We start from the raw sequence: 54,734 nt of genomic DNA, 5'->3' as shown, positions 1-54,734 counted from the left end.
TTGTTTGTTTAAATTATGTCACATCACATTAGGCTCTGTTAAATTTAACTGTCCATCTCAAATAATTTGAAATGTTACACTGTCATTGCTTGCAAAGCGTTAAAAGTTGTGCGTTGGTTGTCGTGACAAGCCGTTGGCAGGGGTGGGGTGATGTGGGGTCGGGGGGCTATAATGGTCTGTTGTCCCCGGGCCCCTGCAAGTCTTGTGACAGCCCTGTACACTAACAATGTTGCTCCTTGATGGTGTTGTCATCAGCAAATTTGATACTGAACCTATGGGGTTTTTCGTTTTAATTTTGCGAGTGGTAGCATTTCGCCTCGATTATATTAATATTCTCCTCTCTGTAAATATATGCCATATATATCTGCCATATATATATCAGTGTTTGTTAGCTGTTTGTGAAGTTTTGTGCTCATACGCTACGTTCACTTACATCCTGTGTAACTCCTGGGGATTAGGCCCCCCCTCCCCATTCTTAAAACCTCGTGACGCCCCTGCTTAAAGGTCGGTTGGGACAATTTGAGCAACCTGAAAAGTTGGTAGTGTTATGTCCCGACCATCCCTAAGTACTTCTAAGCCCTTGTCTTGAAGTCTGATAGCAGTTACAACAACATGAACGCACAGCGTTTGACTAACAGGTCAATGGCCAACACCAGGTATTGAGAAGATAAGTTGACTCTATAAAAAAATAATCAATGATCAAAATAATAGTTTTCTGGAGGCCCACACTCACCATTACGCTTCCTATTTTATTGAACTATACATCACTCCCAAAGTAAGAGCTTTCCTCCCCCGTGAATGACCCACACAGGCTTTTGGTTGCCATGACAATAGCATTAGCCGGGAAGCGTGCGCTGCTGAGTTTGTGGATCATTTGTATTCTCCATGTGCCATATTTGTGTGTGATCATTGTTAGGGGGGTGTAGCCACGCCTCTCTGTTACACCCCCGGCCTCCATCGAACCAACATTGAGCACTTCCAAGAGGGCGGGATCAGAATCTCCGCAGAAGGATGCTCTGCCGCCTCACGTTGTAGTAAGCAGCTAAGAAAATCCCGAGCACGTACGCACACACGCAAAAGCAGACTGCATCTTTCTCCCTCTCCCTCACTCGACAACCTCTGCAGCTCTGACTCATTCGGTTCCCTTTTTCCCTCCCCGAACAAGTGGAAGCACAGGAAGCGGCATCATGTCCTCTAATATGCCTCCCGGGGCAACGAAAAGCAAGCCCCTCTCTCCCTTCAAGAAGCGAGGAAGCTTGCAGTACACGGCCAGTACGGGTGAGTGTCTTGGATTATTACAAGAGGTTATCAAGTATTTTGTGTGGTACAACCTGTTGATTGGTTTTGCAGACTGCAAAATGGCAGCGCCAGTGATTTGCACACTCGCCTCTAGGGGTGTGACAAAATATCGAAATGGTGATATATCGTCATACATTGTATCCCAGGCTATCGATATGCTGCTCCTGCCAATAATCGATATATGGCTTTAAAAATGTGTCTGTTAAAAATGAATAAATAAATGAAGAGCATGTTGCTACCAAGATCTTCCACTAGAATCGTGTCTCTGTGAACTCATTGGCTGCCATTGATTGATTGATTTTCATTGATTTTCGAGCATTTACTGATCACTTTTTGTTCATTATAGAGCATTTAAAGGTCACCTATTCATTCTGGGCAATTCCTGTTCAGTAACCCAAAATCAACCGGAAGTGAACAAAAAATGCCCCCAAATCAACAGGAATTGACCCAGAAATGCCTCAAAATCAGCAGGAAGTGACTTAAATACTCCAAATTTAAACTCTTTGGCTGCCACTGGTGGCCATATATGTCAAATATGTTTGAGGTGGGAGGAATGGCAGTGAATGGACATTCGAAAGCAAAGCATTCGCATCCAGTCTTTCCGATTTTCGGGGCATTCACAGGTTACTTTTGGTTCATTTTTAGGACATTTACAGGTCACTTCCTGTTGAGTCTGAGTCCCGCAAACAGTTTGCTGAAGGCATGTCAACAAAGCACATGGATTACTAGAACAATGTCCTATGGTCTGATGAGACGGGCGGGCTTTCTTGTGTACCGTCTTCAGAAGAGGCTTCCCCCTGGGGTGACAGCCATGCACACCAAGTTGATGTAGAGTGCGGCGTATGGTCTGAGCACTAACAGGCTGACCCCCTACCTCTTCAATCCCTGCAGCAATGCTGACAGCACTCCTGTAACGAGTCACATGAGATTTTGGAGGGAAAATGACAAACAGTACTCAATTTGGACATTTAGGGATGTACGTTTTTTTCATAGAGGTGTACTTACTTTTGTTGCCAGGGGTTTAGATATTAATGGCTATATTTTGAGTTATTTGAGAGGAAACTAAATGAACTCTATTATATAAGCTGCACACAGACTACTTTTCATTGTGTCAAAGTGTCATTTTGTCAGTGTTGTCCCATGAAGATACACTTAAATATCTGCAGAAATGCGACGGGTGTACTCACTTTTGTGATACACTGTATGTTACTTTTTTTCCTTAATGGAAAAGAAGGACACAATGTTAGGCAGAGGTACTTATAATTAGTGTTGCACTGATACCAATTTTTGGCACCGATACTGATACATGGCTGTGTAGTATCGGCCAAAACCGATACCATACCAATACCACTTCATTTAAAAAAAAATATATATATATATATATATATATATATATATATATATATATACAATCCCCTTACAAAAATCCTGTCGCTTATCCATTTTGTAGAAACAATTGCTAATTGTCATTTATTGAAGATATAAAGGTCAAATTTTGGCAAGACAAAAGTTTTGTCGCCTACAGAAAGTAGTGTGAAAATTGAACAAAACATGTACTTCAAATACAAAAATATGTTACATAACATAAGCGAATTAAGTAGTGGTGCTGTGAGATCCAAATTTCATATTTTGTATGACTTCCATGGGCTTCGGCAAGGATTCATACAATTTATTGATGAAGTCATCAGGAACATCAAAGAAAGCAGTCTTGCATGCCTCCCAGAGTTCATCAACATTCTTGGGTTGCGTCTTCCATGCTTCCTCTTTCATCCTACGCGAGACATGCTCAATGATGTTCATGTCTGGTGACTAGGCTGACCAGTCCTGGAGAATCTTGATCTTCTTTGCCTTGAGGAACTTCGAGGTAGAGATGGAAGTATGCGATGGAGCACCATCCTGCTGCAGAATTTGTCCCTTTTTATGGTTAGGAATGTAAGAGGCGACTAAGATTTGTTGATATTTCAGACTATTTATGTTGCCTTCCACCCTACAGATCTCTCGCACACCCCCATACTGGATGTAACCCCAGACAATGATTTTGGTAATGATGTAACCACCAAACCTCACTGTTTTCTGAGTGAATCCACGCGGGCTCCAGTAGGTCTCCTGCAATATTTGTGGTGACTGTGGTGTAATTCAATGGAAGAGTCATCTGAAAAATCCATCTTTTGCCAATTTTCCAGCATCCATCCTTTTGACAGGCTGTGGGCCTTGGCAAATGCCACAAGGTTTTTAAATTGTCTTTTGTTTAATGCTGATTTCTGGGCTCTGATTCGACCATGGAGGCAATTTCTAGACAGAATTCGACAGACTGTTCTGGTTGACACAGGGACTTCAGGTGACCAGGTCTGGTGGAGCTCTGCTGCAGTGGAAAAAGATCAAAATCCTCCAGGACTGGCCAGACCAGCACCACAGACATGAACATTATTGAGCATGTCTCGGGTAGGATGAAAGAGGAAGCATGGAAGACGAAACCCAAGAATGTTGATGAATTCTGGGAGGCATGCAAGACTGCTTTCTTTGATGTTCCTGATGACTTCATCAATAAATTGTATGAATCCTTGCCGAAGCCCATGGAAGTCATACAAAATATGAAATTTGAATTCTTCAGCACCACTACTTAATTCGCTTATGTTATGTAACATATTTTTGTATTTGAAGTACATTTTTTGTTCAATTTCCACACTCTATTTTTGCTTTTACACTTTTATTCTTAGTCTTTTTATTTTTTACATGCTAATGTGCACTTTGAGATTTGTTTTTCAAATGTAAAGTGCGTTATGAATAAAATTTATTATTATTATTACTTTCTGAAGGTGACAAAACTTTTGTCTTGCCAAAATTTGACCTTTATGTCTTCATTAAATGATCAATCTTTTTTCAGTGAAACAAATATTTTGTACATTCAACATCATTTGGGAGGGTCTTAACTTTCATATGAGCCATTTCTGAAACCAATTGAATAATTAAAAGTCAGGTTATTAGCAATTGTTTCTACAAAACGGATAAGCGACAAGACTTTTGTCAGCGGCAGAGAGTTGGGGGGCTGCGTGAAACATTTTCTTCCTGGGGAGGCGTGACAGAAAATAATTGAAAAGCACTGATTTAGTGTATGATGATCACTCAGCACAGACCTTTAAAGGCTAAAGTAACACTACATATTCTCTCTGGCCAGGAAAACAATTTTTACCGTGTGTGCAAGTCTGGACAAAACCTGGACAAAACACACTGGTGAGTCGGAAAGAGGGGGGGGGGGGGCAGCACGTCGCGAGCGACACAACCAGACACTGCTACGATACAGGCTAAATAAACCTTAAAACGTCACACATTGTGAACATATAACAGAAACTATTGCACATTCTCGTCTCATTCCCGTCTTGTCAGACGAAAACTGTCATTTGTCTCGTTTTGTTTACCAAAACACGTGTTTAGCTCGTTATCGTCGTGTCATCATCATGAAAAAAAATTGTTCGTTGACGTAATATTTTCGTTAGCGTTGATGAAAACAACACTGCACAGAGGATGAACTTTGCTGTTTATATCTGTCGTGCCGTATTGCATGCTGGGAGGCATGTTGGATGACAAATGTTGACAGCAGGTGGCAGCAGAGGTTGTCTGCCTCTCCCAATCGAAGTGAGCGATTGAGCAGTGATGGCAAAATGAAACTCCTTAAAGCAATGAAGTTTAATAGTGATTCATTTGCTCTATGGCACTAACAAGTCCAAGAGATTGATCAAGAGTTTCCCCTATGTGCAACTGAAACAAATATAAGTTTTAATGACAGTTTTCTGATATCACACTGTATTGTTTTGTCCCTGGCATATCGAAATGCATCGTATTGTGAGTTTTAAGTGTAGTGTCCCATCCCTTGCTAGCACCTATCTATCAAAGTAAGAAATAATTAATGCTTGAGGTGAGGTTGATGACGGGTCTTTGAACCATTTGCACTTTGCCCACACATGTTAGCGGTTTGCTGCCAGAACACGTCTAGTCATTATGCCATTCATGAATAATAGATCCCTGTCACATACTCCCTCCTGTGACCCAATCTGCATGAGTAATATGCCATGCTAGTGATCAATGATTGACTGCTTGTCAGGTCTCCCACCCACCATCACCCAGCCGGCACACCCTAAAGTGTCGCCACTACAGATGTCTGCTACCATTGTTTAGTCTTAGTTGCTCTCGTCAACCAACGCAGGTTCTGTTGCACATCTCGTGGACCATTCATTTGACTTATTAGTGCTCACATCTGGTGTTTGTTTGTGTGTGTGTGTGTTTACGTGTGTAATACCAGAACCTGTGGCTGCTGGCAGCGCTTCCCATCACCCGTCAGAGAGACACGGTTTGGTTCATAAAGGTACAGTTCATGACCATCTCCATATCTCCATACATTGTCTACAGCACTTGACGTCTTTAGAGTTGCAGTGGTAGCTGAACTGTGTTATTCTTTTTTTTTTTTTTTTTTTTTTGATGGGATTTCTTCAGCGCACCGCACAGCCCGAACAGTTTGACCGATCGGCACTGTTCCAATATCGAAATGACCGGAATTTTCATGTGACGCAGTGAATTTTTTGAACGACCCCTAAAATGTTCCATTGATTTTTCATTCGCCCTTAAACGCCGATTTTTCACCGATTTTTCGGAAAAAAAAAAAAAAAAAAATCAAAATGTATCTAGTCCTTTAATTTTTCACCAAATCACATAATTTGGACATCAAAAATTCCGGGAGGGTGAGGGGCATAAAAGGTGTATATCCTATCCATGATCCTGGCTGCTTGCTCCCCAGATGCCGCAAATTTCCCCCCCAAAAATTTCAAAGGTTTTTTTTTTTATGTTAGGGGCGTGATTTGTTGGTCCAGCTTTTCAGTACATCAACAAATCTCCGACTCTTTCATTTTATTCATTATACATTTTATTTTTTATAAGCAACATGCAATTTTTGGGATTTGTTTTGTAAATGAATTTATGCATATTATTATTTTATTTTATACTGTAATGTCCGTAACTATCTGTAATATTCTGATATAATGTTTTCCGAGGCACCCTGAAGTGCACCCAACATTACTGTCACGTGACGCGGGAGTGAGATAGAGAGGCACAGCCTGCCGGGAGCCAAAAGTTGTGTTCGTGCTGTGCTCCATGTGTTAATAAAGAAACAAAGTTGTCAGCATGTCGTGTGTTCGATACGTTTGTCAACAAAAAGCACAAAACAAGACGCTATTCACAGTCCCTTTAAGAGATGCTGGGACTGGAGAGCTGTGAGTAGTAGGAAGCGAGGGGGAGACGGGCGAGAAGCAAAAGTTTGCGGTCGAATGTGGCGGCAGCCCACTGTTATTTTGTTTATTGTTTTCTTATTGTTGCACCGCAACAATTTCAATTCCAATTCGGGGCTATTACAATATATTAAAAAAAAAAAAAAAAAAAACGTTTTTATATTACTATTATTTTGTATACACAAGAGGTGCCGGATCTGCCCAAATAAGTCCCTGGACACAGGGAGGCCAAAAATAAAAAGGTGCCGGATGTTGTTCCGGCAAGATCCGGCACAAATTAAACCCTGCCTAAAATCAACAGGAAATGATCCAAAATGTACAGGAAGTGACCCGTAAGCAACCTAAAATGACAAGAAGTGACTCAAAATGAACTCTGGGAGGGGCAAATGAACTCGCCCCTTCCCAGTCAAAATGAATTGGACGTTTAGCGCCGTCAGTGGCAGCCAGTGAGTTAACTTATTTGGCGAAAACATGAAATCTAATTCCCATTATGGGAGAGGTGAGAGAGGAGATGCTTCCCAAGCACATCCATCAGTGAGGTAGGACATCTAGCACCCCCCTCCTCTAAGTTCCCTCATGGTACATTCCAGTGAGATGTCAGAGGTGTTTAAACGAGGCAGATCAGCTCCAAAGGCAGCTAGTGCAGCGACAGCTGGCCTCAACCAGGAGAGGGCATGTAAGGGGGAGTTCATGGATCTGCTGGACAACCTTTTTGTATGTATTACAAGGATGGAGCAAGAAGGAAGATTATCGGTGTGTTTTGACCCTTGTGTGTCTCTCGTGTCCTTCCTTTCCTCCTGATGGAGAGATGATGCTCCATCTCTCCCTTCCTCTTTCTCCCATTTCCCTGCCTCTTCCTGGGACCCATCTGTGCTCTAGTAAACAGGCTCACAGGAGACAGATATGGTCTTTTTGTATGGGCTTATCCCGAGCAATAACGCAAATCCTCATCTCCCTCCTCCTTCAGTGGCGTCTATTGCATACTGTGTGTTGGATATGGATTGAATTCATTCCCACCTTCAAACATCAGACTGCCAGAAATGTTACTGTCATTGCACTGCTAATGCCACAACATTGTCACATGCAACTCACTTGGCAGGCACTAGAAAATGCCATTTCTGGAGGAATTGTGAAGGTTGCTTTGCTGCGATGGTTGGTATTTCAGGATACTTCCTGTTGATTTTGGGGCATTTTGGGTTCACTTCCTGTTCATAAAATGTGTTACTTCCTGTTGATACAGGGGGATTTCAAGTTCACTTCCTGTACATATTGGGTCACTCCCTGTTGATTTTGAGCCATTACCGGGCCACTTCCTGTTGATTTTGAGGCATTTCAGGGTCACTTCTTGTTGATTTTGGGGCCTTCCAAGGTCTTTTCCTATAGATATTGGGTCACTCCCTGCTGATTTTGAGCCATTACCGAGACACTTCCTGTTGATTTTGAGGCATTTCATGGTCACTTCTTGTTGATTTTGAGGCCGTCCAAGGTCTTTTCCTGTAGATATTGGGTCACTTCTTGTTGAATTTGGGTCATTTCAGGGTCACTTCCCATTGATTTTGAGGCCTTCCAGGGTCTCTTCCCGTTGAATTTGGGGCATTTCAGAGTCACTTTCTATTGATTTTGAGGCCTTCCAGGGTCACTTCCTGTAGATATCGGGTCACTTCCTGTTGAATTTGGGGCATTACAGGGTCATTTCCTGTTAAATTTTGAGGCAATTCAGGTTCACTTCCTGTTCATTTTGAGGCCTTCTATGGTCACTTCCTGTAGATATTGGGTCACTTTGGATTCACTTCCTGTTCATATTGTGTCACTCCTTGTTGTTATGGGGGGATTTGTAGTTCACTTCCTGTACATATAGGGCCACTTCCTGTTGATGTTGAGGCCTTCCAGAGCCACTTCCTGTAGATATTGGGTCACTTCCTGTTAAATTTGGGGCATTTCAGGGTCACTTCATGTTCATATTGGCTCAATTCCTGTTTATTTGTGGTATTTTGGGTTTCTTTCTGTTGATCTGGGGTCACTTGGAAATGAATAGGAGTGAATGGAATTTTTTGTGCTATTGAAATGAGTTGTTAGCGTAGATCTAGGTTGAGTTGACAAAATCTCTAAAATTTCGTCTAGTTTTCGATTACTGAAAGTGTTTTCGTCTGTAAAATTCAGAAGTTTTAGTACAAAAACCAATAAGTAAATAAATATTCACAACAATTTGGAACGGACACAGACAGATGAGCACATATTGTAGCATCAACAAGGGCAACACCAACTTACCCCACCAAGTTTTTCAACGGTTTTATTTACAACAAGAAGCACGGAACACGACTACTTTATGCCATAGCCAACGGCAACAAAACAAAAACAACACACAACAACAGTTTAAAAGGACACTCACGATGCTAAAGTTTGCTCATGCTTAAGCAAATGCTATGCTAATGCTACAAGTCACATTTAGTGTACGATGATGACTCAGCACAGACATTTAAGGGCTAAAGCAACATTCCATATTCTCTCTTGCTAAAATTCAGAAAACAAATCTATTTTCGTCGAAACCACCGAAGCATGCCTAGACAAGGTCAAGCAACATTCCTTATTGTCTCTTGCTAAAACTTAGAAAACATATACAATATGTATACAACATACAAGTATACAATATACTTTCGTTGAAACCACTGAAGCATGCTTAGACAAGGTCCTGGTACATTTTTTAGCAGCCGCTCCAATTTGCTGCATCTTGCCGTCCTCTATCCTTTAAAATTAAATCTGACAAACACGGAAACCAATTAATAACACTTAAATATAAGAGCAATATCATATGCTGCTATGCGAAAGTCATTGCTAATACTAATGCGAGTGCTATGCTAATGCTACGAGTTACATTTAGTGTGTGATGATCACTCAGCACAGACCGTGATAAAGCAACATTACATATTCTCTTTTTACTAAGACAAGAAAAAAAAAACCCAACTGGACGCCACGAACTATATAAAAAAAAGTTGTTCAAGACGACGCTTGCCACGCTAAATGCTAATGCTAACGTGAATGCGAATACGAATGGTATGCTAACTTTATGAGTTACATTTAGTGTGTGATGATCAATCAGCACAGACCTTTAAAGGCTAAAGCAACATTGCCAAGATAGGAAAACTTATCTTACCATGTGTTTTAAAACAATCAAACCTGTAGCGCAGCCTTGCGTAAAGCACATCCTAAACACAGGTGAGAGAGGAGCGCAGCACGTCACATAGGTGATACAACCCAAACACGGCTACGATGCAAGGTGGCTAAGGTACAATAAGAAAATGTCACGCACTGTGAACATATGACTGAAACTATGGCCCATTTCGTCTCCCGAGACACATTGTCAGCTCGTCATTGTCATGAAGAATGTTCGGTGACGAAATATTTTCGTTATCGTCATCGTTGACGAAAACAACAATGTTATCATGAAGGGAATGGTAATTTAGTTGCAGTACATCAAAGGAGCATTTCCCTGATCTCCAGTTTTGAGGGGATGAGGTGTTATGCAATCATAGATTCATCTGATCCAAATATAGAAGCCATTAGGGGATTAGCTGCGGGTCCGTTCCGTTCTGCCCCGCTTGGTTGTCTTTGCCGCTGGTCGCAAGCTGCCCTCGACAGCGGTGTCCTGTCTTATCAGAGAGAATTGATATGGCCCAGAGCGACGGGCGGCTCGGCTGATGTCCTGCCACTTTAGCTCAGCTCCACTTCATTCGAAAAGAGTGAGGGTGTTCAAACTTTTTTCTTTTTTTTTCTCGAGGGCCGCTTTCAGAAAATAATCAAAGGATGCAGGGGCCAATTTGAAATCCTTCCACTTTCATTTGGTAAACAGAGTATCAGAATCAGTCTGTACGTTTACATGGACACTTTTAAAAGCCTGACCGGAATAAAAATGCTTGCAACAAAATTCCTTGGGGTCCAAATTGATGAGTATTTCAATTTTAAAAAAACATATTGATTATCTCACAAATAAACTGTTGAAATATGCTGCTCTTTTCTTTCAACTGAGACATTATCTCCCTCTCTCTGCACTTCTCATTCAATATAAATCTTTATTTGAGCTACATTTACAAAACTGTAATGTCACATGGTGCAACACATTTCTCACGTATCTAAAAAAAAAAAAAAAAAAAAAAAAAAAAAAAAAGCTTAAAATACGACAGAAAAAAAGTTATACGTGGCCTAACATGGTCTTAGTTCAGTGCTACAACTGAAATAATTTTTCACTGCCACCACCAGGCTTAAAGAGCACAACTACCGTATTGGCCCGAATATAAGACGGCCCTGATTATAAGACGACCCCCTCTTTTTCAAGACTCAAGCTTGAAACAAGACTTTTTGAACACCAAATTAACTTTTATACAGAAAATAATTACAGTACATCTGAAACAAATGATTATAACAATTTATTTGAGAGAAAAATCATGTTATTTTGCCTCATTCAAATCTTAATATCTGAACATTTAAATGTGTAAACTAAAGTGCAATCACATTCTTCAATTAATAGCTTCTGGTTTTTGAAATGTATATAAACCTATCTATTGTGATAAAACAACAAAATTACAATAACTGCATTAACCATCAAAGTGAGGTTTAACTGTAACTGTAGTCTTGATACAAATCTGAATAAGGAAAAACATTGCAATAAAATAATGCAAGTTGGTTAAACTTGAGAGTAGCTGAGATCTGTCATGACAGAACATTACTCCTGAAGTTCAGCATTCGCTTTAATGATATCTGGCGCCATCTAGCGTCGTGAATGGGTATAACATCTAGAACCCGAATATAAGACGACTCCCACTTTTTCAGTCTTATTTCAATGCAAAAAACACCGTCTTATATTCGGGCCAATACGGTACTTTCAAAATGCTTGCGTAATGTATTAAATCATCCATAAACGAAACCATGAATTAGGTGTACATCCGTACTCCTCAGCACACATATACTACCAGAAAAAAAATCAAATCACTGGGGAAAAAAAGATGAAGGCAGAAGTGCCCGAGCTTTAGCATTGTATAGCATTGTGTAGCATTGTGCAGAGGAACACAGATTTGGAATTAAATTGACAAAATACTTAAATTGTCACATTCCATCTTGATTTGAAAGAAAAAACTCAAAACTCATGTCCGAACAATGTATGTTTAATATACTGATTCTTCGAATAACATTAATAAGGTATCACATCCAATCAATCCAATATAGCCGGAATGTTCAAATTGTCCATAGTCAATTGTAAGTATGTATGCATCATATTTGTGGAAAACTGGGCCCAGACTAAAAGCTTCCTCACAATACGATACAATTTGGGATACAAGGCTCACGATAACGATGATCTCACAATATGGCGAAACAACTGTCAGACAACATTTTTTTTACATACGTGGCCCCCAGGTGGGTATAATTAATTGGAAAATCCTGCTGAGCGTGACTTATCACATGATAGATTTGTAGATGCTTGTAGATACAATATGTGGTCGTCTGTCAATGCACATTCGAAATTGTTGGAAACCTTGTTTAATTTTTTTTATTTGAGGAGTGAAACTTTCAAATTTTACGATGAAAATATTGAGTAAGTAAAATATTAAGTAAACATCGACTAAAACTAGACGAAATTAGTCCGGGTTTTTTTTCAACAAAACTAAACAAAGACACATTTTGAAATGGCTAAAATATGACTAAAGTCCATTTCACATACGCCTAATCACCGTTAAAATCTCGGGATTTAAAAGGGCAGCCCTTGTATGTGAAAGCAATTTCCCAGGTCGAGTGACACGGAGATTACGCTGAGATTTGACAGGTTGCGTCTTAGTATAACGTCCGGGACTTTCCCAGGACAAGGGAAGAGAGAGATTCCATCGTCCATCTTTGGAAATGTGTGGTTTATTTTGTCGCCGATTTTAGGGCCGATTCTCTTTGCTGCGCCCCCCCCACCCCCGATTGGCTGGGGAAGGGCCCTGGGGCGGCTCCCACGTGGCATTTCCACTCATCTGCAGGACTATCACATGTCTGATGGGACTCATGCATGACTAGGTGCAGTTAGACACACTGAAGTAGAGAAAGTCAGGATTAGCGATCAGGCAGCATAAAATATGATGCCAACATATCCACACTCACAAGGGATTCACACAATTACTAGGTTCTACACCTCACATGGCTGATTTGTGTACACTTCACCCCTCCCAATCACTTATCTTTCTGCCCCCCCCCCGCACCACCCCCCTTTCTCCTTGTTGATCAGGCCGCCCACATGGTGTCAACCGGAAATACAACTAGCTAACGATAGCACCAACATACCGATAGTTAATGTAGGCGTTCATTGTGTTTCTTGTTTTTGTTTGTTCTTCTCTACTGTCTCTCTCTCCTTTTAGAATGATAGAGCATCTCTGACGTCCAAAGTGATGATGTGCGGGCACACACACCCTCGCCCAAGTTTCTTTTTTATCCAGAGAACAAATATAGCTGCTTAGCTGGGAAGAAAGAAGTCACCCCTGAGCAGTGTTGTGTTCAAACAGCTGAGCCCACTAGTCCTTTAGTTACTTTCCATCATTTTACAACTGGAGTGTTAAAAACAAACACGATGTTTAGAAGGCTTGTTGTGTTTTCCTGGCAAACCTGTCCTACTGGACAGTACACACTGAGTAGGAAGTGTTAGGAGGACGGCACTCAGCAGAAAGTGCTGCACGACACAAGTTGCTGTGACTGTTTTTTTCCCCCCGATATAGAGGGTAAATAGAGAACTCTTTTGAATTCAGCACAGTGTTGTTTTTGTCACCGATGACAACAAAAATATTTCGTCAACAAACACTTTTTTGATGACGAGACTATAACAAACTCAGGGACTAAAACAAAACGAGACGAACAAGAACAAGACGAAAATGTGCAATAGTTTCCGTTACATGTTCATAATGTGTGACATTTTATGTTTAGTTAACCTGTGCCATAGCAGTGTGTGGATTTCATGATTTTCCTTATAAAGCGGTCGCAACCCACATGTGTTGTCTGTGCGGTAAAACCTGACAGGGAAACGCAACTTAAAAGAAAGTGTGGCTAGTTTGACCACGGAATTAGAAAACGCGGCTCACTTAAGACAGCAAGCAGACAACATAACATAGGGATTGCGTAAAAGGGTTTATTGAACACACAAAAAATACGCGATTGCGAAAAGGGAAACACAAAAAGGGTCCATGGCAGTAGGTCGGGATCAATTAAAAACAAAAAACAAGGGAAAACCGCAGTGAGAGGCAGACAAAAAAAAAAAAAAAAAAACAAGGCAGTGATGCAACTAGCAACGAAGGGATATACATCCAAACTGTCAAACGGCAGGGAGTCAACATCTCGGCAAGCCGCCTAGGATCGGTTTAAAGACACTGCTGATGAGCTGCAATTGGATGCAGGTACGAAGTTGGGATCTCATCACACATCTCTGTAACAAAACAGTCTGACCAGCAGCAGACTGTTACAAAATCAGGCCAGTTGTCATACCAGCTTCGCTCGCTAGCTAGCACAGCTATTCTCCAACTCCAACCCATCAATCACTCCCAGTGTGCATTGCGTGTGTAAAACATGACGCCCTCCATAGGTCAAAACATGTGCTAAATATTATAGATTTTTTGATCGATGACAATAATACAGGGTGGGGCAGAGCAACTTGCTTATTTAAATTTGCTGCCCTGAAGCGATTGTTGCTCTGAGTATGGTAGGGATGGACTTATTTGAGAGGGTGGGGCTTAAAGTTATGTTCTTAACGTGGGTTATTTAATTTGTGTTTATTTTTCAGGAACCCCTGTGAGCATCATGGAGTGGACAAAGTTGGAACGCGCTTTCACTGTTGAGGCATTTTTTTCAAGCGAGCAATAAAATCGCGTGGATTAAGTTCCTGCTCCATAGCTAATTTCCAGGGATGAAATTTTAATTCTGCATGGAGGATTCGTCTCACAGAACGAGCAGACAATCCAAGAGAAGATGTGTGTTTGCGGGCAGATGGTCAAGGAGATCTCAGAACAGATTGTCTCACCGTGTCAATGTTTTGGGGTGACCTTGCTGTTCGTGGGAGGCCAGGTTTCTTTTTCTTTACATAACCTGTTTCCCTGAAGTTGTTTACCAATGAAACAATCGACTTCCAGCCGGGAACACCACCTCGGGGGGGGGGGGGGGAATATTAAAATGTCTACGAAATGCACGTTGCGTTGCAATGATTGAGCGACTGCTTGAAAAAAATGCCTCCACAGAGAAAGCGCGTTCCAACTTCGTCCACTCCATGATGCTCACTGGGGTTCCTGAAAAATAAACACAAATCAAATAATGCACGGTAAGAACATTAAGCCCCACTCTCTCAAATAAGTCCATCTCTATTATACTCAGTGCAAACATCGCTTCAGGCCACCAAATTTAAATAAGCATGCTGCTCTGCCACACTCTGTGTATGTGGTTCTATTAACTTATTTTAGTAAAAGAGAACAATTGTGGCTTATTAGAGCCTGCAAGTTTGTAAGTCCACGGTTCCCTTTAAATAGCTTCCTTGGAGTATCCCTTCCGCACATCTAATTCGTATAAACATATACCTGTTTGAAAAAAGCCTGTATTGTATTTTCTGGATGATGTTTAAATAAACTAAATGATTTTGCCATTCTCTTTCCTTACCTCCATTCAACCTGTCCTGTTCAGCTGCTTAGACACAGAGAATGCAAATTGTTCATTGGCTGAACAGTTTTAATGTGACACATGATAGGAGTTTGCTGTACTCTTAGCAAAAATAATTCCACCATTAAAGTGACTGTATATGGCGGACTCACTCATTCTTACTCAAATGTAATATTTGACTTACTTTTATTTCTCTAGTCGATCTCCGCGGTACCCGCCACCTCCTGACTTCCCAGCATTCCTTGCCTGGGATCCCCGTGGCCTTGAAACAGTCCATAGACCTACGCACATCTATGGATGGCAAGTACAAGGAAATTGCCGAGGTAGGGTCTCATCGGTAGTGTTCACTTGAACCCTTTCAAGGACGGTGGTCACTTAAAGCAACACTAGGTATCTTTTCAACCTTTATAAAATATTTTCATAACATTTGTGATGATATGTCGACTGACAACTGGTTGTATAACACCTCTTGAGGGGGTCTGTATCACTTTCACCAGCACAAATTAACTTTGAGGAGGGTGGCAGGAAACTTGCCACTCAAAAAAAAAACAAAAAAACTACAAATGCGCTGACTGCTTTATGGCATACATCACTTCCCCCTTTCTCCATTCATTATAAGACGGAAGTCGATGGGTGGGGTGGGGGTGTTATACACAATACCCAATACCACAAGACCCGCGCTGGCAGAGATCCAATGACCCGAGCCGGCGAGATTCCGACAACCCGGCCAAAAAGCCAAACTTCGCGCGTTCACCTTAGTCATAACCCTTTGTACTGACTCCATTTTGAAAGCTGGAAGAAGGCTTCAAACCACAAGTTAACAGTTTTTTCGGGTCGGCAGCGATCAAACAGCAAGGCAAAACAGAAACAGACTCAGGCGAGGAGGCAAGGTAACCATATCACAAGTCAAAAAAGTTTCCTGAGAAAAAATGGCAACGATTAGTCAAACTTTCAGTCTTTTGAAGGCTCTTGCGGTGTGGGCCGTGGGCACAAAGACGTGTGTGTGTTTGGCCGTTGTCTAAGATTATTGTCTGTTTGTGGATTGGACAGGAGGATTCGGGAGTTACTGTTTTTAGGGCAACGAGGGTTGTGGATTTTGCCACCTCAGCATCAAATGGGCTTTTGGAGTCTTGTCAGTCGTGCTATCAGTTGGATATCGGGCGTTCTCCGGTGTTCCTTGTGTTGGGACAGGGCGTCCAGCCATTTGTTCTGGACTGTCCGGAAGAACTGATTGCGGGAGTTTGTGTGTCAATCTTGCTAAGTCAGGTTTGGCTCGTGGGCGGGGGTTGGTTTGGGGTTGGTGGTGCGTCCCCTCTTTCCATCCCTGAAGGCCGGTTGATGGGAGCGCGGGTGGCCCAGGGGGCCACCCTGGATCCCGGGCAGTGTTGTTAATTTTACTTTTAAAAAGTATTTAATTACAGTTACAAATTACTTCTCCCAAAAAGTAATTGTGTTAGTAACTCAGTTACCTGAATGTAAGAGTAATTAGTTACTTGGCACAGTAACTAGTGATAATTTTCATGTTTTTTTTTTCTCAAAAAAAAAAAAAAAAAACACAAAAAACACAACAACAAAAACCAACAGGTCACACAATGTGAAGTTTAAAGGGTTTTTGGGACAATTGGCCCTAGCCCAATTCTTTACCCTCCACTTAACTAGACACAAGGATATTGCAATAACTAGATAGTGTTAGGGTGTGCGTGAGCAGGAAGGGATCCCAGTGCAGACAAACGGTTCTGGAGAGTAGTATTTTATTAGCGATCACGAGAAAGAGCGTGGTGGGTTGAAGTTTGCCTGGCTCGGGGTAGTTGAGCTGACGAGGAGGCTCGGAAGGGAGGCAGGCGAGGAATCCGACGAGGGGCGCGCAGATCAGGTCCTGGAAACAAAAGATATCGTGAGCCGGAGGTAAAAGCCAATAGGTACACTAGGGATGCAAGAATCAACTGACGTGGAAAACAGACAAGTTGTTCGGGCGACGTGGTGGTGCGTCCGCTGGGCTTTTAAGCTGGCTGATGACGATTGCTTACAGCTGGCCGCTCCACCCGTCTGACGTTCGACCTGTAATCAGGCAAAACTCCCCTCACCTGAGGCAGGGCTCAGGAAGGAGGGACGGAGGCCCTAACAGATAGTAACCTTTGCTATGTGTGGAAGTCATTTAATTTAAAGTTGTGAATCAACCGTTAAAGTTGTTAAAATTGCTCCCGTTACTGCATTAGTTCCCTTCTGTCTACTTTCAATATGTGTAAGTTTTAAAACTGTTTAAAGATAGATTTAAGTTAGATTTTGCCGATTTAGGAGCATTTTAGATAAAAAGTGACTTAGGTTCACTTGGAAGGTTCTCAACAACAGAGGCTTCATGAGAAGTCTACTGCTTTAAGATGGCGGCTGTTTACTAACGCATGTAGTCCTTAAAACATGTTGCCAATGCAGCCGTGTCTGTCATTTGCATGTAGTTCTATAATATGTGATATCTACCATATCATGTGGGCGTAGTTTGTAGGTTATCGGCCACAGTCAGGTATTATTGGAGCCACCTAGCATCGCGTTTGCAATGGCCTTCTTCCCCACTCCTGCTCTGCTCTCTCGTCTCCGTGAGTCCGTCTCTCTCAGACTTTTTTTATTCAACCAACTTAGTAACGCATAGTAACGCATGCCTTTCCCGCCTCAATAACGGTAACGGCGTTGCCAAAATGAGAAAAGTAATTAATTAGAATACTCACTACTGAAAAAAATAACGCTGTTAGTAATGCTGTTATATTCTAACGCCATTATTAACAACTCTGATCCCGGGGGAGTGATGGCGGCTCCTTTGCTGGGCTGCAGGAGGAAGGATGGGCTGCGCTGCTATTCCCTGATTGATTATATTAAGTGTGTTAGAGTAATACAAACAGTCGATCGGTAAATACGAGAAAAGATACTATTCCCTGATTGATTATATTAAGTCTGTTAGAAAAATGCAAACAGTTAGACAGTGCCTACGAGAAAAGGTACCTCCTTCACTATTCATCCTTCACACAGCCGCTGGAAACAGAAATGTCGTTTAATCCATCTGCAGGCGACAGGTAGATCATGATTTCACGACACTGTGCGTGTGAGCGCTGGTCCTGATTGGAAACACACTCTTCCTTTAGGCAAAACACTACTGCTTTGTTTACCAGGGACACTAAAATCAACCAAAACTGAAAAGTTACGTAATGTTGCTATAAGTGGACATATTCAAAAGCTAACATTAGCTTAGTAACTTTTCATTAGCTTAGATGTTCGTGAAAGAGTGAAATTTGTATTGAAAACACCTAATGACGGTAAAAGACGTCCAGTCTATTTGGACCTCCAGCTCCTCCCTGTCAAAATCATTCGGGCGTCCATTACCGTCAAGAAGTTAAGTTATGCGAGGTCACCAGAGATCTATACAACAAAACATTAAAAACAAATCAATAAACATTTCCAGAGCAAAATACCACAAACAAAATACTTTATTAATATTTAGTTGTTCTTTTTTTTTTCTTCCCAATTTATTAGATTTTTTTTTTTTAATTAGTGTTATTTTATTTAAAGCAACATTATGTAACTTTTCAGTTTTGGTCAACTTTAGCGACGCCGGTGGACCAAAGCGGTAGTGTTTTGCCTTAGGAAGACTGCGTTTCCCATGAGGACCAGCCCACACCCGCACAGTGTCGGAAAATCATGTTTTCCCGGTCGCCTGCAGATGGATTAAATGACATTTCTGTTTTCAGTGGCTGTGTGAAGGATGAATAGTACCGTTACTGGGGCGGGAAAGGCATGCGTTAGTATGTTTGTTGACTAACACGAAAAAAGTCTGAGAAAGACGGACTCACGGAGACGAGAAAGCAGAGCAGGAGTGGGGAGGAGGCAAGGGAGGGTGACGCCGTTGCAAACGCGATGCTACTATGCTAGGTAGCTCCAATAATACCTGACTGTAGCCGATAGCCAACAAACTACGCCCACATGATGCTTTGGTAGATATCACATATATACAGAACTAGATGCAAATGACAGACACGGCGGCATTAGCAACATGTTTAATCAAGAACTAGATGTGTTAGTAAACAGCCGCCATTTTAAAGCAGTAGACTTCTCATGAAGGCTCTGTTGTAGAGAACCTTCCTAGCGAACCTAAGTCACTTTTTATCTAAAATGCTCCTAAATTGGCAAAACTTAAATCTATCTTTAAATGATGAAACAGTTTTAAAACTTACATATGTCAAAAAAAGACAGAAGGGAACTAATGCAATAACGGGAGCAATTTTAACAACTTTAACGGTTGATTCACAACATTAAATGACTTCCACACATAGCAAAGGTTACTATCTAGTTATCGCAATATCCACAATACCCTTGTGTCTAGGTTGTTACTGGTTGTCACACCAGCGAATGAAAGCTGGGCCAATGTTTATTCTTGAGTATCCTGGTAGCCTCACCTTTTTTTCCTCTCGGGCATAACTTTTTATCTCTTTAGTTGCTCTGCCATCTTTGCAGAATTCGCGTAAAATTCCGTCTTTATAATGAATGGGGAAAGGGGGAAGTGACATATTTTTCTGCTGCAGAGTTCCTGCCACCCTACTCAAAGTTACATACAATACAGACTCTCTCAAGATATAAAAGAGGTGTCATTGAACTCGTTGTCAGTCGACATATCATCACAAATGTTCTGAAAATATTTAATAAAGGTTGAAAAGTCACTATCTGTTGCTTTAAATACTTAATTTTTTTAACCCTAAATGGATCCTTCAATTTATTCATTATTTTGAATTAAAATGATACTTACTCATCACAAAATAACATGCGGGCAACAATAATTCTACACTTGAATGTCAAATAGGGGAAGCAAAATATTGTCCCGCTGACTACAATTGGCCCCTTGGCTGCAAGTTTAAGACCCCTGTCCTTTATGAATTAACAAAAAAAAAAAAAAACTCAGAATTTGTGCATGAAAGGGTTCAAATGAAGCTGTGTGGAATATTAAAGTTGTATCTGTGCTGTGTGAAGGAACTCTTCTCCCGCAGCCTGGCAGATAGCGAGATGCGTAGCGCTCCTTATGAATTTCCAGAAGACAGTCCCATTGAACAGTTAGAGGAGAGACGCCATCGCCTGGAGCGGCAGATAAGCCAAGATGTCAAGTGAGTGCTCACATTTCATACATAGAAACAGACAAAAAAATAGGACGTTTTTGCACCACACGCTTGAATAGGGTTGCCACCTTTCAGAAATAAGAAATACGGGACGCCCTCCTCGCACCCAAAGCTGTACAGGCAGAGAAAAAAAGGGACATCCCAAAAACTCCTAAAATGCATAGAAATGTATCCATTCATTTATATTCCGTAGTAGTTCAATACGGAATGCAACATTTAATTCCCAATTTTGGACTGTTCCTTATTTTAAGGGACAGATGGCAACCCTACGCTTGGATTTAAATACCGCATTCTTCAGACTATAAGGCACAATTTCGCTTAAACATTAAATCGGAAGCTCAGAATTTTTGACATCAGGCTTAATCGTTGAGTTAGCGGGGGTTTAATTAGTCGGTGGAGTTGATTTCAACAAATTCTGTGCAGTTTGTAAGTTTTTGGTTAGTTTCAGCTTTAGCCTCTGGAGTGACTAAGCTAGTGCAAGTCAATTGTGCTGACTTAACATGCCAAAAAAAACCAAAAAACAGTACAGATCATTGAACAGATCCAACAAAGTCAAATAAATTCAAAATGCAGATCATTGTTCCAAAACACCCATACAGCCGAAACAGTGTCTCACTAAACTGCCGTAATTCATCTAATTCTGCAGGACTATTTTTTAGATGTGTAATACGACCAAAATAGAGAGGAGCGCTTCGGCCACTCGTGCTAACGTTGCATTCAAGGAAGGTGGGAAGTCGGACCTGTCCCACTTGGATGGTACCAGTTGCGACCACACAAATAGCGGAGGCGTTCGAATGATATTTTTCCAGATCGGAGATTGGAAACTCAGACTTCCCGCCTTCCCCGAATGCAGCATCAGTCTGCTGAGTTAACTGACGGCCAACAACATGAAAAAATGTGCATTTAGAGGCTGTGGAAACAGACAGAAGAAATGGGCAAAGCAAATTTTCCACAAATTCCCTATGAAGAACAAGAAACAATACAGTATAAACTGGTTACTTGCTACGAGTCTACAACATAAAAAATCAGCGGTAAAACAAACCAATGTGATATCACTACGTGCTGCTCCTCTGCAGAGCTGCTGGATTACAAATGTTGCTGTTCATACTGCAATTATTGACATGCAATGGTAAGTTTTTATAACTTTATTCTGAAAACATAGCCAACACTATTGATTGCATAGGTCATCGATGATTTTCATGTGTGCATGTTTTTTTTTATCAGCATGCTAAGTCAGCCCAATTGACTCGCATTAGCTTAGCCACTCCGGAGCCCTGAAGCTAACAAATAACCAACAAACTACACGGAATTTGTTGAAATCAACTCCATCGACTAAATTAACCCTCGCTAACTCCAAGATTAAGCCTGATGACAAAAATTCTGAACTTCGCCTTTTAGGATTTAAATGTAATTTTCTAGTCTGAAAAATACAGTAGACTAGATTTACACTAATTTGGCATGCCAAATTGATTGTTCCATATTTCCGCTACGAATATATTCCACATATGTTAGGGGTGGCGGGCAAAGTGCCCTACCGGGTCGGCCCAGCCTGGGCCCCGTCTCCTTGTCCTGGGTGACGGAGAGGTGCCTTCCGCGCTACCACACTGTGCACCCCTCTCGGCCCAAGGGTGGAGTTGCCTCTTGGTTCCTTGGGCCTGTCTCCGGCTCCACCCACCTCTCTAGGCCTGTATATGTCTGTTGGCGGGATCCATGGGAACTAGGGTGGGGCTGGTCATCCCCTGCTGGGGGTGTGGTTGTCCCCTTGGGGCCAGCTCATTGGTGTGGCACCTTATCGGGGATGCGGGGTGGGTGTCCAGGGGCAGGGCCAGGGGCGCTGGCGGTTGTCTGGGGTGGGTCATGGTCGGGGCTCTAGCGGTTCTCTTACCCTAAGGCCGGCATTTTTGGTGGGCTGGGGCCCATCCGCGGGAGCCTGCCTCTTAGCTCACGCACTCTTCATTTGGCACTGTAAATATTTTTTCATTTAGGCACCTACACACCATGCCGGCTACTTCTTTATTTTAATGTATCATTCACCGAGAGTGTGGGGAAGCCGGGGTCGGTTGGGTTTGGGGGGTGATGTGACAGTTGCCCTCTTTTAACGCACCACATACATTATACTCCACGAGGGGCGGTTGGATGTGCGGTTGGGATAAGGTTCTGCATGACGGTCCCACTGCCCTCTCAGCCAGGGTCTCCTATTTTAAAGTGTACACTAGATTAGGCTCCCCACACAATCTCATCACGGTCCTGGGTCGTGGCTGCTAGTCAGGGACCTGGCAGCCACAGTAATAGGGCAGTAGGTGGGTCCCACACTTTTCTATTTAGCGTGCCGAGGCCTCCTCTTTTTCTTGGCTGTCGGTTGTTGGGGTGTCCTTCATCCCCTCCCTGAGGGCCAATTGATGGGGGAGCAGATGGTCCGGGGGCCGGCCCTGGCTCCCAGGGTGATGGTGGTGGCCCCTTTGCTGGAGCTGCTGCGCTCACCCTCCAATTGACCAGGGCGGATTTTCACTCCATACTCATACTCCAGCATTTTTTCTGTAGGACTATCACACGTCTTGGTGGGTTCACGCATGATTGGGTGCAATTACACACACTCAGGTAGAGAGATTGTCGGTGCCAGAATTAGCGATCAGGTAGCATAGAATAGGATGTCAACAAATACACACCTACATGTGACTTACATAATACTGGGTTCCCCACCTCACATTGCTGCAATGTATACATTTCATCCTGCCTAGTCACGTTTCCTTTTGATTCACTGCCCCTCCTCTTTCTTCAATTATCAGGTGTAACAGATCACATGGTGTCCACGGGTAAACATAATTAGCTAATGATAGCGCCACTATGTTCATAGGTAGCATAGGCGTGTCATAATGTTATTTTTGTTGTTGTTGTTGTTGTACAGTATGTTCTTTTCTTCTTCAGTCTGCTTCATACCTTGTCCCCCAATAACTCCTTCCTGCACAGTAGTGCAGTATATATTGCTCACAAAAATTTAAGGAACACTTTGTTCTTTTAATTTATGTGAGCAGTATATTTTTAAATGAAAAAGCAGATATTTGCAGTTTTTCCTTGCTTGTGTTTTTTTATAATTAAAATATGTGTAAAGCGTGTGTGTGTGACCCTCATTTTAACTCGCTGCTATTAGCGGTGATAGCCGGCTAATCCATTTGGACTGGGAAGGCTGGCAAAAATCCTTTCCATTGTCACTGAAACACGGTCATTCACCGTCCACAGGTTTGAACCAGACATCTTGCTGCGAGCTAAACAGGAGTTTATGAAGACAGACAGCGCCACAGATCTCGAGTGAGTGCCTAATGACCTCATCTGTGCGCCTTAGATGAAAAACAAACATACATTTTATCTGCCAGATACATGAAGCAGCAGAGTCAAGCGCCAGACCTGCTGGAGAGAGAGCTGCTCCCTGAGAGGGAGTACCAACGAGTTACTATCTCTGGAGAAGAGAAATGCGGCGTAAGTCAAACACTTCTTTTGCTATGTTTATTTTCTGTCGTGTGAGCCAGGTATGAGCAAGCAAGAAAGCAAGCTTCATTCTCTTTCTGTTGCTCGCCGACACAGGTACCATTCACAGACCTGCTGGATGCTGCAAAGTGTGTGGTGAAAGCCCTGTTCATAAGACAGAAGTATATGGGCCAGTCGTTGCAAAGCTTCTGCCGAACCACCGCCCGATACCTGCAGGAGCTAAGCGAGCGACCCCTTGATTTAACCATCTATGAGGAGGAAATCCAAGAGACAACGGAGGCCACTGTCACCGCAGGTACAGTTTCCAGAGTGGTATTGTAACTTGACTGAAACAAGACCAAGACTGAGACTGGAACCTAGTAAAGATGAATACTTTTGAGAGTCAAGACCAAGACTAATCCAAAACTTTTGGGAGTGGAGACCATGCCTGAAAACAAGAACATTTCAATTGCGGGTTTTTTGACAATCAAAACCGAGACCAACTAAAGAACAAAACGTTTGGGTGTTGAGACCAGGACTGAAACCAAGACCAATTTGAGATCAATACTTTTGGCAGTCAAGGCTGAGCATGAGACTAAGTAAAGATATAAACTTTTGGGAGTCAAGACCAAAGAAAGATCAAGACCTTTGGAGGTCAAGACCAAGACCGGGACCAAGTCGAGAGTGAGAATCCTGGGATTCAAGACCAAGACTGTGGCTAAGTAAAGACTTTTGGTTGTCAAGGCTATATCCAAGGCCTGACACTGCAACCAAAGAGAGATCAAGACCTTTAGATGTCAAGACCAAGACTGAGATCAAGTCAAGAATGAGAATCCTGGGATTCAAGACCAAGAGTGAGACTAAGTAAAGACTTCTGGCAGGCAAGTCCATGACCAAGCTCAAAACAAGACCGAGACTAAGACCAAGTAAAGATCAAGACTTTGGTAGTTAAGACCAACTCTGACAACGACACCAATTCAAGATCAAGACCTTTGGAGGTCAGATAAAGACTGAGACCAAGTTGAGAGTGAGAATCCTGGGATTCAAGACCAAGACTGAGACCAAGTAAAGAGTTTTTGCAGTCAGGGCCATGATCAAGATCAAAACAGGACCAAGATTGAGACTAAGACAAAATCAAGATCAAGACTTTTGGTAGTCAAGACCAAGACTGACAACAACACCAAGTCAAGATCAAGACCTTTAGATGTCAAGACCAAGACTGAGATCAAGTCAAGAATGAGAATCCTGGGATTCAAGACCAAGAGTGAGACTAAGTAAAGACTTTTGGCAGGCAAGTCCATGACCAAGATCAAAACAAGACCGAGACTAAGACCATATAAAGATCAAGAATTTGGTAGTTAAGACCAACTCTGACAACGACATCAATTCAAGATCAAGACATTTGGAGGTCAAGATAAAGACTGAGACCAAGTTGAGAGTGAGAATCCTGGGATTCAAGACCAACACTGAGACCAAGTATAGAGTTTTTGCAGTCAGGGCCATGATCAAGATCAAAACAGGACCAAGATTGAGACTAAGACCAAATCAAGATCAAGATTTTTGGTAGTCAAGACCAAGACTGACAACAACACCAAGTCAGGATCAAGACCTTTGGATGTCAAGATCAAGACTGAGAGACCAAGTCAAGAGCGAGAATCCTGGGATTCAAGACTGAGACTGACCCCAAGTCAAGATCAAGAATTTTGGTAGTCAAGGTCAAGATCAAGACTGACATTAAGCTTAAGTTAAGATCAAGACTTTGGGGAGTCAAGAGCAGTACTGATACCAAGATTGAGACTGCAACTAAAGAAAGAGCTAAACCTTTGGATGTTAAGACTGAGAACAAGTCGAGAGTGAGAAATCTGAGATTCAACACCAAGTCTGAGACCAAGTCCAGAGTGAGGATCCCGGGATACAAGACTGAGACTGAAACCAAGTCAAGATGAAGTAATTTAGGAGTCAAAACCATGATTGATGTCACCCTCTCCAGGTGGGAATCCTTTCCTGCCCCGGGCTTAGTGGGCCTTGGTTGGGGGGTTTGCTGCGGTGGCTGGGGGTCTGGGTGGGCAGGCAATGGTGCGTCAACTTGCCTCTTCCATGAGGGCTGTTTAATGGGGGCGTGGATGGTCTGGGGGACCACCCTGAGTGCTGGGTGGAGGCCCCTTTGCCTTAGCTGCGGGACGAGTGGTTGGCCATGTTCGCTTCCCCGCACCCCCCTGATTTTCTGGGGTGGTGCCGGGGACCTGGGACGGTCTCCGTGAAGCTCTTCCATTTTACTGAGTGCAATTAGACACACTCAGGTAGCGAGATTGTCAGTTCCAGGATTAGCGATCAGATAGCATAGAATAGGATGCCAACATATCCACACGTATAGACACTTGGGATTCCAATCTCACATTGCTGAATTGTGTAGGCTACACCAAGTCTACTCACGTCTCCTTTTGACGCACCTTCCCTCCTTTTTCTCCTTATTTATCAGGCCTCCCACACGGTGTTCATGGGTAAATATAATTGGCTGACGATAGCACCACTATGTTCGTAGGTATCATAGGCGTTAAATAATGTATTTTTTGTTCTTGTTTTTTTCTTCTCCTCTTCTGTCCGCCTCCTTCCTTTCTGTCCTTCATAAACCCTTCCTGTTCGTTGATTTGTCCTACTAAATAAAACATTATGAACAACCACAGTGGAAGTATATCAAACTCCCATGTGATACATTGAAACTGTTATTAAGGACACTCAGATTCCTATTTTCCGTGTTTAAGCAGCTGGTACAGCAGTACATGTAAAAAAAAAATAATTAAAAAAAACAATCAAACAGGAGTAAACTGAATTCACAGTTTTTACTAATTGCTCATACTCGCAGCCTGATGAAACCCACACTTTACTATCGTCATATTTATAATTCCTACATTAACACCTAACCACAATCCATCTGTTCTAGCTCTTCTAGCCCCGAAAGATGAGTCGCTTGTTTGTTGGCAAGTTGGCACCTCGCTCGAACCTGCCACTTGCTGGAACATTTTGTCCTCCCTGCCTCTCTCAGATGCCACAGTGCACCCACCCGTTTCTGGAACTCACCCGTACAAGAACAAGGATCCCGCGAGTATGCCCCCCGACATCGGCTACGGCTGCAAGATGGTGGATGGCGTCATGCACGTGTATACATCAACGCAGACCATGGACAAGTGAGTTATACGGTATACGCTCCAAGTAAGATGCATACACGCCTACAGACTGTAGTATTCCTACAATTAATTGACTCATTGACAACTATATAACTGTGAAACTATTTTGATAGCCAATTGTTTTAGACGTTTTTATCCTAAAAATTATATACAGGTAGTTATGAGCGAGTTCCGTTCCTACGCTGGCGACGTAACCCGAATTTCTGTATTAGTCAGAATTAACTATTTAAAAATTAAAAATAACTATCCAAAAAGTCCAAATGTATTTTGTTTAATGTTGGTGGATACACCGCCCTCTGGTGGCAGCGTTGGGTCTGGCTGGACTGTCGCCTTGAATGACTCATGACCAGACTCAGACGTCTCAAATGGATAAAGGATAGCTGTGCTCTGGTTTGGCACACATAAGGCTGTCAGTTGTTTCAGCTAATATATGTATATGCATTTGTAATGAAGTTTACAGCTACAGTTTGTGGAGTTATGTGTGAGCGATTTGTTATGAGAATTGTAAATACTAGTGCTGCAACGATTAATCAATTAACTCGAGTACTCGATTAGAAAAAACATTTGAATTAAATTTTATTGCTTCGAGTATTCGTTTAATTAAAGTGGCGTTGAAATGGTTTATTATGAAAGTGTTTGCACTTAGTTTTATTGATTAGGGTGGATACACTGCCCACTGGTCTACCTCATTTCACATGGCTGAATCTAACTGCTCCCTGTTAAGACCAACGTAAGCTAAGTTTTTGTTTGAGCTAATGTTTTTTATGCATTCATAATTTAGTTTATAGGTATACAGTATCTAACTGTTTTTTTGTGGGAATATGCGTCTGAACCATTTGTTAAGAGTAGGGTTGTTCCGATCATGTTTGTTTGCTCCCGATCCGATCCCATTCGTTTTAGTTTGAGTATCTGCCGATCCCGATATTTCCCGATCTGATTGCTTTTTTTTGCTCCCAATTCAATTCCAATCATTCCCGATAATTTTTCCCGATCATATACATTTTGGCAATGCATTAAGAAAAAAATGAATAAAACTCGGACAAATATATAATGTACATTCAACATACAGTACATAAGTACTGTATTTGTTTATTATGACAATAAATCCTCAAGACGGCATTTTCATTATTAACATTCTTTCTGTGAGAGGGATCCACGGATAGAAAGACTTGTGACTGTATATTGTGACTAAATATTGCCATCTAGTGTATTTATTGAGCTTTCAGTAAATGGTACTGCAGCCCTGCTCCAATGCATGATGGGAAGTGGAAGCATAATTGGAAGTAAAACCATGACTGTACGTCGTGCTACCAATGGATATATCTTCTCTGCTTTAGGAAATAACTTAGGGGGTTAAGACAATGATCAATTGCCACCTTGCTTCCCCACAATGCTTCCCATGATATTTCTAAACATAGGGAGAGGAATTTCAAGGTTTTAGCCGATTGAAGAAAAGCTCGAAAGGCTGCCAAAATTGACTCTACTCATTATGCGCTGCATTTTAGCTCTTTAAGTGTGATAAACGGCGTCATTACTGATTGAGCGCGAAAATTAGTGAGAGGGTTGTATAGCGCATATATTAATAGTGTCAAATATTTTAACGTGACTCATTGATTAATAAAATAATTGCCGCCTTTAACGGGATATTTTTGATAACCCTACCTTAAGCCTAAATTAAAGACTCTGGATGAGTGAAACATATTATGTCTGTAACGTTAAATACAATTAGAAAACGATTTAATTAAAATATATATATATTAAAAAGAGGCATGGCCAATATTTTTTTGCCGATTCTGATACTTTGAAAATGACGTGATCGGACCCGGGATGCCGATCGATCGGGACATCTCTAGTTAAGAGAATTGTAAAAAAAAAAAAAAAAAAAAGTTAGCATTTTATAGCATTTAAGCTAGCGGACTTTTGCTATGTAAGTTAACCAATTGTTCTTTTGTCGTACATAGATCCTCTTTTTTTTTTTTTTTTTTTTTGAATACCGTTTGAAGCTCTGCTTAGGTATTTTAATTTTTCATGTTCCTTATCTGATTACTGATTATTCGAACTAACTAGTTCATCGATTAATCGACTACTAAAATAATCGATAGCTGCAGCTCTAATAAATACGTTAGCATTCGTAACATTTAAACTACCAGACTTTTTTTAGGCAAATTAGGCTAATTTAATCTGGTAAATTTACATATTAATCAGGACACTTGAACACCAATTGTTTTGTGTCAAGTTTTTTTATCGTTAAAATGTGCGTTGTTTTGAACATAAGTGTACATATGTGTGTTACAGCTTTACAAATTGTCAAAGCTCGGAAGTGAAAAGCTTCAAAAAGCACAATTGCTTTGTTTGCTGTCTGTACAGCTGAGCAACTTCACAATTAGTGAGGACAGAACACGTCATATAAATAAATGAATAATTAAAAAAAAAAGATACTGTGAGGTATACAATAAGGTACTGTTTACAGGACTAAAAAAAATGGCGCACAAGACTCCGACGTCGTAAAGTCGAAATTGCATTAGTTGAGTACGTCGGAATCCGGGGACTACCTTTATTTTTATTTGTCAACTAGCAGTATGGCCTGGTGTTGGCAAAATGCACTCAAATACAAGTAAAAAAAAGTATTTGGTAAAAAGAATACTCAAGTAATGAGTAACAATGTGATTACCTGCTTACGATATAAGATTTTTTTTTTTTTTTTAAACAATGGTATTTTTTGTCTAGTTATGTACTTACAGTCATGTGGAAAAATTAAGACACCCTGTGGAAGCCTGTGTGTTTTCTAACATGTTTGGTCATATGGATATTTAATATAAGTTTTAGCAATCTTGAGACATTCAGGTAAAAGCAATAAACTATTAAAACTGGGGAAATTCTTTTTTTTAAATAACTCTGTAAAATGTCATTTTAAATAAATGCAATTTCTGTTGAGGAATAAATTAGGAAACCCCCACATTCAATCCCACTTAAAATGGTCAAAATTACACACAGGTGCACATGATTAAAACATCATTACCCAGTGTTTTGAAGGAGGCTTGCCTTATTTAAACCTGACGTTTAGTTTGGTATACCCCTGACTGTTGAAGTGAGAGAAAACACCATGTTGAGTTCAAAGGCGCTGTCTGAGGTCTTCAGAAAGAAGATTGTAGATGCTTATGAGTCTGGTAAGGTATTTCAAAAGTTCTCAAAAGAATATAAAATCAGCCATTCCACTGTATGGAAAATAGTCCACATGTGGAGGACATTCAAAACAACTGTCAACATGCCCAGGTCTGGCCGTCCAAGCAAGTTCACCCCGAGAGCAGACCACAAGATGCTAGAAGAATTTTCCAAAAACCCTAAAATGTCATCACGGACCGATAGCAGGCTCTTGCTACTGTTGATGTGAAAGTGCATGCTTCTACAATGAGAAACAGACCTTCATGGGAGGTGTGCAAGGAGGAAACATTTGCTCTCCAAGAAGAACATGAAGGCCAGACTGAAGTTTGCCAGAGTGAATGTAGACAAAGACCAGGACTTCTGTAATAATGTTGTTTGGACAGATGAATCTAAAATGGAATTATTTGGACACCAGAACAGGGTACGTGTTTGGCGTAAACCCAATACAGCATTACAGGAAAAGAACCTCATACCAACTGCGAAGCATGGAGGTGGAAGTGTAATGGTTTGGGGATTCTTTGCTGCAGCAGGACCTGGTCAGCTCACCATCATAGAATCCACCAGGTATTCTATCAGAGGGTGCGTGAGAAACATCTGAGATCATCTGTGAAAAAAATGAAAGCTGAAGCGAAACTGGACCCTGCACCATTACAATGACCCAAAACATACCAGTAAATCCAACAAGGACTGGCTGAAAAGTAACAGAGTCGTGGAATGTCCGAGTCAAAGTCCAGATCTTTATCCCACTGAGATGCTGAAACGGGCTGTCCATGCAAGAAACCCCTCAAACATCTCACAGCTGAAAGTATTTTGCGTTGAGGAATGGGGCAAACTTTCTTCAGACCAATGTTAAAGACGGTTAGATGGCTACAATAAGCATCTCACCAAAGTTATTTCAGCCAAATGGGGTAACACTACCTATTAGGTAGTAGGGTGTCCTAAAATTTTCCTCAGAATATGCAATTTTGTTGATATATTTGGTTTAATGAGCAAAACAATGTTAATTTTTGTTGTTTACCTGCAATATAAATCACTTTCTTTTCCAGTGAGTGAGTGAAGAAAAACAAAATCAGACATTGATATGTGAACATTTCTTAATAAAGAACTGAATATTTAATGGGGTGCCCTAATTTTTTCACATGACTGTATATGAAAAAAAAAATCATGTGCCCAGTGTCTCGTCAACCCATCACTAGCATAGATTATTTTATCAGTACTTTTTAAAGCAACACTTTGTAACTTTTCAATTTGGTCCATTTTAGCGACGCCGGTGGACAAAAGTGGTAGTGTTTCACATGAGGAAACATTTCCCATAAGGGAAAGTGTCTTATATAAGTATAAGTGTCTTATAAGTATTTATAATAACAACTTATTATTATTATTATTATTATATAAGTATTTATAATAACAACTTGACTGCTGCTCATGGTGAAAACCATGTGTTCTAGAGCAGGGGTCCCCAACCTTTTTTGCACCACGGACCGGTGTTATTTGGGTCTTTTTTTTCACGGACCGGTGTTCTGACAAATTTTGCAACCCATCAAAAATTGCAACGATGCGGTTCTGCGCATGCGCGTAACGTTAAATATAGTGGCAAAATGCGCAAATGCAGCGATTCCAAAGTAAACACTACAAACGGCCCGGCAGAAGGGGACCCCTGTTCTAGAGGTGTCTATTATCCACTGTTTCAATGTCTTTTTATGTCTATTGCAGGACCACAGAGCTGGACCTGCCATATCCCGACCTGCAGGAATACATCGCTGACATGAACGTCATGATGGCCCTCATTATCAACGGACCGGTGTACTTTAGCTTCCTTTTTAAGAAATCTTTCTTCTTCTTTGTTTTGACTTGCCATTCAATAAGACATGTTTGACCACACTCAAGCTTGCAGTCAGAAGTCCTATGATGACACCGACGTTTTCAATCATGTGGCGTCTTTAAAGGCACGTAAAAATGAAACTACTTGACAGAGTCGACATGACTTGATTTCACGCTCCCTTCTAGTTTTTATTTTGAACCAATAGAACATGGAAGACTGGAGATATGATTCTTTAAATTTCATGGTAGGAATGATGGTTTTCTCCACTAGAGGGCACTAATGCTCTTTGGACGGTTGATTACTTTCATCAATTTTTTGGCTACTCTACCCACCTCTTACAATGACTATAGGTGACTTTCTCCAATTCTTTGGTTGCAGGAAGTCCTTCTGCTACCGCCGCCTGCAGTATCTGAGCTCCAAGTTCCAGATGCACATTCTATTGAATGAGATGAAAGAGTTAGCAGCACAGAAGAAAGTCCCACACCGAGACTTCTACAACATCCGGAAGGTAACGAAATAGCCAAATAAAGGTGTGACAAAATATTGAAATCGTGATATATCATGTTATATATGTATCCCAAAAGGCTATTGATATACTCCTGCCAGTTTAAAAAAGGAACAAAGAAGTTGCTACAAAAGTCTACCACTAGAATATTGTGTCTGTTAACTCAATGGCTGCCATCGACGGCGCTAGATGCCCAATCCATTTAGACTGGGAAGGGCGAATGAACGGTCGTTTATTCGAAAGCAGAGCATTTTCAGCTAATCTTTCCGATATTTGGGGCTTTTGTATGTCACTTTCTGTTCATTTTAGGGCATTTACAGGTCATTTCATGTTATGTATGAGTCTTGTGTTGTTTTAAGTTGTGTTGTTTATGTTGTGTTTTGTTGTGTTGTTTTATGTTGTCTTATGTTGTTTAAAGTTGTGCTTTGTTTTTTGTTGTGTTGTTTATGTTGTGTTTTGTTATGTTGTGTTGTTTTATGTTGTCTTGGGGGTTTTTTAAGTTGTGTTGTGTTTTATGTTATGTTGTGTTTTGTGTTGTGTTGTTTTATGATGTGTTGTTTTTTATGTTCTGTTCTGTTGTGTTTAATGTTGTGTTGTTTTATGTTTTGTTGTTTTACGTTGAGTTGTGTTGTTTTATGTTGTCTTGTGTCGTTTTAAGTTGTGCAGAGATTTTGTTGTGTTGTGATGCTTTATGTTGAGTTGTGTTGTTTTATGTTGTCCTGTGTTGTTTTAAGTTGTGCTGTGTTTTTGTTGTGTTGCGTTTTATGTTATGTTGTTTTATGTTTTGTTGTTTTAGATTGTTTTGTTTTATGTTGAGTTGTGTTGTTTCATGTTGTCTTGTGTTGTTTTAAGTTAAGCTGTTTTTTGTTGTGTTGTGTGTTGTTTTATGTTGTCTTGTGTTTTATCTTATGTTGTTTTATGTTGAGTTGTGTTGTTTTATTTCGCCTTGTGTTAAGTTGTGCTGTTTTTTCGTCTTGTGTGTGTTGTGTTGTTTTGTGTGTTGTGTTTTATGTTGTGTTGATTTATGTTGTGTTGTATTTTTTTAAGTTGTGTTGCGTTTTATGATATGTTTTTTTATGTTGTCTTTTAAGTTGTGTTGCGTTTTATGATATGTTGTGTGTGTTGTTTTGTGTTGTGTTGTGTTTTATGTTGTGTTGTTTTATGTTGTTTTATGTTGTCTTGTGTTTTTTTTTGTTGTGTTTTATGTTATGTTATGTTCTGTTTTGTGTTGTTTTATGTTGTGCTGTTTTTATGTTGCATTGTGTTGTTTTATGTTGTGTTGTGTTGTTTTATGTTCTGTTTTATGTTGTGTTGCATTACGTTATGTTACGTGTATATTCATAAAACAATAAGACGATAAGACGATATTTTCAAAATTAAATTATGTCGAGAGTCCCGTAGCTTTGTGCGTGTGCATGTGCACGTGGTTGAAAATTCGTATCGTCTTCCTAGTTCCTACCAACTCACTGGGCTAACCCAGACAATCTCTTCTAGTTATCATTTTCGTTTCTTTTCAAAATAAAAGCATTCTTTCGTAACTAACCAGAACTCAATCGAAAGTCCTATACATTCTTCAAAATGCTACAACAAAAATATCTCCAGCAGACTGAAAATGAAGAGCAAATGACCTGAAATGCAATCTCATTGAAATTTAGTGAAACTCGTTGGTTGCCGTTGACTGCCATAGCAACCATGACAGCGAATGAACAAATGAAAATTTGTTCACCTTCCCACCCCAAATGAACTTGACGTCTACTAGTGATAAGCTTAATTCAATTCACAGCAGAAGGATGAAGAGAGCTTGTTTTTCAATTTATTAGTTGTTTTGTAGAATATCCTAGAATGATTTCCTGATAATTTTTGTATCGCCATATAGTGAGATTATTGTTATCGTAGACTTGTGTTACAAACTGTATCGTGAGGTTCCCATCCCTATTCACCATTTGTGCATTTTTAGCCTTCTGGTCTAAATCGGCTTGCCGGTTTTGTGCACGTAGGTGGACACGCACATCCACGCTTCCTCCTGTATGAACCAAAAGCACCTTCTGCGTTTCATCAAAAGAGCCATGAAGAAGTATCCCCGGGAGATCGTGCATGTGGAGAAAGGCAAAGGTCAGACGCTCATGGAGGTGTTCGAGAGTATGAACCTGACGGCTTTTGACCTCAGCGTGGACACCTTGGACATGCACGCGGTAAGTTTCAAAGCTGATGATAAGAATGTAGGTGATATTGCTGCTTTTACTCATTTTCAAACGTGTTTTTAATGTTCTTGCAGGATCGCAACACTTTCCATCGATTTGACAAATTCAATGCCAAATACAATCCCATTGGCGAATCCATCCTGAGAGAGATCTTCATCAAAACGGACAATCATGTGGAAGGGAAATACTTTGGTCACATTATTAAGGTGAGATTGGGAGCCATCTCAAACGTATCCGGGTATTCTTTATTTTTCCGTAGAGTGCCAGTTGGACGTAGCAGAGTTGACACAAACAGAGGGGACATTTTGTGCTAAAGTTAGCCCTCAGCCTAGCTTTGCTGGCAAATTAGCTTTTAGGATAGTTATTTTGTAGGGGTTACTTCACCAGCATATTAACGGAACCCATTCATAACCCGGGGTTTACTGTTTGTATAACAAGGAAAACAAGAAAGGCTTTTTTTGTCACAGAATTTGAAAAGTTATTTATTTCTATTACCTAAATCTAAAGAGCAGCTGTTATTTAAAGTTAAAGTACAAATATTATAAAACACCAAACCTTTTATTGTTCTAACATTCTTTAATTTACAGTTTATGTGCAAAAGTAGACAACGCAACCTTTTTTGTCGGGATCGACTGGGGTAACTACGGTGACAGAGAAATGTCATCTGAAAGTCCAAACACTTTGCAAAAACAAAAAAGCATGACTGCAAATTGCCACAACACAAACGTTAATTGCAAACACTTTGCAAATGAAAAACAAGCAAAAAATGCAAATTGGCCAAAGCACGGTTGCGAATAGCCACAGCACAAATGCAAATAGTCACGACAAGAACCCCGATTGTCTGCAACACGAATGCAAAGGGCTCGTAACACAAATGAAAATGGATCGGAACATACAACTTCAAAAAGCCACAGCACGAACGCAAAAGGATGACCCGGAAGTAGACTAAATTTCACAGAAGTAGACATGAGGACTACAACTCCTGCACTGCTGCTGCCACCATAGAGATAATCACAAAGCAATATGTACCAAAGTGTGAATATGTGAGCGAAATTCTGTAACTTACATTTTAAAGCTCTGGAAATGTGGAGGTGTGATGTGATAACTTGTGGTTAAAATAAAAATAAGATTTATAAAATGTAAATAAAAATTAATTAAGTAAATAAAAACAAAAAAATAATGAATAAAGAAATATATGCTGTGGTATGAAAAAGTAACTTAACCTTTTGGAATTTTTCACATTTCTGCATAAAATCACCATCAAATGTGATTTGATCTTTGTCAAAATCACGCAGATGAAAAAAAACTCTCTGCTTTAACTAAAACCACCCAAACATTTATAGGTTTTCATATTTTAATGAAGATAGTAAGCAAACAATGATAGAAGGGGGAAAAATAAGCAAGTGAACCATCACATGTAATATTTTGTGCCCCCCCTTTGGCAGCAATAACTTCACCCAAAATGCTTCCTGTAGCTGCAGATCAGTCTGGCACATCGATCAGGACTAATCTTGGCCCATTCTTCTTTACAAAACGGCTGTAGTTCAGTCAGATTCCTGGGATGTCTGGCATGAATCGTTGTCTTTAGGTAATGCCACAGCATCTCAATGGAGTTCAAGTCTGGACTTTGACTTGGCCACTCCAGAACGTGTATTTTGTTCTTCTTCAACCATTCTGAAGTTGATTTACTTCTGTGTTTTGGATCATTGCCTTGTTGCAGCAGCCATCTTCTTTTTATCCTCATCTGTCCGACAGACGGCCTCAGGTTTTCCTGCAAAACATGCTGATAAACTTTTGAATTCATTCTTCCATTAATGACTGCAAGTTGTCCAGGCCCTGAGATAGCAAAACATCCCTAAATCATGATGCTCCCTCCACCATGCTTCATAGTGTGGATGAAGTGTTGATGTTGGTGTGCCGTTCCATTTTTCTTCCACACATGATGTTGTGTGTTACTCCCAAACAATACTCCCAAACAATTAATTTGCCAAAACGACTGTGGAGTGTCCAAGTGTCTTTTTGCGAACGTGCACCAATGTTTTTTTAGACAGCAGTGGCTTCCTCTGTGGAGTCCTCCCATGAACATAATTCTTGGCCATAGTTTTACATATAGTTGATGTGTGCACAGAGATATTGGACTGTGCCAGTGATTTCTGTAAGCCTTTAGCAGACACTCTAGGGTTCCTTTTTTACCTCTCTGCGAGTATTCTGCGCTGAACTCTTGGCGTCATCTTTGGTGGACGGCCACTCCTTGGGAGAAAAGCAACAGTGCCAAACTCTCTCCATTTTTAGACAACTTCTCTGACTGTCTGGATGAACATCCAGACTTTTAGAGATGGTTTTGTATCCTTTCCCAGCTTTATACAAATCAACAATCCTTGATCACAGGTCTTCAGACAGCTCTTTCGACCGAGCCATGATGCACATCAGACAATGTTTCTTATCAAGATAATTCTTACCAGGTGCATATTTTATAGTGGGCAGGACAGCTTTAAACCACTCATCAGTGATTGGGCACACACCTGACTTAAATTGTTTGGTAAAAATTGGTTTTAATTGCGCTTTAACTCTCCTTAGGCAGAGGGTTCACTTACTTGTTTTCCCCTTTCTGTCATTGTTTGCATACTATCCTCAATAAAATATGAAAACCTGTAAATGTTTGGGTGGTTTTAGTTAAAGCAGACACTGTTTTTACATCTGTGTGATTTTGACAAAGGTCAGGTTACATTTGATGGTGATTTTATGCAGAAATGTGAGAAATTTCAAAAGGTTCAGATATTTTTCATACCATTGTATATTTAAATCTCTATAATAGAAGTCTGGCAATCATTAAAGACAGTAAGACATCATAATCATTTTTGCATTTGTGCCACGAGCCACTTGCATTTGTGGCAATTGGGGTTCGTGCTTATGCCAATTTGCAATCATGCTTTAGCAATTGGGAATCGTATTATGGCAATTTGCATTTGTGTTTTTTTTTTGTTTTGCAATGCATTCGCAATTGGCGTTTGTGTTGTGGCAGTTTGCATTTGTGCTTTTTTTTTTGTGCAAAATGTTTGGACTTTTTTCACCTGACAACCATTTAGGGGTGTACCTTGCCACCAAATGTTTTGTATTCATAAATGTGTCCTCAGTTGATGTTGAAATAATGTTCCTATTGCTTGTTAATATTGACATATTATCTTTTCGCCACAAGATGGCAGGATGGGACTTAATTGTCTAAAGTGCTACTTTTATTACTTCTTCTTGTCTCTCATTGCTGTCTTCACAGACAATCCCACAAAATTTGACTCTCAATATTTTTTCGTATTCAAAAACTTTTTTTCTATGAGATTTTTGTTTTTTTTATTTAAGTGCTTTTGACAATATATATTTTTGGTTTGAAGCAACTTATTTTTGTTTGAATAATAAAGACACAAATGTCCTAGCAAAAATGTGGCCAAACACAAAACAACATTACTTCGATCAAAAAAGTTGCTTCAACCAAAAAAGTTACTTAAGTTAAGTTTTTTTTTTTTTTTTTTTTTTTTGTGGATGGAATAATGAAGACACAAATCTACCTCCATATGGCTCCGCCCAGGGGATACAATTTTTGAATGGGGTAACAACATTGGCACGACGCCGGCGGGCGTACCATATTCAATGGATGACGATCTTGGCAAAAAGTATAGCTGTCCTAATCAGCCTGACTTAGAATTCCCCTCAAGAATGATGGGGGGAAAAAATGCTCATTTTCAAATTTTTATTATAAATATTCTTGGAAGTTAATTTTATTGCTGACACTGCGTTTTTGGGTCATCAACATGTTGTGCCCCCCCTGCCCCAAAAGTCAAACTCCGCCTATGCTGACGATGTCACTGTCACTCAGGAAGTGATGGCCGACCTGGAAGAGAGCAAGTACCAGAACGTGGAGCTCAGATTATCCGTATATGGCCGTTCCAGAGACGAATGGAACAAGCTGGCCAAGTGGGCCGTCAGACACCAGGTCTACTCGGACAATGTGCGCTGGCTCGTGCAAGTGCCGCGACTTTTGTAAGTAAAGCCGGCTTTCGCCAGCTCTATCCTCCTCTCCACCAAACGAGACGAAACTGTTTCTTCTTCTCGAAGTGATGTCTACCACACAAAGAAGCAGCTGTCCAACTTCCAGGAGATGCTGGAGAATATTTTCCTCCCTCTCTTTGAAGTCACAATCCATCCAGGCAGACACCCGGAGCTGCACCTCTTGCTTCAGCACGTACGACGTTCATGCCCGATCATATCACACTTAAATTTGTTTTTTTAATGGGTCGCTCTTGCAGGTGGTGGGTTTTGACAGTGTGGATGATGAGTCCAAACCAGAGCAACATATCTTCAACCTGGATAGCCCGCTGCCAGCCACGTGGACTGAAGAGGACAATCCGCCCTACTCCTACTACCTCTACTATATGTATGCGAACATGACAGTTCTGAATCACCTACGCAGGTAGGTTTGTTTATGGATTTATTTAATAAATGTTACGAACACAATAAAATTGGTTAGTTCAGGGGTCAAGATCCCTCTCCCTCTGATGAGCAATGGAAGTAGCCAAAAATTTGGCTCAAGTAAGAGTAGCGTTCCTTCAAAATACTAGTACTCAAGTAAAAGTAATCAAGTAAAAAAGTATTTGTTGAAAAGAATACTCAAGTAATGAGTAACATTTTAAGTAACTGCTTACAGTCAAATGTTTTTTTTAAACAATGCTGTTTCTCCACGCAAAGTCATTCATATAAACTATGATTATTAACCCTTTAACATCTGGGCCTATTTTGTCAGAATTTGCATGCCTTTGATTTTGCCTTTAGATTACAAAGAAAAACTTGTTCACAATGGCCTGGTTGGGTCCCTTTTTTCAGGACACCATAACCTTTACGTCCAAACTGTTGTTTTCTTCACTGACCAATTATAATCAACATTTTGGACCCAAGAAGACAAAAAAAAATTCTCCAAATTTTTTGTCAGAATTTGTATTATTTATGTCCTATTGACGACCAAACATGCTTGATGAACCGTTTTGAAGCTTGATAATATTTGTTCAACTTGTTAGGATAAACATTCAACAGAAGAAATGAGACTGGCGGCGCCACAGTGGCTTAAAGACTAGCAACGCATTTGACATATTTACGTAAAATAAATGCTGCCTGCTATTTATTTTATTTTTTTGCTTTTAACCAAGAATCAAGACTGTTTTACGTCCATATCTATAAAGAATTCAGGGATTGAAGCATTTATTCATAAGAATTTTCATCGTAAAAAGCTCTTTGTGGTGATTAGGCGGCACCACAGTGGCTTAAAGCATAGCAGCACATTCGACATATTTAGATAAAATAAATGCTCACTGCCGTTTTTTTTTTTTTTTTGCATTTAACCATGAATCGAGACTCTTTTACATCCATATCTATAAAGAATTCAGGGATTTAACACTAGAAAACCCAAGGAGGGATCAGTTGATGAATATACCTTTTGTGCCCAGAGAGGGATCATCTGATCCTAATTTGCACATCTATTGTGGTCGTTGATGGTGGTCGTTTGTTACTCACGCCTACGGACAATTTGGAATGATCAATCAGCCTAGCATGCACGTCTTAGGAATGTGGGAGGAAACCGGAGTCTTTTTCTATCTCTACATAGAGAAAGAAAGAAAAAAAAAAAGCAAATGTGTATGTATGTGGGAATGAAGCATTTAGCTACAGTAAATATGCCACAGACCTAATGTGGATGTGTAGCTGAACAGGTTGACTTTCATAGTATATTGAACTATATTTTAGCAATCTTTTTTTTTTTTCATCTTGAATCCATTTCCAGCAGGCTTATAATGTAGACTCTAAGCCTAAACCAATGTAGGATAACAAAGACAAAATAACCGAATTTCAATCTCTGAAAGATTTATTTAGAGCAAAACAAAAACCTGTACAGTGTACTGTATACAATCCTGACACATCACTGGGTAAGGCGTACAGCATGAGCCACAAGTCAATCGGCCACATTTCTGACACACATGAGACATTTTTTTTCCCCCCCGTACACTTTTTTATTTGGCAGCGCCTCCTTTTTGCTGGTGGACTGTGTGTCATGGGAACAAATAAATCTTTCAGAAATTAAATTTGGGTTGTTTTGTCATTGTTATCCTATGTTGCTTTACACTAGAACCACCAGGGGTTTTGGTGCTTCCTAAAACTACCCGTCCCATTTTGGGACACCCTGGGATCCGCCCCCAAGCCGAGCCCATCTCATTTCTACCCCTCGGCCCACCCCTCGGCCCACCCCTTGGCCCTTCAAATGAAGCAATAAGGGGTAGGGGTAAGGTGTAGGGCTTGAAACATCACCCTAAGAATTGGGACACCTCTTTACACTCGCGTACGTCATAAGTCCGTTCGAACAGTTGTTACGTAACCAAAAGCGACGATAAAAAGTGCACTAAGTGCACTTGTGCGTTTAGCAAAACTGAAAAACAAAACAAACATTACAAATGAAGAAACACAATGAACAAGCATTACAATAAGTGGTGTCGATTTTTAATTTAGTACACCCCTAAATAGTGCACTTTTTATCGTGATTAATTTTTTTTAACTATTACTTTTCTGACTGAAGAAAACACATTGAGAGTAGATAATACTGGTCATCAGCTGTTAGAGTATTATTTGGATGTATCAAGCTTGTTTCATTGAATTTAAGCAAAGCAAACAAAACAAACACTTGTAACAAACGGAAGGGTCCACAACACATGCACACAGATGTGGAGCACTAGTTCAGTTTAATTTAGTTTTGTTTCAAATTCAAATATGGTTTCAATTTCAATGTAATATTTACACCATTGTATGAAACCTGAATGATAGTTTGTTTCTGAACCAAGAGTGGTATTTACTAGTCTTGCATATTTTCTTCCCAGCCATTTCATGTGAGGTGCTTTTCTTGTTACCACTGTTGCTTGGTGTGCTTAGTTGTAGTATTTCTGAATATCTATGTATATCAATGTATATCCACAGCAAATTGTTAACTGATCTTTTCAAAAATGTTTTTTAACATGTAGAGGGTATTTAAACAAATACATCCGAATGAATTAGAATTATTAAAATACTTTTATCAAAATATTCTCAGAAGTTTAGCAGTTTAGTGTCAAGTAAGAAATAAGTGTCTGGTAGGCTACTTTAGCTGAAGAGGGGGTTGGGGCGAAACAGGCTCAGTCAGGCTACTTTAGCTGAGGAGGGGGATGGGCGAAACGGGCTCAGTCAGGCTACTTTACCTGAGGGGGGTTTGGGCAAAACCTTGCTGAGTGAGGCTGCTTTCTCTTTCGCTACTACTACTAGTCAGGCTACTTTCAGACACTTATTTCTTACTTGCCTGCTGTAGGTTGATAAATTTGTAGGTAGATTTGTGTATGTCTTAGTCAATCCCAAAAAAAGGTTCCTTCAATCAAAGTATATATTTTCAATAGAAAATAAAAGTCACTTGAATGAAAGCAAAATGTGTTTGAATGCAAAAGTTGCCTGAATGATAGCTTGTTTCTGAACCAAGAGTGGTATTTACTAGTTTTGCATATGTTTTTTCCAGCCATTTCATGTGAGGTGTTTTTCTTGTTACCACTGTTGCTTGGTGTGCTTAGTTGTAGTATTTCTAAATATCTATGAATATAAATGTATATCCACAGTAAATTGTTAACTATTCTTTTCAAAAATGTTTTTTTAACATGTAGAGGGTATTCAAACAAATACATCCGAATGAATTAGAATTATTAAAATACTGTTATCAAAATATTCTCAGACGTTTAGCAGTTAGTGTCAAGTAAGAAATAAGTGTCTGATAGTCAAGCTACTTCAGCTGAAGAGGGGGTTGGGGCGAAACAGGCTCAGTCAGGCTACTTTACCTGAGGGGGGTTTAGGCAAAACCTTGCTGAGTGAGGCTGCTTTCTCTTTCGCTACTACTATTAGTCAGGCTACTTTCAGACACTTATTTCTTACTTGCCTACTGTAGGTTGATAAATTTGTAGGTAGATCTGTCTATGTCTTAGTCAATCCCAAAAAAAGGTTCCTTCAATCAAAGTATATATTTTCAATAGAAAATAAAAGTCACTTGAATGAAAGCAAAATGTTTTTGAATGCAAAAGTTGCCTGAATGATAGCTTGTCAAATATGGTTTCAAATTCAATGTAATATTTACACCATTGTATGAAACCTGAATGATAGTTTGTTTCTGAACCAAGAGTGGTATTTACTAGTCTTGCATATTTTCTTCCCAGCCATTTCATGTGAGGTGTTTTTCTTGTTACCACTGTTGCTTGGTGTGCTTAGTTGTAGTATTTCAAAATATCTATGAATATAAATGTATATCCACAGTAAATTGATAACTGATCTTTTCAAAAATGTTTTTTTTAACATGTAGAGGGTATTCAAACAAATACATCCGAATGAATTAGAATTATTAAAATACTGTTATCAAAATATTCTCAGAAGTTTAGCAGTTTAGTGTCAAGTAAGAAATAAGTGTCTGACAGTCAGGCTACTTTAGCTGAAGAGGGGGTTGGGGCGAAACAGGCTCAGTCAGGCTACTTTAGCTGAGGAGGGGGATGGGCAAAAACCTTGCTGAGAGAGGTTGCTTTCTCTTTCGCTACTACGACTAGTCAGGCTACTTTCAGACACTTATTTCTTACTTGCCTACTGTAGGTTGATAAATTTGTAGGTAGATTTTTGTATGTCTTAGTCAATCCAAAAAAAAGGTTCCTTCAATCAAAGTATATATTTTCAATAGAAAATAAAAGTCACTTGAATGAAAGCAAACTGTGTTTGAATGCAAAAGTTGCCTGAATGATAGCTTGTTTCTGAACCAAGAGTGGTATTTACTAGTTTTGCATATTTTTATCCAGCCATTTCATGTGAGGTGTTTTTCTTGTTACCACTGTTGCTTGGTGTGCTTTGTTGTAGTATTTCTGAATATCTATGTATATCAATGTATATATCCACAGTAAATTGTTAACTGATCTTTTCAAAATTGTTTTTTAACATGTAGAGGGTATTCAAACAAATACATCCGAATAAATTAGAAGTATTAAAATACTGTCAAAATATCCTCAGAAGTTTAGCAGTTTATCGTCAAGTAAAAAGTGTCTGAGAGTAGCCTGACGCCCAACCCCCTTCCACAGCTAATGGCTGGTTGCAAGTAAAGAAACAGCAGCCTGACTTGTTCAAACACATTTTGCTTTCATTCAAGTGACTTTTTTTTCTCGATTGAAAATATATATTTTGATTGAAAGAACTTTTTTTGGCTTGACCAAGAAATAAACAAATCTACCTACAAATTTATCAACCTACAGTAGGCAAGTAAGAAATAAGTGTCTGAAAGTAGCCTGACTAGTAGTCGTAGCGAAAGAGAAAGCAGCCTCACTCAGCAAGGACTCGGCAAAAGGATGACCGGAAGTTAAAAAAAAAAAAAAAAGGACGACACTTTTTATATTGCTATATGTGCTTTGTGACTATCTGTAAGGACCTCTGTGAAGTCCCCCCCCCCCCCCATCAGACGCAAATTTATATAGAAATGATGTCAATCGCTAGCCCCCCATTTCAATTAACAATTGTGTCAATCGTTTGTGCTGCAATGGTTTTGTAGATCAGTATTATGCTTTTATTCAGATATTAATTTCGAGTGGTTACGTCACTCGTAGCTTTTCCTTAGCTTAGCTCCCGTGGCTAATGCAGCATACCAACTCCCAATAACAGAGGGGTGTCCTAGCTACCTACCTAACAAGCACGATCATAACACAAACAAATTCGGGTCCGTTTCGCAGTAAATTGGGGGGCTTTAGATATTAATTTTGAGTGATGACGTCACTCTAAGCCCCTCATTTACTGCAAAATGGTCCTGAAGTGCTGCCATTGGTATGCTCTATGAGCCACGGGAGCTAAGCTAAGGAAAAGCTACGAGTGACGTCACCACTTAAAATTAATATCTCAATAAAAGCATAATACTGATCTACAAAACCGTTGCAGCACAAACTAGCACAAATGACAGACACAATTCTGAATTGAAATGGGGGGCTAGCTGACCTCAGATTTACCCAAAAAGAATTGTAAATATCTCTAGAACGAAAGCAGCACTAACAAAGCTTTTACAGTACAAACGATTGACATCATTTTAATATAATTATGTCTGATGGGGGGGAGGGGGCCAACTTCACAGAGGTCCGTAGGGATGGTCAGATAGCACATACAGCAATATACAATATGTCGTCCTTTTTTTTTTTTTTATCTTAATTTTTTTGTACTTCCAGGTCATCCTCTTGCCGTCGTGTTGTGGGATTTTGCTGTTCTGTTGCGGGATTTTTGCTGCTGTGTCTTTGCATTTGCCTTCTGAGCCATTCGTGCTGCGAACCATTTGCTGTTGTGTTGTGGCAATTAGGGTTCGTGCTTTTGCCAATTTGCAATCGCGCTTTAGGAACTGGGGATCGTGTTGTGGCGGTTTGCATTCATGCTTTTTTTCTTTTGCAAAGCGTTTGCAATTGGGGTTCATGCTTTTTTTTATTTGCAAAGTGTTGAGACTTTGCATTTCGCCTGACACCTCTCAGCCACCATAATTTCCTGCTCCTGTTCAAATCCACCCCGCCAGTCGACTGTCGTTCGCTCACACTAGCTCGGTCATCAAGATAAGCACATCCCCCGCCCCTTGACGTAGTTAGCACTTTGCATTCAGAAATCCACATGGCAGAGCTGATCACACTCGGGTTGGGTTGTGAGACCAAAACATTTGAGATTTTTTTGTCGTCACAAATGTATTGATTATTTCATTCATTATAACTTTATACACGTTGCAATGGTCTGTGCGTTTGTTTATTTCATTGCAGTAATTTATACATAAAGTTGCCTGTGTGTGCTATAGGAGAAGAAGAAAAAATGGGCAGAGCAGTGAATGAATAAAATAAAACCATATTCAAAAATAAAACTCTCAAATAATAACTGAAACTATCATGGCAAGAGTCAGTGTAAACTGACCAACCCTTGTGGGTTAGAGTAAGGTTGTTTGCTTGTGTGCTTGAGTGGCCTATTTGAGAGACAATGACACACTCATTTGCACATATACAGATGCTAATTGTGGATACCCAGAGTTGTGGGGATCATCTGATCCCCTTCTGGGCTTTCCAGTAGGCTAAAAAAATGTTGGGTTTTCTAGTGTTAAGCATTTATTCACAAGAATTTTTAACGTAAAAAGCTCTTTGTCTGTGTTTCCACTCGGTCAGCTTTGACGGAGTTCCACTATTAATCAGCCACCCGCCCTGTGTCCCGTCAATATATTTTTAAGTCTATGACTATGGAAAAAACAGGTTATATCCAGTAGACTAACACTGCAAAATAGTGGGACGAATACACTGTATGTGTATATATATATATATATATATATATATATATATATATATATATATATATATATATATATATATATATATATATATATATATAGTGTATTCGTCCCACTATTTTGCCCTCCATAATTATTGGCACCCCTGAAAAAGATGTGTTTTTTAGCTTCTAATATATTTTCTTTTTATTCAAATAATATGGGACCTTAATGGAAAAAAAGAGAAAAATCCAACCTTCAATACAAATGCATTCATTCAGTGGGGAAAAAATCCCACATAAAGAAAAAATTATTTGACATCAAATAATGTGTGTCACAATTATTAGCACCCCTGGTGTTAATACTTTTTACAACCCCCTTTTGCCAACAAAACAAGGTCTGGGGACTGAGAATGGCCATGGGATGAGCTCGATTTTGTGTCTGGGGAACCACTTCTGTGTAGATTTGGCCATATGTTTAGGGTCATTGCCTTGCTGAAAGACCCAGTGACGACCCATCTTCAGCTTTCGGGCAGAGGGCAACAGATTTTGATTTAAAATGTCCTGGTATTTCAAAGCATTCATGATGCCATGCACCCTAACAAGGTTCCCAGGGCCTTTGGAAGCGAAACAGCCCCACAGCATCACTGACCCACCCCTATACTTCACAGTGGGTATGAGGTGCTTTTCGGCATGCGCATCTTTCGTGGCACACCAGACACACTTAGAGTGTTTGTTGCCAAAAAGCTCAATCTTACCAAAGCACACGGTCCCAGTTGGAGCCTGGGACCGTGTGTATTTTTGTGTGAGACCAAGATTGAGCTTGATTGAGCAGTGGGGCAAATAAGTATTTAGTCAACCACTATTTGTGCGAGTTCTCCCACTTGAAAATATTAGAGAGGCCTGTAATTGTCAACATGGGTAAACCTCAACCATGAGGGACAGAATGTGGGGAAAAAAACAGAAAATCACATTGTTTGATTTTTAAAGAATTTATTTGCAAATCATGGTGGAAAATAAGTATTTGGTCTATACCAAAAGTTCATCTCATTACTTTGTTATGTACCCTTTGTTGGCAATAACGGAGGCCAAACATTTTCTGTAACTCTTCACAAGCTTTTCACACACTGTTGCTGGTATTTTGGCCCAGTCCTCCGTGCAGATCTCCTCTAGAGCAGTGATGTTTTGGGGCTGTCGTTGGGCAATACTGACTTGAGAGTAGCTGAGATCTATCATGGCAGAACATCACTTCAATGATATCTGGCGCCATCTGGCGTCGTGAATGGGTATAATGTCTAGACCGCGAATATAAGACGACCCCCACTCTTTCAGTCTTATTTCAATGCAAAAAAAACAATGTCATATATTCGGGCCAATACGGTACTTCATTATTTAAATAGGCTGGCATGATCATAGAACAGCAACCTTGCGTCTGAGTGGTATAATGGAGTCATGTGATTATTGTTGCGAAGTCTCATTGGTGAAATTGGTCGAGCTACATGTAACGCGTTACTACCCACCTCTGAGTAAGAGTAACGTTTCTTCTTCACAAATCAAGTGAAATGAAAAAGTATGGTGTGGCAGCACTACTTTTATGATTATATTTTTTTCCAAAAGTTCCTCAAGTAGATGTAACGGCGTAACCTTGTAGTCATGTTCAGACTGGCGGCCAAAACCCAGTTTTTAGCCCATCCAAACTGAAACTGGATGTCTGTTTTGTAGTCTGAACAGTCCCAAAGCACAGAAATCAGATTTTTGCGAAACAGATTGAAACGGGAGGTGGTTTCATACCAGATATGGACAAGATGCTTCTCGGTCTGAGCAGCCCAGAGTGGATTTAACTGTCGGTGACGTCACTCTATACTGGATGACGCCTTCGTTGCCGGACCAACCTCTCAGGTGTGTCAATAACGTGGCCCAGTCTGAACAGGCCTAGATCTGATTCAGACACTTGCTGATAAAAAGTGTGAACAGTCAGCCCTAAACATTATTCGTATTCGAGGAGGAACCCAGTCGGACTCAGATATGCCTGTAGTCTGAACGCAGTTTTAGTGAATAAAACAAGCCAAATGGAAATGAATGTACAGTACTAAGTAAAATGAACAAATATGCAAGAATATAAATATATCTACAAAATTAACAAAGGTATCTTGCTTGATGTTTTGCTTGTTTTTGAAAACCAGGCAACGAGGTTTCCACACCCTGGTACTACGTCCTCATTGCGGCGAGGCAGGCCCCATCCATCACCTGGTGTCCGGTTTCATGCTATCTGAGAACATCTCCCACGGGCTTCTGCTACGCAAGGTGGGATCTGCACAAACAAACGCCATCAAGTCAGCATCTTGATCAATAGTAAACGAATCTTGTCTTCCACAGGCTCCTGTACTTCAGTATTTGTACTATTTGGCCCAGATTGGTATCGCCATGTCACCACTCAGCAATAACAGTCTATTCCTCAGCTACCATCGTAACCCTTTGCCCGAGTACCTTTCCAGAGGCCTCATGGTCTCCTTGTCCACGGACGACCCTTTGCAGTTTCACTTTACCAAGGTCAGCGCACACAAACAAAAAAACATGACATGACATTTTTCAAGGCCGTGTTGACTCATTGGCTGCCGTTGTCAACATTAGACGTACAGTCCATTCGAACTAGGAGGGCAGGGAGGGAGGGGTCATGTTAATTTTCGTCTTAGTCTTTTGGACGGTAATACTTATTAGTCTTCGTCATATTTTAGTCATCTCATAATGTATTTGTCTTCGACTAGATTTTGTTGACGAAAACTCGAGACTAATTTCGTCTAGTTTTAGTTGACATTCACTAAAAATGTTTTTATCTGTAAAATTAAAAACATTTACTCCAAAAATAAATAAATAAAGGTTTCCAACAACGGTATTTCGAATGAACATTGACAGACGAGCACATATAATAGCGTCTCCAAAGACAACGCCAACTTGGTGAATATACACATTCAGCAGGAAAACAGTACATTACAGTATTTTCAATTAATTATACCCACCTAGACGCTATGAACTGTATGTAAATTAGGGCTGTCAAAATTATCGCGTTAATGCGCGGTAATTAATTTTTAAAATTAATCACGTTAAAATATTTGACGCAATTAACGCACATGTCCCGCTCAGACAGTATTCTGCCGTTTGGTAAGTTTTACAGCAAGGCTTTTTGTGCTGCAGCACAACAGCGAACTCTTGTGGTCGCTTTGCGACATGGTTTATTTTTTTCTTGCCAGTTCATATGGCTGCACAACGTCTCGGGCTGAAGCCTACGTTGTAATGTTGTGCTTATATGATCCTTGGACAAGATTTGTTCGTAAGTATGGTTGTTGTAAAGAATTTACATATTATGTTAGTAAGCAAAATGTTCTATTTTTTGTATGAGACGCTTTTTGTTTATGTTTAGTGAACCTGTATAGCGTGCTAAGCTAACGTTGTTGCTAATGCAATGCTTGTGTACTTTTTTTTTTGTAGTTTTATGACGGTCTAAAGGGGACAATGGTTTGAGGCTATTTTATTAATAAATCAGATGAAAAAGGAAGAAGTCTGATTATTAAGGCGTCGTTCACTAGCTGTCTAGCTTTGGAAAAAGTAGACGCTTCGGAGTGAGGACAGCATAGACAGATTTAAATGACAGTAGAGTGAAATGCCCACTACAGTCCTTATGTACCGTATGTTGAATGTACAGTGGGGAGAACAAGTATTTGATACACTGCCAATGGATTTTCCCATTGGCAGTGTATCAAATACTTGTTCTCCCCACTGTATATATCCATCTTGTGTCTTATCTTTCCATTCCAACAATTTATTTTACAGAATATATATAATTTACAGAAAAATATGGCATATTTTATAGATGGTTTGAATTGCGATTAATTATGATTAATTAATTTTTAAGCTGTAATTAACTCGATTAAAAATTTTAATCGTTTGACAGCCCTAATGTAAATAAAAGAAGCTGTCTGAGCGTTCAAGAGGATGCTCGCCAATAGCATTAGCCTATTGTGAACCCGAATGCTATGCTAACGTTATGAGTTACATTTAGTGTGTGATGATCACTCAGCACTGATGATAAGCTCATCAGGAAGCTCTGCAGGAGCCTGATAATGATCCTGATTATTTGATTCAGGTGTGTTGGAGGAGGGAGACATGGAAAACAAGCTGGATAGGGGCTCTCGAGGACCGGACTTGGGCACCCCTGCTCTAGACTTACTGACCAATAAAGCCAAGTGGCTCTGCTTTAGACTGGCCAGTGTTTTAAGAGGATGCTCGTCATTCTGGAGCTAATGCTAATAATTACGTGAATGCTATGCTAATGCTAGGAGTTACATTTAGTGTCTGATGATCACTAAGGACAAAACTTTAAAGGCTAAAGCAACATTGCATGTTCTCTCTTGCCAAGATAAGGCAACAAGCCAGATGGAGCACAGCCTTAGCTTGAGATAAACCCTAAAGTCCAGTGAGGAGTAAAAGATGCAGCACATCTCACATGAGTGACACGACCCAAACACTGCTACGATGCAAGCTGACATACTCCACATACAATATGAAAATGTCCCGCATTGTTAATATAACAGAAACAATGTCGCATTTTCATCTCGTCAGATGAAAACTGGCATTCCTCTCGTTATGTTCTAGTCTCCCAAGCCATGTTTTAGCTCATCATTGTCATAAAAACAATTTTAGTCAATGAAATACTCTCATAATCATCATTGTTGACCAAAAAACACAGGCACAGAACATGAACTTTGAAAGTTACGTAAAATCTGTAGCGCTGTGATGCATGCTGGGAGGCATGCTGGATGACAATGGCAAGTTGCAGCAGAGGTTGTCTGTCTCTCCCAAGGAAAGTGAGAGAAGCAATGAAGCTCTGCAGCCAATTTATTTCAAAGCTTCGTGGTGGTTTATTTGCTCTCAAGTGGTATTGAAGAGGCCAACTGTATTCAGATTTCTATAGTTATTTGTTAAGAAAATGATATGAATGTTCTTGTGAAACGATATGAACAAAATGCAACAAGTGTTTAAAAGATAATTTGTCATTTCTATTTAGAAATATTGGTTTTGGACATTTTGTAGGGTCTTGAAAGTCCTTGAAAAGTGCTTGAATTTGGCCATGAAAAAGGTGTCGATCGCAGTCAATGGCATACATTAAGATAAAAACGGTGGTGTCTTTCCTCGACATGCAGATGGTCTAAAGCAGTACTTCTGAAATAGTGGGGCAGCACGATGCCGTAGCGATGTGACCGCGGGTGACATAGTTTTTTGCCGTACTGGTATGAAGTGTAATTGCACATTCACTCAGTGGGTGGCAGTGGTGCTCTTATTTTCAGAGTGCGCGCAGTATTTTTTAACCAAACAAGAGCACACAGCAAATAGCACTGTAGAAATGAAAAGCTAAGACGAGGAAATATGATAAAGTGTATGTAGCTTTTGGCTTTGACTTTTAATGCAGTGGTAGACGATGAAAGGCCAGCCTGTTAACTGTGTCTAAAAATATTTGCGCGGACAGCAAGAAGACAAATCAATTAAGATGTCACTGCTTTCAGTGACATCTTAATTGATTTGTACATTAGACCACAATCAAGTTGATAAGTCACTTGATTTTTTGGTCAGCGAAAACATGCCGAACATTGCCAACAATCATCCCGCTTTGTCAGTGTTACATCAGTAAACCAGCGAGCACTGTTGGCATCATATACAAGAAATAACCCCACACCATAGCAAAGCAGCTGATACTGCCTGCAGCAAAAATAAAAACTGCCCCTTTGTCCAATGACACAGTCAAAGTTAGCTTATCTTTTAGCACTCCGTGTTTTTGAGTAATCATGTGATAACGTCTGTAGAATTAGTCTAACAAATTAGTTACACCTAAGTGCCACTAGGGCGCAAATAAGCATTACAAATAAAGGCCGGCAATCAGAGGACATGACAGCAAATTGAATTTGGTGTTTCAGTAGGGTTTTAAAATGTATTATGCCATTCACATGTAAAACACGATGCATTATAGAAAAAAAAATCAAAAGACACTTCTGAACCAATTCATTTTGTATCTTCAGTTACCACTGTATTTTAGATGTGTTCTTTTATATCGTAGGAACCCCTGATGGAGGAGTACAGCATTGCCGCTCAGGTGTGGAAGCTGAGCTCTTGTGATATGTGCGAGCTGGCCAGAAACAGTGTGCTGATGAGCGGATTCTCTCACAAGGTAGCCGCGACTCCTCCGCGTGCCTGTCGCGTTAGGAAAACCATACTAATTGCCATTCCGGTTCAGGTGAAGAGTTACTGGCTCGGACCGGACTATGTCAAAGAAGGTCAGGAAAGCAACGACATCAGGCGAACGAATGTTCCGGACATCCGGGTGGCGTATCGCTACGAAACCATGTGCGAAGAGCTCAATTTGATAACGCAGGCCATCCGCACGGACGAACTCGACACCATTGTGGAAGAGGAGAGCCTGAGCATGGCTGCCGCTCAAGGAAAGCAATAAACATTGTTTTTCAACATTTGTGTCAAAATAGCTGAACCTCTGTGGCAAACTGAAAAAGTTGCCAGAAAAAAAACTGAAAATAACAATTTCAGTTGTTATTGTGAAGCCACTTGTCTTTTTATTTTTTTACTGTGTTCGTGGCCATATCTTGTCCATGCTTGTGCACTTGTGTAAATCTAAGATCATGTTTAAGAGGCCATCCATGTTCACTCGTGTGATTATTGCATGAATTGTTACCGCGGTTTCCCCTTTGCACGTGGTCAACTGTTGCCAAAGCCATCCAATCGTGAATCATTTTGGGAAATGTAAGTTACTGGAGAAACTGTAATGTCATGGAATGTGTGCTTGTGTCTTCCGTAGAATTACACATTGCAATTCAAGGGAATGTTTTTCTTCTTTCTGGTGATCTGTTTTGTGAAATACAAGTGTTACTGTAATAATAAATGTTCACGGAAAAGTGTTTTGCCTTCATTTAACAAAGAAAAACTATTCACATATACATATACAGTGGTATGAAAAAGTATCTGAACCTTTTAGAATTTCTCACATTTTTCCATATAATCACCATCAAATATGATCTGATCTTTGTCAAAATCACACAGATGAAAATACAGTGTCTGCTTTAACTAAAACCACCCAAACATTTATAGGTTTTCATATTTTAATGAAGATAGCATGCAAACAATGACAGAAGGGGGAAAAACAAGTAAGTGAACCCTCTGCCTAAGGAGACTTAAAGAGCAACTGAACCAATTTTTACCAAACATTTTAAGTCAGGTATGTGCCCAATCACTGATGAGTGGTTTAAAGCTGCCCTGTCCACTGTAAAACACACATTTGATAAGAAATGTCTTGGTGTAATGCATCATGACTCGGTAAAAACAGATGTCTGAAGACCTGTGATCAAGGATTGTTAATTTGTATAAAGATGGGAAAGGATACAAAACCATCTCTAAAAATCTGGATGTTCATCAGTCGACAGTCAGAGAGGTTGTCTACAAATGGAGAGAGTTTGGCGCTGTTGCTTCTCTTCCAAGGAGTAGCCGTTCACCAAAGATGACGCCAAGAGACGCCGCAGAATACTCAGAAGGGTACAAAAGAACCCGAGAGTGTCTACAAAAGACTTACAGAAATCACTGGCACAGTCCAATGCCTTTGCACACATCAACTATATGTAAAACTATGGCTAAGAATGGTGTTCATGGGAGGACTTCACGAAGGAAGCCACTACTGTTAAAAAAAAAAGAGTGTTGCTCGTTTAACGTTCGCTAAAAGGCACTTCGGCACAAAACAGAAATTTTGGCAAAAATATTTTGTGGACTGATGAAACCAAAGTTGAATTGTTTAGGAGTAACACACAGCGTCATGTGTGGAGAAGAAATGGAACAGCTCCCCAACATCAACACTTCATTCCTACCGTGACGCATGGTGGAGGGAGCATCATGATTTGGGGATGTTTTGCTTCCTCAGGGCCTGGACAACTTGCAATCATTAGTGGAAGAATGAATTCAAAAGTTTATCAGGATGAGGAGGAAAACTTAAGGCTGTCTGTCGGACTGTTGAAGCTAAACAGAGGATGGATGCTGCAACAATACAATGATCCACAACACAGTAGTAAATCAACTTCAGAATGGTTTCAGAGGAACAAAATACACATTCTGGAGTGGCCAAGTCCGGACTTAAACCCCATTGAGATGCTGTGGCATTACCTATAGACAGCGATTCATGCCAGACATCCCAGGAATCCGACTGAACTACAGCAGTTTTGTAGCGAACAATGGGCCAAGATTAGTCCTGATCGATGTGCCAGACTGATCTGCCGCTACAGGAAGGGTCTGGTTGAAGTTATTGCCGCCAAAGGGGGGTGGGCACAAAATATTAAATGTGATGGTTCACTTACTTATCCCCCCGCCTTCTGTCATTGTTTGCATACTATCCTCATTAAAATATGAAAACCGTTAAATGTGTGGGTGGTTTAAGTTAAAGCAGACACTGTTTTTTCATCTGTGTGATTTTGACAAAGATCAGATCACATTTGATGGTGATTTTATGCAGAAATGTGATAAATTCCAAAAGGTTCTCTCCTCTCAAGCTCGGGTCCTCTACCAGAGGCCTGGGAGCTTGAGGGTTCTGCGCAGGATCTTCGCTATCCCTAGGATTGCGCTCTTCTGAACGGAGATG

General features: G+C 40.3%; 1 protein-coding gene across 8 annotated transcripts; it reads left to right on the top strand.

Moving 5' to 3' along the window:
* Positions 1 to 1,017: 1,017 nt before the first annotated feature.
* Positions 1,018 to 52,998, top strand: ampd2b (adenosine monophosphate deaminase 2b). Of its 8 annotated transcripts, XM_057829487.1 has the most exons (19): positions 1,018 to 1,278; positions 5,597 to 5,659; positions 15,429 to 15,553; positions 20,238 to 20,368; positions 23,618 to 23,686; positions 23,752 to 23,854; positions 23,960 to 24,158; positions 26,886 to 27,027; positions 31,903 to 31,992; positions 32,390 to 32,519; positions 34,514 to 34,708; positions 34,792 to 34,923; positions 38,586 to 38,749; positions 38,825 to 38,951; positions 39,016 to 39,179; positions 48,238 to 48,358; positions 48,431 to 48,604; positions 52,161 to 52,271; positions 52,338 to 52,998. In XM_057829487.1, exons 1-19 carry the CDS (start codon positions 1,188 to 1,190, stop codon positions 52,551 to 52,553), a joined length of 2,547 nt encoding a protein of 848 aa, XP_057685470.1. In that variant the 5' UTR covers positions 1,018 to 1,187; the 3' UTR covers positions 52,554 to 52,998. The 8 variants fall into 8 exon arrangements, with proteins under 8 accessions (XP_057685470.1, XP_057685474.1, XP_057685471.1 ...); XM_057829491.1 differs by lacking the exon at positions 5,597 to 5,659 and having other exon boundaries at positions 1,019 to 1,278; positions 20,255 to 20,368; XM_057829488.1 differs by lacking the exon at positions 5,597 to 5,659 and having other exon boundaries at positions 1,019 to 1,278.
* Positions 52,999 to 54,734: the final 1,736 nt, after the last annotated feature.

This window comes from Corythoichthys intestinalis, chromosome 2, assembly GCF_030265065.1.
Source record: "Corythoichthys intestinalis isolate RoL2023-P3 chromosome 2, ASM3026506v1, whole genome shotgun sequence".
Lineage (NCBI taxonomy): Eukaryota > Metazoa > Chordata > Actinopteri > Syngnathiformes > Syngnathidae > Corythoichthys > Corythoichthys intestinalis.
This window is presented reverse-complemented; position numbering and strand designations above follow the sequence as displayed.

Bases quoted from the DNA above. Each gene is read 5' to 3' on its own strand.
- ampd2b (XM_057829487.1), top strand. From the start codon at position 1,188: ATGTCCTCTAATATGCCTCCCGGGGCAACGAAAAGCAAGCCCCTCTCT. The intron at 23,855-23,959 runs GTAAGTCAAACA...TCGCCGACACAG, and splicing joins CTGGAGAAGAGAAATGCGGC to GTACCATTCACAGACCTGCT. The intron at 48,359-48,430 runs GTGGGATCTGCA...TGTCTTCCACAG, and splicing joins ACGGGCTTCTGCTACGCAAG to GCTCCTGTACTTCAGTATTT.